Raw genomic sequence first — 72,089 nt, 5'->3', positions numbered from 1 at the left:
GACAAACCCCAAAGGATTCTACCAAATGTATCAAACTAAAACACGAGAAAAGATTGGACCAATACGGTCAGACTTCGGCGAGCTCACTGATAACGACAGAGAAATGAGCAATAATTTGAATAAATATTTTTCAACAGTTTTCACCACCGAAAATTTAAACATGATACCCGAGGCACCGACTCTATTCAGAGATAGTGAAGAAAACAAATTAAGTGAGATAGTAGTGACTAGTAACGATGTTAGTAAGCAAATAGACAAACTAAAGCCTAATAAGTCACCTGGTCCCGATGAGATATTTGCCAGAGTATTAAAGGAATGTAAGGAAGAGCTTAGTATGCCCTTAGCAAAGTTGTTTAACATGTCCTTAAAAACAGGTGTAGTACCAGAATCCTGGAGGATAGCGAATGTAATACCGATTTTCAAGAAGGGGGATAGATCACTATCCTCTAACTACCGCCCAATCAGTCTAACATCAATAGTAGGCAAATTACTGGAAGCAATCATTTCAAACTCTATTCGAAATCACCTGGAGAAGCACCGATTGATCAATGATTCCCAGCATGGCTTCACAAGCGGACGTTCTTGCCTAACTAATCTATTAACATTCTTTTCATCAGTTTTCGAATCGGTGGACGAGGGGCACAATTATGATGTGGTATATCTCGACTTTAGCAAAGCCTTCGACAGAGTCCCCCACGAAAGACTAATTAGAAAGGTAGAAGCTCATGGCATCAAAGGTGACATCCTTAAATGGATTAGGGCGTGGTTACAGGACAGGAAACAGCGAGTGAGCATTAACTGCACTAAGTCCCATTGGAGCAACGTCACAAGTGGAGTTCCCCAAGGCTCAGTACTTGGACCATTATTATTTATTATATACATAAACGACATAGATATCGGCATTGACAGCAACATAAGTAAATTTGCTGATGACACTAAAATAGGACGTGTTATCAAATCTGACGAGGACTCAGCAAAACTACAGGAAGATCTAAACAAATTTTTCGAATGGTCTGAAAAATGGCAGATGAAATTCAACGTCGACAAATGTAAAGTACTCAGTATAGGAGATGTAAACAGGGAAACCAGATACCAGATGAACAACGATGCCATAGAGAAATCCGACTGCGAGAGAGATTTAGGAGTAATGATAAGTAGGAACCTTAAGCCAAGTAAACAATGTGTTTTTGCTCGTAACAAGGCTAATAAAGTACTTGGGTTCATACAAAGGAGTGTTAGTTACAAGACTAGCGAGGTCATCCTAAAACTGTATCTTGCTCTTGTGAGACCACACCTGGATTACGCAGTTCAGTTCTGGTCACCGTATTACAGAATGGATATAGAATCCTTGGAAAGAATTCAGAGGAGAATGACAAGACTAATCCCGGGCATTAGGAACCTTGAGTATAGAGACAGGTTAAAGCATCTTAATTTGCACTCCCTCGAGAGACGTAGAGCGAGGGGCGACCTGATAGAGGTGTATAAGTGGAAGGCAGGGCTAAACAAAGGGGACATTACAAAGGTACTCAAACTATCCAACCAGGAGCGAACTCGTAACAATGGTTTTAAATTAGACAAATTTAGATTTAGGCGTGAAATAGGTAAACACTGGTTTGGAAACAGAGTAGTGGATGAATGGAACAAGTTACCAAATATCATCATTAACTCGAATACGCTGAATTGCTTCAAACATAGGTTGGATGCTCATATGAGCAATAGGGGTTGGGTGTAAACGGGACTGCCCAGTATGGGCCAATAGGCCTGCTGCAGTTTCCTCCATTCTTATGTTCTCATGTTCTTATGTTTTTCTGTACAGTGAAATTATTAGTTATTCCATAATTCTTGATACAATTGATTGCTTTAAGCCGGTGACGTCACCAACTACGCTCTGAAAACTACCACGTTAGGTTAGGTTAGGTTAAGTCAGGTTAAGTTAGGTTAGGAGCGCATGAGACCTCCTTGTCACTCGACCAATATCTTGTTGCAGTTGGTCACATAGCCAGAGTATATCCCGAGGTGAAAATATGTAGGACCGTAGCAGTTGGTGGTCGTCAAAGGATCCCTAAAACTTTTTCATTCCGGAGTACACGATCATTAACTAAAACAACCACTAGTTACATCTTCACAGCTTCACTCTCACTAGTGACGCGTGAAGTATACGCTGGCAGCTGTGTGTGTGTTTTGGTATGGGTTGTATAGTAGAGAAAACGGTAGTTACGTGACCTTATTTCCTCCTTGTGGAAGCTTATGAGTGCTGGGGGGACATCGTACCGTTTGCTGTACGATAAGTTCAGTTACGGGCGTCGTAAACTTAGTGAATCACCCGAAGGGACAAAAAGTGATCGTAAGGTGTCGTGAATCTGGCTCCCGGGTCGTAATTTCTCAATGATGAAAGTTAAGTTTGTTTTCCTAATCAGAGTTATCAAAGTATTTTTATTACAAACTGTTACTGTTATTGTTATTTGTTACTGGCAGGTTGAGGTTCTTGCTAAGTGCAACGTAATTTTCATAATTTACTCAAAGTTGGCAAATTATTTTCGTATTTGTTGGCTTCGTTACTGCCAAACCTTCTTGGTGTTGTGGTTCAAGAATGTGGTACAGGATGAATAAGTGAGCATTTGACTTACAGTAGGTTAAGAGGCAGTTTAGAGTTCAGTCTTAACCATTGATTATTTTATTTTTGTAATGAATTCGGATTTGGGGTATTTTTCTATATTAAATTCGGATTCACCTCCTCCGTTTGTGTATTGAATCCGTTTCATTTATTCCCGTTTCTTTAGGTATATCGGGTTTTATTTACACTTACAAATTTTCCACAAACTAAACAAAAATATTACTGTATATTTCACACAAAGATTACAACTGAATATACAATAGAAAAATATGTACAATTTACAATAACAACTTCATAAGTGTTACTTAACGATTCAAGAAACTATAGTATTTTTTTTTTTACCTGACGGTACAAGCCTCGCCCCCCTTGCAGCTCATTGGCTCGTACAATACATTCTATTCGATTATTATTGATATACCACAAATAGATCCATACATAACCTTAGGATATCCAGTTCTGCCTCAGTTTAATGCTGAATGTATTGTCTGTAAAGATATAACTACTTGAAAACATTAACCTTCCAGATATGAATGGAAAAAAAAGTTTAAAATGAAGCGCACTGCCTCCCCTTAACGCTAGTCTTACACGACACCTTTACTTAAACATGTGGAGTTTACACTTGATTCTACTCTATAAGATGTTTATTATTATCCGTTACTGTATATGTTTGGCATCATTTATCTAATATTCATAATAATTAGTGAAGAGAGAAGTAGTGGTGGAAGTGTTCTCCAAAAGCGTAATTTTTTTTTTTTTACTTGGACGGTAAATATTATTTATTTCAAATGTTTTTTCCACTCATATCTTGAAAGTTATTGTTTTCAAGCAGTCATATCCTTACCATCACTGGCCTTAACAGTTATATATGGAGCTATTTGTGATATATCAATATTAATAGAACATGATATATGAGCCAATGAGCGACAAGAGACTGCAAGGGGGCGGGGCTTCTTTGCCTATTACCGTCAGCTAAAAAACCCATAGTAGTACAGTTAAAATAAAATAAAAAATCTTCAGAATAGTATAAATAATAATAACAATTGGGTGTGAGTCGGTACAGCCTTAAAATGTTCATAATTTATGTTAAGAGACTGTAATGGGTCTCGGTAATTCATTTCACGCCGCTAAACGTAAGCAAACAAATTTTTTTATAAGATCATTATAACTGATTAAATTTTGTTTTAATATTATTTTACATTGAAATAATATATGAAACATATTTTACACAGTATTCTCTGATAAAACAACTGTAATGAGGTTTATCATAATTTGGAAGGCATACACTGTTATACAATCTGGAAATATACACGGTATGCCCGGGGTTTATTCCGTTACAGGAGCTCTAAACGTCCTGTAAGCTACGGCCTCTAGATACTATATATATGACGTCACAAGATGCCGGATATTTTGTTGCGAGTCCCACAAAAGAGAGAACTGGCAGGGTCAGCTGGGACACACAATATTTTAAATACTATTGGGTATCAGGCCAGGATTTATATACTAACTTCAGGTCATATATATGATTCTTATTTACCATGTTTCATAACAACTGGATCAAATTGTAAATAAATAAACGATGAAAGGAATCAGATTGATTTACACATTACTGCCAGATAATATACAGTATACCACCCCGAGACATTGTACAGGTGTTTGTATCAATAACGTAAAGCGCATATATATATATTACCTTTGAAAGACTACCAGACAACCACCCAATAGGTCCTAACAATAGACACAAATCATTTACAAACACCAACTACGGATACTATTTACCCACGATTTACAATACTATATCACGTTAACGATTGACAAACATGGGTCATATGTCCACCTCGTTATAGACCCCAACCAAGATATGAAACCGGGAATAATAACAATAGGATTTGTTGACCTAAGTGAAATGACCGAATTCCTATGGTCGGTTTAACACCAATAGGAACATATAGGCTGAGAAATGAGAACTAGATCTTTTGTTATGGCTTATGGAGGTATTGTGTAAGGTTAGGTTAGGTTTGGTTTGGTTTGGTTGGGTTAGGTTAAGTTAATGTTTGGTAAGGATTGATTCGTGCTTGGTCAGGAAAGTGTTAAGTTAATATTAGGTTAGTTTAGCGATAAGTTAGCTTATCTTTGGTTAGGTTAGATTAGAATTAGGTTAGGTTAGCATTAAGATTAGGATAGCGTTAGATTATGTTAGCATTAGGTTAGATAAAGTCATAGTTAGTGTGAGTTATCGATGTGCTATAAGTTAAATGAACAAGTTAGGTGCATTCTTGTACCTTCAGTTAAGTTTGTATTTATTTATTTATTTATTTATATATTTATTTATCTATTTATTTATTTATTTTTATCTTACGGACCTTCGGGAATCTGGACCAAAGAAATAGTCGCATCCACCATCGCCGGCTATCTCTGCCAGAGGAAATTACAAGGAAATAAGATGGATTGCACTACACACACACACGAGCAACCTTAACGAAACACGTACTACATACAGTACTCTCTCTCTCTCTCTCTCTCTCTCTCTCTCTCTCTCTCTCTCTCATCTCATCTCAGTATTTTCTTCAACCAGTAGACACTATTTCCACCATTGTCTAAGTGTAGGAAAATATAACTAACCACATCAATAGAGTCTCTACATAATTTCGCCGCCATCTTAGAAGGTAACTTTATGCCATAGATTATGTGTCATTTTTATATATATTTTTTTCTGAACTTATAAACTTTATCTTTAAATATGTCTCATAGTGACTTAAGTTATGAGGCTGTTGTACTGTATACGTTTTGACTACACAAGCTAAGATAATTAAGGTAAATAATTAACTTACATTATGTCTTAAGTGAGCCAGTTACATACTCTCACATTTACCTTACGATTTTTTTTAATACCATTTTGTGTCGTAACTTAACACAGAACCAATAAGATACAAATACATTATTGGTTAAAACGAAAAAAAAATGCCTTACGATTTTTTTTTATGTCGCAAGTTAACACCTAATCAGACACATCGTCAAATATTCAGTTATGGGGAAAATTTAACTTAGGATCTTTTGAGAATTTACTGTAAGTCGTAACTCAACAAAGCGCCAAAAGGATGTAACTGTTCTCAAATATTCACTTAAGGAAAAAAAATTCGCATATGAACCTTTGAAAATACTGGTGAGGAAATTTACGTGGTAATAAACGCTAATTAAGAGAGATCATATGTGGTAGTTGTGGTGATTGTTGTAGTTTTGGTGGTTGTGGTAGTTGTGGTAATTGTAGTTGTTGTGGTAGTTGTGGTACCTGTAATAGTTGTGGTAGTTGTGGTACCTGTAGTAGTTGTGGTGGTTGTGATGGTTGTGGTAGTCGTGATGTGGTACTTGTAGTAGTTATGGTAGTTGTGATGGTCGTGATAGTTGTGATGATTGTGTGGTAGCTGTAGTAAGCTACTGTAGTTGTGGTTGTGATGATTGTGGTAGTTATGGTCTTGGTAGTTGTGATAATTGTGATGGTTGTGGTAATTGTGATAGCTGTGGTGGTTGTGGTAGTTATGGTAATTGTGGTAGTAATAGTTATGGTAGTCGTGACTTGTGATAGCTGTGGTGGTTGTGGTAGTTGTGGTAATTGTGATAGCTGTGGTAGGTGTAGTAATTGCGATAGCTGTGGTGGTTGTGGTAGTTGTGATGGTTGTGATAGCTGTGGTGGTTGTGGTAGGTGTGATGGTTGTGATAGCTGTGGTGGTTGTGGTAGTTGTGCCTCTTGTGATAGCTGTAGTAGTTGTGGTTGTGATGATTGTGCTAGTTTTGGTTGTGGTAGCTGTGGTGTCTGCGGTAGTTGTGGAGATTGTGGTAGTAATAGTTATGGTAGTCATGACTTGTGATTGCTGTGGTGGTTGTGGTAGTTGTGGTAATTGTGATAGCTGTGGTGGTTGTGGTAATTGTGGTAGTTGTGATAGCTGTGGTGGTTGTGGTAGTTGTGATAGCTGTGGTAGTTGTGGTGTCAATATTCATCTGACGAGAATTTTTCAGTAAGAGGAACCTAAGTGTTTTTGGAAGGAGCGTAACATTTCTCTTGTCACTAGCTAATGGTGTGTGTGTGTGTGTGTGTGTGTGTGTGTGTGTGTGTTTTTGTATGTAAACGGACATACCATTGCAGATATACACAAGCACGCAAATGTATACATGAACGCGCACTCTATACCCCAGGTAAACACACACACACACACACACACACACACACACACACTTTCCTTCTCCCTCCGGCCTGGCTAGCTATGCACAATCTCACACTCTCTTCTCTCCCTCTCCCTTACAATCTATCCTTTTATCTCCCTGCTTCTACCTTCTCCCCACTCTCCCCACCTCCTCTCCCCTCTCCCCCCACTCCCTCCCCACCCCCCACTGACACAAACTCATGGGCAACATTACACGACGGAACCTGTTCTTCCTCAACATTAACTCGGCTCTATCTTGCGGACGTGGCAGTAGCGAGGATGAGGGAGGCGGTAAGGCGGAGGAGGAAGGGGAGTTGAGGAGTGGAGAAGTGAGAGAGAGTGTGTGGAGGTGGGAGAAGGGAGGCTGTGAGATGAGAGAGAGAGAGAGAGAGAGAGAGAGAGAGAGAGAGAGAGAGAGAGAGATTAAATACAGGGAAACGGAAGAGAAATAAGGAGAGTAAAATAAATATTGAAAAATATATAAGAATATATGACACACACACACACACACTCTCAAAAACAAAAACACATTATTTTTTCTCTCAAAGCGAACGTGCCGACAATGACCATTAACAACACATTTCCAATAAACGAGTCAATGATATGTTTTCTGACGTACATTCTTAAACGAAATAGTATAAAATGTATGGTGCCACTATAGCAGGGGTTCTCAACCAGGGGGGAATTCCCCCCAGGGGGGGGGAATTCAGGTTTTCAGGGGGGGAAAACTGATTCGGGAGCAAGAGATATGTTCGATGAGAAATCAATCACAGAATTTTGGCCCTTGATGTGCGATTCCTACCCAAAAGTGGCAGAAAGAGCTATCCGTGCATTGCTTCCGTTTGTGTCGACATATCTTTGTGAGTCAGGCTTTTCAACTCTGTTGCAAATTAAAACGAAGCAACGTAGTAGATTAGAGGTAGAAAATGACCTGCGTTGTGCCCTTTCAAGCACTCCTCCGCGTATCCCAGAATTGGCGAAGAAAAAACAATCACAGGTTTCTCATTGACTGTAATCTTCATCTGAATAAAATTAATTACAAATTTACAATATCCTGGTATTCTATTGAACTTTTTGTTTATTGCATTATGCTTCAGTTTGGTCTGTTAAGTAATTCATTATAAATAAAATAAAAACTATTTTACTTTTATTCAAGTTTTATAAATCCATCAACATTTTCAATTGGCATTTAATTTGTAAAACTCCACTTTAAAAATAATCCATGTAAAATTGTAAATGTATATGTACTAATATGGAAAAAAGAAAGGATTTTCAGTATTATATACATATTATTTGGAATGCACTTTTTGAGGCAGACAATCTTGGAAAGGAGGGGGGGAATGACATTCTGACATGTGGTGAAAGGGGTGCATGGGGCAAACAAGGTTGAGAACCACTGGTCTATAGCGTACGGTCTACCGGGACATTTACACTGTAGCGTGCGGTCTACCGGGACATTTACACTATAGTGTACGGTCTACCGGGACATTTACACTGTAGCGTGCGGTCTACCGGGACATTTACTTTCTAGCGTACGGTCTACCGGGACATTTACACTATAGCGTACGGTCTACCGGGACATTTACACTGTAGCGTGCGGTCTACCGGGTTGTTACTTTCGTACGGTCTACCGGGACATTTATAATTATAGCGCACGGTCCACCGACATTTACACTATAGCAAAAGCGGTCTGCGGAACATTTACTTTCTAGCGCTGGCCGGGACATTACACTATAGTGTACGGTCTTTATTTAACTATAGTAGAACATTTACACCTATAGCGTACGGTCTACCGGAACATTTACACTATAGCTGCATTTGCCCATCTGAACATTTACACTATAGCGTACGGTCTACCGGAACATTTACACTATAGCGTGTCTATCGAACATTTATAATTATAGCTGCATAGCTCCTACCGGAACATTTACACTATAGCGCGGTCTACCGGAACATTTACACTATAGCGTGCGGTTCATGAACATTTATTAACTATAGCGCGGCTCAATGTGAACGCATAATTATAGCGTGCGGTTCTACCGGGGACATTTACACTATAGCGCGGTCTACCGAACATTTACACTATACACTATAGCTGAACATTTGCCCCACACTATACCGGTCATTTACACTATAGGAACATTTACACTATAGCGGGGCAGTGCGGTCTACCGGAACATTTACACTATAGCGGGACATTTGCAGTATAGCGGGAACATTTACACTATAGCGCGGCGTCTGGTCGACATTTATACTATAGCGCACGGTTCATCGGAACATTTACACTATAGCGTGCGATTCTGGAACATTTACACTATAGCGTGGTCTACCGGAACATTTATAATTATAGTGCACGGTCTACCGGGAACATTTTACACTATAGCGTACGGTCTACCGGAACATTTACACTATAGTACGGTACGTCTACTGGGACATTTACACTATAGCGTGCGGTCTACGACATTTACACTATAGCGTACGGTCTACCAGAACATTTTTACACTATAACGTACGGTCTACCGGAACATTTACACTATAGCGTACGGTCCCAATGTGACATTTACACTATAGCGTGCGGTCTACTGACATTTTTACACTATAGCGTACGGTCTACCGAACATTTACACTATAGCGTGCGGTCTACCGAGACATTTACACTATAGCGTACGGTCTAACGGGAACATTTACACTATAACGTGCGGTCTATGGGGAACATTTACACTATAGCGTGCGGTCTGGAACATTTACACTATAACGTACGGTCTACTGGGACATTTACACTATAGGTGCGGTCTACCGTGGGGACATTTACACTATAGCGTGCGGTCTACCGGAACATTTACACTATAACGTACGGTCTACCGGGACATTTACACTATAGCGTACGGTCTACCGGGACATTTACACTATAGCGTACGGTCTACCGGGACATTTACACTATAGCGTGCGGTCTACCGGGACATTTACACTATAACATGCGGTCTACCGGAACATTTACACTATAGCGTACGGTCTACCTGGGATATCTACACTGCAGGTTGCAATTTAGTATTGTTATATAGTATTATTTATTATATAGTAAAGTTTCATGATAAAAAAACAAAATAGTGATAAATATTTTTTTAATGATCATCATATAAGCAAAACACATAAAGATGTTGAATAGTAGCATAATATTAATGGCATAAACTTCGTATCATATTCTTTGTAAATGATGAACCTAACCTAACCTAACCTAACCTAACCTAACCTAACCTAACCTAACCTAACCTAACCCAACCCAACCCAACCCAACCCAACCCAACCTAACCCCCTTTTATAAGGTTGGTTAGGGTCCTGGTGTTCAGGTAGTCAGGTCAGGTCCGTGACTATGGATATTGTGGTACACCGCACGCTATAGTAGCACCAAATGAATCTTGTAAATGGTGAGAAAATATTATTGAATATATTCGTATTTACCTGAAAAAATTACCTAACCTAACCTAACCTACTGTAAATATCACTAAGAAAAAGAAGTAAGAATTGTGATATAACCTAAGAACTTCCAGACCTTGTGCATGAGAAAATCTTAAACCGGCTGGATGAGTAAACACGAGAATGATGAATGAGCGATCATTTACTCTCGTTGGCGGGATCATCAGCTGATTGAGTAAACAAAAAGGGCATCGAATAGCGGACAGCTGAGGTATCTGCTTACGTTCTTGACTCTGAATCCGGATTGAATTTCTGAAGGCAAAACAATCTTAAGGCCTTATTTCTCCTGACTTATGACGTTGTTGGTTTTGCTAGACGATACTGTATAATACTTACTGTTAGGAAAGTCAATTGAGAATATATCTTATAGGTGAAGATACGTAACTGACTCTTGAAAATATTAATCATAATCGTAGATCTTGATAACCAGGAACTTACCAGCATTCTAAGAGAGAGAGAGAGAGAGAGAGAGAGGGAGAGAGAGAGAACAAAATAACATGAGATACTTACACATACAGTAGAAATAATGTATGATTGAGGAACAGAACAAGAAGAGGACAAGATCAACAGGAAAGACAAAACAAGATCAACAACAAGAACAGAACAAGAACAGGACTAGACGAAATGACCAGAACCATAACAGAACACGAACGGGACTAGGAGAAGACAAGATCAGAACAAGAACAGAACAAGACCACAAAAACAGGACTAGAAGAAGGCAAGAATAGAACATGGTTAGAACAAGAACATAACAGAAGAACACAACAAGAACCCACAATCACTGTCAGAGTAGATCATAACCAGGGAACAGCCATCAGCGCCTCCCTAGCCGTACCAGTGAAGGATGATGACCTGTGTGAAGAGACTACTTAATGCGGAGAAATACAGGGGCTGGGGGGGGCTAGCAGGAGGGGGGAGGAAGAGGAGGAGGAGGGATTACAAGGAAGACAGGGCGGCAGTAACAGCTTGAAGGAGGAGAATCAAGATTACAAGGAACACAAGTTGGCAGGAATAGTGTGATTGAGAAAGACGAGGAGGAGGGGAGGGATTACAAGACTTGAAATGGAATAAGAGGAAGGAAAAAGAGAGATATTGAAAGTGTTAAGCAGAAGAACAGCTAAACTCAAGTAAATAATGAAGTTCAAGTAGGTGAAGGAGGGGGAGGAGGAGTAAGAGGAGAAGGAGAGGAGGAGGAGAAGAGGGGAAGAAGGAGAGAAGTAAGAGGAGGAGAAGAAGGAGAGGAGTAAGAGAAGGATAGCTGGAGGAGGAGGAGGTAAAAGAAGAAGAAGAGGAGGAGGAGAATTGGAGGAACAAGAGAAGGAAGAGAAGTAAAAGGAGAAGGAGTGGAGTAGGAGGAGGAGGAGGAGGAGGAGGAGTAGTAGTAAGAAGAGAAGAATAGGAAAAGGAAGAGGAGTAAGAGAAGGAGAGAAGAGGAGGAGGAGGAAGAGGAGGGGGAAGATTTAGATCAAGGTGACTTAAACATCAGACTATTACACAGATTACATTTGAGAAGTTAATCCTTACGTAATAATAACTGTACATCAATAGATCAGGTCACCCAAGCTTATTTCAGGTAGAGATTTAACACCCTAACGCTACCTGGAAGGGATTAGGTTAGGTTAGGTTACTGAGATTAGGTTAGGTGAGATTAGGTTTGGTTAAGTTCGATTAGTTTACATTAGATTAGGTTTGATTGGCTGAGGTTAGGTTAGGTTATGAGGAGGAAACACAAGATGAATACTGATTTCGGGTTTGCAGGTTCGGGATTCGAGGTTCAGTTTCGTGATTCGGTTTTGGGATTGGGGGCTCGGTTTTGGGATTTAGGATTCGAGGTTCGGTTTTTGGATTCGTGGTTTAGTTTTTGGATTCGGGGTTCGGTTTCGGGATTTGTGATGTGGTTTTGGGAGTTGTGGTTCAGTTTTTGGATTCGGTTTCGGGATCCGAGGTTCGGTTTCGGGATTCAGGATTCATTTTCGAAATTTAGGGTTTCAGTTTTGGGATTCGAGGTTCCATTTCGTGATTTATGTGTTCGGTTTCAGGATTCGGCTTGGGGATTCGGGACTCGGTTTCGGAATTCGGGAACTTTATGTCAGGTGATATGGGTAAGTTTGGTCATAATCCCCGTATTATGTCTTCATGATCTGCTTCAGCCAATGAGAGGGGAGAACGCTCACCCCATCCATTAACATTTTGTTTGTGCAGACGTGAGAGTTGGGCTGAGTGGGAGAGAGAGGGACTGAGTGGGGAGAGTGGGAGAGTGAGAGGCTGGGTAGGGAGAGTAGGTGCTGGATGTGAGAGATAGATAGATAGATAGATAGATAGATAGATAGATAGATAGATAGACACAGCCAAGCGCACAGATACACAGACGGAAAGATAGAAAACATTTAATAGACAGACAGACAGAAGGACAGGGAAGAGTGTACTGTACACCCCGTCTACCTGTCAGGTATGATAGCCCCTTCTGGTGGGTCACAAAATATCATGTTGTAAAGCTTTTATTAATGAGACAGACAGAATTACTTTTTATTGACAGGAGAAAAAATTGCTTGTCTATTTCTATTTGAAACAGATTTAATATATGTTTTTGGGGAGAGCTTTAGAGGGAGAGGTGTGAGGGAGAATTAAGGGAGGGGTGTTGGGGAGGAGTGAGAGAGACAGAGGAAGAGAGTATGAGAGATAGTGGAGGAGTGAAAGGGGAAAGAGATGAGAGGGAAGTGAGAGTTAGTGGAGGGTGACAAGTGGGGGGAATGCAAAATTGAGAGGTGTGGGTTGAGAGGTGAGGGACTGAGGGGATCTGAGGGATTGAGAATGTAAAGAGAGGTAGTGGGAGAGTAAAAGATGGGAGGAGTATGGAAGAGAGAGAGAGAGAGAGAGAGAGAGAGAGAGAGAGAGAGAGCACACCTTAACTCCTGACGACATCTCTCACAGGAATTTCGATAACATCTTCCCTACCAACTATATATATAGTTTTATTAAGCTAGAAAGTAAGATGTGTTCCCATGTCAAGTGTACCCAAAGAAACCTGTGAGTCCTGACACTACCGAGGCCGGGTCGCCACTCGCCACGGTCCCAGGGGAGGTTATGAACACCAGATTATCACCTATTTGGCCACCCTTCGAGGAAAAGTTGCCAGCTCGTATTTTTTTCCCATAAGCTCGTAAATGTCGTTTTAAATTAGTTCTTCATCACTTTTATTATTTTCGGTAATTTTTTTTATTACGAATTTTGTTTTTCGAGCCTATTACCAGTTACTGATATTATTAGTAACGAAATAAACCGATATTGTTGTCTGTTAATTTGGAATCTATTAGCTGTAAGGGCAGCTTCTAGTATTAGTTGTCTAGTCAAGTTTTTCACGAGCTTGTGTCTCTATTTGTTATATTGTGTTCAGTTTATATCATTGCTGTCCAGCTCTTGATTAACATTTTTTTTTGCTATACAATTTATCATTCACCCAATTTATGTTTCGTTTTTATGATTTTTTTATAAATTAATTAGTAAAGCAATTTGCCATCTCCCCCTCAAGCCTAGTAGCAAACTTGTATTTTTTGCTGATATAATTTTCTTAACTGTATATTATGAAGAAAATTTAGTTATATATATTACATGTCTTTTGCTACTCTTAAATAATTATTATAGTTTCTTCAAAATAAAATTTAGTGTATTTTGCAGTTTTTTGTGTAATACTAAATTAATAAGCTACTTAGTTACTTTGTCGGTAATAGTTGCCAACTCATGTTTTTTCCTCCAATATCATCTCTGTCGTTTATTTTGTCTTCATAGCAGTTTTTATCGTGCAGTATATTTCTCTTCGCGTCTCTATTACACCTTATCTTTCACTAGACTTCCATGTGTCTCTTTTCATCAGTAAACTTTGGTATTTGTTACAGTTTTGATATAATATTTTCTATTAATCGAGAATTTATTAGATATTTGGCCATCGTCACCCTCCCAGGATCAGTTGCCAACTCATATTTTTCCCGCCAATGAAGTAGCTGTCGTTAGGAGTCCTTCTTATAGTAGTAATTTTGTACTCTCTCTCTCTCTCTCTCTCTCTCTCTCTCTCTCTCTCTCTCTCTCTCTGATGTTTTCACGTCTACTTTTTATTCTTTTTATTCTCATCCATTATTTCAATTTATTTTCTTTTAGTTTTCATAAAGTTTTATATAGTTTATACCATCGTGTACCAGCACCATTATACCAGTGTTCCAGCACCATTATACCATCGTGTTAAAGCACCATTATACCATCGTGTTAAAGCACCATTATACGATCGTGTTCCAGCACCATTATGCCATCTTGCTCCAGCATCATTATACCATCGTGTTCCAGCACCATTATACCATCGTGTTCCAGCACCATTATACCATCGTACCAGCACCATTATACCAGTGTTCCAGCACCATTATACGATCGTGTTCCAGCACCATTATGCCATCTTGCTCCAGCATCATTATACCATCGTGTTTCCAGTTCCACCATTATACCATCGTGTACCAGCACCATTATACCAGTGTTCCAGCACCATTATACCATCGTGTTCCAGCACCATTATACCCATCGTGTTCCAGCACCATTATACCATCGTGTTCCAGCACCATTATACCATCGTGTACCAGCACCATTATACCAGTGTTCCAGCACCATTATACCATCGTGTTCCAGCACCATTATACCATCGTGTCCAGCACCATTATACCAGTGTTCCAGCACCATTATACCATCGTGTTCCAACACCATTATACCATCGTGTTCCAGCACCATTATACCATCGTGTTCCAGCACCATTATACCATCGTGTTCCAGCACCATTATACCATCGTGTTCCAGCACCATTATACCAGTGTTCCAGCACCATTATACCATCGTGTACCAGCACCATTATACCATCGTGTACCAGCACCATTATACCAGTGTTCCAGCACCATTATACCATCGTGTTCCAACACCATTATACCATCGTGTTCCAGCACCATTATACCATCGTGATCCAGCACCATTATACCATCGTGTTCCAGCACCATTATACCATCGTGTTCCAGCACCATTATACCATCGTGTTCCAGCACCATTATACCATCTGTCATGGGTTGCGTTGGGCCTCCCGCACAACCCATCCCAAATGTTTGTTTACGGTAGAGATAAGGTAACCGGCCAGCCATGACTGGGACATGTAGGGGGCGGGGGAGGTCAGTGAGACAGTGGTGTACTGTTCATCACTTCACGCCTCAAAAAAAACCAATTTAGCCAGTGGGCTTTAGACCTTGGGCTAGAGAAGACCTCCTGCTCCGCGGACTTAAGATCCTACCAGTGCTACGGGTCTGTGTGTGCAAATCCCCGAGATTTTTTTTGTTAAGTCCAGCGACAAGTTAACACATCCTGTAAAGGAAGTGATCAATGGTGAGGGCCTGTTTGCTACAAGAGCACTCCAGGCCGGCCTAATAGATCTAAACGATTAATTCACCAGGTTGACAAACTCTCCCTTATAACTTACGGTACTGTGGCGTGAATGTGAGTGACTGACCTATCCATGCAAATTATAAGTCCAGTGTATGGAATTGTGCCAAATAAACGTAAGTGCAATCATCTGCCCGTATCTGTGATCCCTCTATTATCATTATTACCAAGGGTAATGACTCATTGGTTATGACAAAGTATAACCAATAACTTAGATGGATGTTGGAAGTTAGTGGAATTCACTAAATCATCATTTATCAAGTACATAACGCATTGAGTGCCGGAAGCAGAGCAAAATTCTACGTAGTGATACACCATAATCTCTTGGGTGAGTAACCAGTGTGAAGGTATCCGAGTTCTACGGTAAGAAAGCCACTTTCCTGCACTTAAAACGTAACACCATCGTGTTCCAGCACCATTATGCCATCGTGATCCAGCACCATTATACCATCGTGTTCCAGCACCATTATACCATCGTGTTCCAGCATCATTATACCATCGTGTTCCAGCATCATTATACCTTCGTGTTCCAGCACCATTATACCAGTGTTCCAGCACCATTGTACCATCGTGTTCCAGCACCATTATACCATTGTGTTCCAGAATGGCTGGGGCTCCTGGAAGAAGCCAGCAGTAATCAGACTGAACTGGGCTGGAAAGTTTTATGTGAGAGTTAACACCAGGGGGGCGGGGAAGGGTGAGTGTGGGTGTGGGTGAGAGGGATGAAGGGAGAGGAGGGAGAGAGAGAGGGAGGGGGAGAGTCTGTGAGAGAAACATGAGTGAGAGGGGGGAGAATGTAGGGGCGTGAGAGATTAAGGGAGAGGAGGGAGGGTGGGAGGAAGGGAGAAAGTGTGAGGGAGAGATGAAGGAATAGGAGGGAGGGTGGGAGGGAGAGGAAGGGGTCAGAGAGAGAGAAAAAAAAGGAGGAAAGGGAGGGGGGGCGAGTGTGTGTATGGGAGGAAGGGAGAGAGATATGAAGAGACAGGAGAAAGAGAGAGATGAAGGAAGAGCAGGGAAAGAGAAAAGGAGTGCGTGAGAGAGAGATAGAAGAAAAGAAAGAAAGAGAACGTGAGAGAAGAGAGAGAAGGAAGGCGAAAGGTGAGATAGGAAGAGGGAGAGAATGATGAGGAAAGGGTAGAGGGAAAGAGTGCGGGAATATGAGAGAAGAGAAGAAGAGTGAATGAGGAAGAGTGTGTAGGTAAGGAAAGGGAGGTAGTGAGATAGAGGAAAGGATTAAGATGGAGAGAGACGTGGGGTGAGTGAGAGAGAGAGGAGAAGAAGAAGGGGGTTGGGAGAGGCTGAGGGAGAGGGGCGTGAGAAGTCTTGTAAAACTCTTTTGTGAAGGAAAGTTGAGGAGGTAAGGAAGGGAGAGGGAAGGGGTGGTGTTGGGTGAGAGGGAGAGACAACGATAAATAGACAGGTTGATCGAGAGAGAGAGAGAGAGAGAGTCTCTTTATTTATCCATCCATCCATCCATCCTCTCTCTCTCTCTCTCATAAAAAACTCATAAAGAGAATTAAAGTAGCAGACGCAATAATCACAGGTTAAACTACCGGTGACCTTGGGTTTAACGAGGTCAGGTACACCTACGTCAAGGGTTAATGAGTTGGCGTTCAATAGGTCAGGCCGCTCGTTAAGGCTGACGTAGCGACGTCGTTCTTGTGTTTTATCGGTCGGTCCGACTGTCTCCGACGACTGATGACTCGCCGGTAATTGACTCCCGAATCTCGATTGATTTTTTGTATCAAGAGTCTGTGAGATAGATGGATGAATAGGTGGATAAATAGGTAGACAGACAGAGAGACAGACAGACAGACAGACAGACAGACAGACAGACAGATACTACTTTTAGGAGTGTAGAAAGTCTGTGGGTTTAGAGGGAAAAACTAACTTTAACTAAATGTTTATCATCCAGACACACGCGAGCTAAATTAAATGCGTTACCCCATCAAAGTTTTCTTTGGTAATATTTCTTGTAATGTTTTCTTTAGTTGTGTCACCTGCACTATCTCTGTATATTGTATATTTGTCTATATATACTGAATCAATGTAAATTTGTATGGCAGTTTTACTCAACAAATATTAACTATCTAAATACTGTACACACTACTGAAAGCTGCCACAATTGGTCCAGATAAAATATATTACCTATTTAATTTAATCTGTCCGGGAGCTAAGTGTGTAGTGGATTTCTCCCCTACAAACGTTGTTTGTCGCTGAGGAGCCGACCCCACCAATTCCCCAGTGTATGCCTCGTGGTCTAGGTCAACCAGCGCCGCCATACATCACGGAGCGGGGGTCAACTACTAAGCCACGCCTACCCCCCGCTATTTAAGACCTGACCTCGTGGTGACCTGCCTCTTTTCTACCTACACCAACCAGCCAGCTACACCTCCTCCGCCTGCCTGGCGGTCCTCGCTCCCGCCGGCGAGCATGGCGACCCACAGGCTGGTCCTCCTCTGAGCATCCTCACCAACCAGCTCTCTCTACATCACGCTTGTAACCATGCTGCCTTCCCAGCACCAAGCTGCATTGTACATCCAATACAACATGTATATAGAGAGCACATTGTGAGTTTCCTTTCTCCATTCCATCCTGAGTGTGAAACAAACATCCTGAACCCCACAAATGGTGACTCCCGGAGATTCGCACTCACACAGGACGGAGGAGTAACTGATCACGCTCCCAGTCTTCAAGCAACATGGAAGACTGGCTTATCCACCCAGAAGCAGCTCTCATCGGCTCTACAGCTACTGTCTCTACACCGCAGGTTAGACACCCTAGAGCAGCTCTGCTACTCTAAGCAGACAGTCGCTCCTCTTCCGACCCCAGCACACCCGTCCTGCCTCAGACGCCGACCCCGGCCCAGCAGTAACCCCTGCCGCCACTGATGCGGCCTCTGTTCTCTGACAGACCCACACACCCCTCTTTTCTCCCTCAGGTACTCCCTGCTAATGTCCTGCACCCTGCTGCTGTCGTTGACCCAGCTGCTGTCACGAGCCCTCATCCGCTTCTGCTGATGCAGCCCCTGCTCCTGACCCAGGCCCACACACCCCAGCAGGCGCATCTGACGACTCTGTACCTGCCATGAGGGAAGCACAACATTCATCGCCTCCACACACCCTTTTTCTCCCTCTCTTCTCCCACAGATAGTGTGTATCTAGACAGTTGTATCCAGCGACAGGCTCATCCACGCCATCGCCGTTGTCTCACATGAGGCATGCACCGCCTGTTCTGCCTCACATGTGCTAAGCTACCCTGCAGACAACAAGTCTCCTACACCGCCTGGAGGGAAGGGGGAGTATTGTAGTGGATTTCTCCCCTACAAACGCTGTTTGTCGCTGAGGAGCCGACCCCACCGATTCCCCAGTGTATGCCTCGTGGTCTAGGTCAACCAGCGCCGCCATACATCACGGAGCGGGGCAATATATAGACTATAACTTATTACCTAATAATCAAATAATAACCATGGGAGAAATGATGCACTGTCTGAGGAAATTTAAGGAAAGAGCCCTGGGCTCACAGGTATTCACGAAATATGATCATGAATCTACCTGAAAACATTTTAAATACACTATTAAACATTTATAACGCATGCTTAATAACTGGTTTACTTTCCAGACAAACTAAAATATGCTAAAATGATATTTATTCCTAAGGAGGGTAAGGACAATAAGGAAATATTAAACTACAGGCCAATATCTTTATTAGAAATTACCGGGAAACTATTGGAAAAAATTTTAAATTCAAGACTTATAGCCTTTTTAACACAACATGGGAAAACTAACAACAGACAACATGGATTTATGCCCAATAGAAATACCCTAACTGCAATAGCTACAATAACGGAAATAATTGCAATAGGAAAAAGCAAGGGTAACCAGATCAATATAATTTTAAGGGATGTTTCTAAGGCTTTTGATAAAGTTTGGCATTTAGGCTTAAAATATAAAATATTAAATTTGGGACTTAACGAATACTTGCTAAGAATATTGTGTAACTATTTAGATGATAGGAGAGCACAAATTCAAATTGGAAACTTTATGGGAACTATGTTTAATCTTGAGAGTGGAGTACCTCAAGGAGGATGCCTTTCTCCAACACTATATACAATTTATACCTCAGACACACCTCAACCTACCCCCTTTAGCGAATATGTAATGTTTGCTGATGATATTACTCAAATAGTATCATACCCAGGAAAATCAACCCAATTTATGCGCTCTACACGGTAAGAGCGATAAAAATATAAATGATTTTGAAAAAATGGAAAATCAGGACAAATAAGAACAAATTCAAGATAATACCAATAGCCAAGATCAAAACAAGTCCAGTAATAGTCGACCAGGAACTATACCCATACGACACTGAAGGTAGGATGCTTGGATTAAAACTAACAAAAGAGGATATATAACATACTTAAAAGATAAAGAACGACAAGGCAGAAATAAGATTATCAAAAATAAAACGCTTTAAGAACCTTAGCATTAATAACAAAAAAAAGATTTATATTAGCCCTTGTCAAATCAATTATGGACTACCCACCCATCCCATTGTACCCTTAGTAAAACGTGCATTAAAAGGTTACAAACAGTACAAAATATAGCCCTCAGATTTATATATAACATAAAATATACAGACCACATCAATAATGAACAGCTACACAAGAGAGCAAACCTCTTAGCAATCAATGTAGATATACACAACAAAGCTGTAAATATTTGGAAAAAAGTGACTGAACTTAACACAGAAACATATCAAAACTGGATAAATAATATAGACAACGAAGAATTCCAAGAACACAGTTGGTTTAAATCAGCCAGGAAGAAAGTAATTGAACCATCTCCTGCCCCAATATACATATAAAACATTAATAGAGAGAATAAAAGATGAGAGTGACCTACCAGCTCCACAAGAACCTGGCAGGCCTCTCCATACAGTGTACCTTTAGACTAACATAACTAATAACATTTAACATTTAACATTTAACATTGAACTAACATCTTAGTAAAAAAAAAAAAATGTGACTACCCTCCCAGCTACACAAGGACCTGGGCGGGCTCACTAACTCCATAAATAAATAAAAAATAATATAATAATAATAATAATGTGATTACCCTCCCAGCTACATCAGCCAGGAAGAAGTAATTGAACCACCTCCTGCCCCAATATACACATTTACACATAAAACATTAATAGAGGAATAAAGATGAGAGTGACCAACCAGCTCCACTAAGAACCTGGCAGGCCTCTCCATACAGTGTACCTTTAGACTAACACAACTAACACTTAACTAACACAAAAAAAAAAATGTGTACCCTCCCAGTTACACAAGGACCTGGGCGGGCTCACTAACTCCAACAATAACAAAAATAATAATAATAAGCAGCATTATATAAATAAACCAATATTAATACAAAGGTCTGACGACCCAAGGGAGCAGAACAAAGACAAAACACCAATAAAAAGATGAAGCGATCTGGTTGAGCCCAGATTCTTTCTACTCCTACTGTATTTCAGTTTCACCACTTTTCTTCAATTCCTAATAATCTTCTTTCACCTCTTAACTAATGACTTCGTATCGTATCGACCTGTCTCTTTTCTACCTACACCAACCAGCCAGCAACACCTCCTCCGCCTGCCTGGTGGTCCTCGCTCCCGCCGGCGAGCATGGCGACCCACAAGCTGGTCCTCCTCTGAGCATCCTCACCAACCAGCTCTCTCTACATCACGCTTGTAACCATGCTGCCTTCCCAGCACCAAGCTGCATTGTACATCCAATACAACATGTATATAGAGAGCACATTGTGAGTTTCCTTTCTCCAACCCATCCTGAGTGTGAACCAAATATCCTGAACCCCACAAGTGCAAGGCGTGTGTATTTTCACCCTCTTGCTGGACAATATAATCGGTGTTATCTGGCGGACAAGAACCACTACTACAATGTATATTTCAGGGCTGTGATTGTGTTCTTCCAGAATATGCTGTTACGTCTGAATTTGGTTGTGCTGTACAGTGAGAATAATAATACTCATGACAAGACGTCCGCTTTCGCTTGGTGTTTCCCCCACCCCAAGTATCAAAGTAAGAAATAAATTACATGTTGAGCACAGAAATACATATAAACAGCACAAAAAGGGACTATTGGTATTTTACTTATTTTCTGATAGTTAGTGTCTAGTGTATTGAGTTATATAGAATACCTAACTAAAGACCTCGGTAAATGAAGCACCACCACAGACACACTACACACCTCCAAAATATCAAGACCTTTGTGACACGCTAAATTTTTGTCTCCATCGTTTTCAGTTTTATTAATCAATTACTACGCGTCTGCCAGCATCTGTATGTGATGGTCTGTAGTGTTTACCTGGGGACGACTCATGCTTGTTCCTGGTGTCTGGTTGTGAACTGTTACGCCTGTGATACAAGTTTCTATGTTAAAGTAGTTCTGCATCACCTAAAGATTAGACACCCCTAGCTTATTTCATCTGAAGATTGACAAACCTAACCTAACAAAATTTATCCTTATCTAACACTAACCTAACTTGACTTACCCTACTCTAACCAAACCTAACCTAATCCCCCCCAAGTACCGTTTGGGTGGTAATCATCAGGTGAAATAAGCAAAGGAGATAATCGTCATGTGTTCTGAGACAGCGTTGTGGAGAGGAAGATTGTAGTCAGTGACCTACAGTATTTGTGTTTATATATTTCCATCGTCAGCCTCACAGCACTATCAACTGGAGCTCTCAGAACCTACTACCTAACCTAACCTACCTAATCTAATCCAACACCAACCAGATCCTCAGTATAACCTAACCTAGCTAAATTAACCAAATCATCATAACAATAAGTCTTAGTACAAGTTATTTCAATATACCAACACGGCAATAACACAGAAGTAAACACAGAGCTTTGTTTAACACTAATTACCGTATGTGAGAGAGAGAGAGAGAGAGAGAGAGTGATATACCCTCAGCTAACCTCCCTCCCCCCTGCTGTACCTGCCCAAGCTCAATAGCAATAACAGTAACCAATTGAGAAATAGTCACACAACACACCATTCTATTTCACAACAGCCTCTACTATTACTGATATGATACGAGTTTATTATCTGGGTCAACACTAGGTTTGATGAACAGGAGGGGGGTGGGAGGGGGGATTTTTTTATGGGCTGTTTACTGTCACTTGTTTTACTTGAAGTAGGGTTAGTACAGTAGGATCACGTGAAGAATAGACACCTTAGTTTATTTAACCTGGCGATTAAAATATATCCGTGTCGTGTTGTAGTTTTATCTGTATCAACTCTGTCTAGTGGACGCTGTTAGACAGATAGGGGGGTGGAGGGGGGTGGGGGGTGTGTATTTCAAAATGAATACAGCGACTCCTGTTGTCTCGTCCGTTGTGTCTTATTGTATAACATAAAATTCTAAAGATACTTTTTTATTGTGTGTACTTATATAAGCAGCCCTCGTTAGCCTCGCCACACACAGTTGCATAAATAGAATAAAAAACAAACAAAACTCATCTTCCTTTTTTTCATTGCAACAAAATAAAAACTAAAGGAAATTTATCTTCCTTGTTTGTAATTTAATTTATTTATTCATGAATTTGGTGATGTTGGGGATTACTTTTGTGGCTCTAAGAGAATACAAACCCGTGTAGTGGCGGAAGAAGGAATAACAACGCTGAATTTACGTAAGAATCGTCTAGTTGGTCATGGCCTATCAGCCTCCAGTGATTGAAATAATTTTTGTTTAGATTTTTAGTAGGGAGGAACCACTAAGCAACTTACAGTCGCGGACAAAATTATAACCGATATGATCTACTCTGTTGAATATCCGTCCACACACATACGGATACACACGCACACATGTAAACCTATATACACGCACACACGCACGTACACCAAAAACTACTGAGAGTTGCTCGCCATCTGTTGGCAAAAAAACCTTCTTTATGAAAGCTTCAGATATACCTCCAGGTCGGTGGCTGCCAACTTTTGTCAGCAACTGTACAGTCGCTCAGTGGTTCCTTCCTAATAAATTTTGGGTCACGTGAAGATTAAGCACCCAGCTCATTACTGCACGTCACTTTATGATTTAACACTCTAACTCTAACAAAGAAAACCATTACATAAAATAATCTAGCTCAACCTAACCGACTTAATCTATCCTAACCTCCCAGTAATAGTGAAGTGTTTAACCCTCAGCCGGCATAAGCTGGGGTGCTAATCCTCAGGTGATCCGGGATAACTTTTCCATCCTTGATTTATGCATAAATTTTACCTAGTGAAGTCATGATATACAGTATATTAAGTTCAGTAAATCTTATTGTATTGATGATAATTATGTTAAGTGAAATGTTAAATAAAAATGATAATTAACCAGCGGCTGTAGGTTGTTAGTGGATATACAAACGAACACATCCAAGCCATTCTTCCACAAATGTTTCAAAGTTATTATGTCAAATAAATAATCTATAATAATATTACCAGCGATAATAGAAAACATCTAATTTGTTGAGAAATATTTAGTTAATACTTGTGTGGAAATTAACTTGTGAAGTGTTTGAATACTGAGTTTCTAAACCATAGCCAAGTCATCTGTCCGGAAGCGGGTGTTATGGCGTGTGACTGACCAACCCTCCTTCCGTGTGTCACCGCCGCACCGGCCTACAGCAGAGGTCACCGTCACCTCCCCGCGAGTGTGTGTAGTTATATGTAGTGTTATTACCCAGTGGTTTTGTTAACACGCTGGACATAACCATTCCAGCCATCGGCCCTCAGATTGATACATAACATTGGTGACAGGTGGAACTACTGTACAACACAGTGCCCGTCGTCACTCACGGCAGCCAGGAGGGAACCACTCAACAGGTCAGTTTACATGTAATACTATACTGTACACCTCCCCCATTCTGTCTGCAGGCGCATTGCTAAGTAAGGCGGGAGGGGGGGGTTACTCAGTTATTGTTCCGTTTGTTTTTTTGATGATCTCGGCGACATCTCAGGAACTATGAGTCAGGAAGCTGAAATTGGACACAATCGTTTTGACTTGTATGTTGTCCATGGCCGGGGGAGCACTGACCGTACCACTACTTGTATGTCCAGACGTCATGTAGTACAAGATTTTAGGCGCTAGATAAATTTAGGTCTACTTAGTAAGTGACGGGGAGGGGGGCGGTGGCCTCTTGACTATAATGTTCATTTCGTGTCTTAAAAGTCGCTGGTTCGAGCCCAGGACACCACCCATTTCAACTACAGTAGCTGTGAATGGGTACCTAACTTATCTGAGTGCAGTGCCTCGTTTTGTACTGAAGGTCTGGTATACTGTACCCGTGTTGGCCTGGCTGGCTGTGGGAACCAATTTTACTTTCCTATTGTAACTGCTTATTGCTAGAATTTATTTACAGTATAAATACTTACTGTCCATAATGCCATTGTATATTTTAGCGGCCGATTAGGTTTAAATATTTCGTATTTTGTGGACAACTGCTGAACAACTCCTTCTGTTAACAACTTGTTACTTAACACACATCATGGTATTGAATTATTTCCGGAACCCTCTTATCTGTCAAGTCCAGACGTGGAGAGACTCGGGTGATAACTGTTATCACAACTTATCAGTAAGTCGCATGACTCGCCTGTGTTTGTTTCGTCAGGAAGTGTAGACACGGATTATTAGACATTAATAAGTTGGAAATACCTGCAGGTTAGACACCCCGGCAGCATATTTTAAGTCCCAATTAAACACCCTAACATAACACCCTAAGGTAGCATTAGGGTGGTTAATCTTAAGGTGAAATAGTCAGAGGTTTCTAATCTTCAAGTAAATCAAAGGTTTCGTGGTTAAGCTCAGGTATCGTGTAGGTATGTACACTCGGAAACCATATTCTCTAGCCCACCTGGGTCGGTGCTGGAGTTAGTACAGTGTCATTTCTGGACGGGGGCCCACTCTAACTATCACAAGGCAACACACGCACGAATACACAGTCATAGTACGGCTGTATAGATATTATGTATAAATATTGTGTATGGCATTTTATACTCTGCATTATCTTCATTATATATGAACACGAAGAAAAATTACCATAGGTTGTAATCACGAAAGTATGAATGGAAATAAACACTTCCAAACCACCCAGTGAATCCACACAACGTTAGCGCTTGTGGCCAGACCATGATGATTCCACCACACCCCATCTATATCTTTTATTTCCCATCATTTGCGTAACTATATGAGAAATCGTGTTTAATTTAACTACATATTTCAAAAACCTTAAATTACATGTGGATCAGTCACTCCTCATTTGACACACTTATAATGTAGTACTTTGACCGTCCCACCTGGGCACATGGAGGCCCACGGTAACTCTCATGGGGCAACATACGTACGAACACACAAGTAATGATATGAACCCTTCCAGGCTTCACTATCATTACCATGTTATGTTCATTGTGCTCTGTATCTTGGTAACTAGTCATAGTATCAATACATGACAGTGTTATTAGTATAATATTGTAACTTTTGCCCTTCAGTTATTGTTGTAAATCATGGACAGGAAGGATACATAAATTGTAATATCAAGTGTATGGTTTGCTCAAAGCCACCCCAAGTCAGACAACGCGTCACATAAAGTTACACTGTGTGTGTGTAGGTAAGATGTTTCATAAAGAGATTTCTCTCATTCGTCATTGTGAGCATCGTCCCAGAGCACATTGTTCCATCAAAACCATGGTTCATCCTTATTTCCCTTCTTCCGTGTAACTATATCCATATGGCTGAGTGCTTGCTTTTCATTTCTTTATTTACCAAAATAATGTGGATCAGTTACTCGTTATTTAACACTTACATGCACTTAGAGCAACAAGATTGTTTTGTAGGCATGACTATTGGTGAATTGATACCCCAAAAATATTTTTCACATTTATTATGCATAAACATTGTAAACATATCTATGTGATTATTGTAGTATATAACATATATTTAATGTCTGGACTGATTCCCAAGAGTTATGCATATTAATGCATAGATTTTGTAAGCATATTTATGCGAAGTGACGTAAAACCACATAGTGAAATACCTGGACAAATTCCCGAGAGTTAGGAAACGAAGTCTATGTGCCCCCAACGAGGTTTCACCAGAGAGCTAACTCCCCCACCACCCCCTACAAGGCACCGTCGTGGGAGGAGATTTAATTCTTGACCACAGGTTAATACCGTGTCCAACCTCCATCTGCTGCTATAACTTCATGCAATCTGGTGGGCATGGAATCTACCAGATTGCTGCAGATGTTCTGCCTCCTCCTTATTCCCTCCCACACATTATGTGCGTGTCTCCTCACTGCCTCCCTCGTTTTCTCCTCAACATCCCATTCAACAACCATATGTGCCCATAGATTTTCTATTAGATTACAATCGGTTCCTTTAGGGGGCCAGTCCAATAAAATAATCTGCGGGTGCGCCTCAAACCAACGCTTGACTGCCTGACTTGTATGTATTGGACTGCGGTCTTGCACCATACATATAGGCTGTGGGTCTGGGATGGCATATGAATTGCTGGGAGGATGGTTAACAGTCCTGTTGAACTGGCAGGTAGACAAAATAGAAAACTCACAGCCAAACTGTAAGAAAACCCATGGACAATGGGACATTAGTAAAATATACTAGGTAATTTTAGAGCATGCACACACATTATATACATACCTATTGGTCCTTGCGAGGCTGTTTGGTTATGCTATGCTAACTAGTTTGCTAGGGTGAGGGAAAGTATATATATATATATATATATATATATATATATATATATATATATATATATATATATATATATATATATATATATATATATATATATATATATAAAACTCTTCTCAACAAATGCGAGGATGTTGCCCCGTGAGAGTTACCGTGGGCCTCCATGTGCCCAGGTGGGATGGTCAAAATATTACACTATAAGTGTGTCAAATGAGGAGTGACTGATCCACATGTAATTTAAGGTTTTTGAAATATGTAGTTAAATTAAGCACTATTTTTCATATAGTTACGCAAATGATGGGAAATAAAAGATATACTGTAGATGGGGTGTGGTGGAATCCTCGTGGTCTGGCCACAAGCGCTGTAAACGATGTGTGGATTCACTGGGTGGTTTGGAAGTGTTTATTTCCATTCATACTTTCGTAACTACAACCTATGGTAATTTTTCTTCGTGTTCATATATAATGAAGATAATGCGGAGTATAAAATGCCATATACAATATTTATACAAAATATCACCTATACAGACGTACTATGACTGTGTGTGTTCATGCGTGTGTTGCCTCGTGATAGTTAAAGTGGGCCGCCGTTCAAAAAGGATACTGTATTAACCTCCAGCACCTACCCAGGTGGGCTAGAGAATATGGTTTCCGACTGTACATATGTTGTGCCAGAGCAACGTATTAACATATGAGGAATGTGACACAACAACAATATCTGGGGAATAATTTTCTTCGGATCACCTTACGATAAGCAAATCCCGGCCTAGTTCACCTTAAGATAAACCATCCTTCTAATCTAATCCAACTTAACCCAACATAAGGCTAACGCTGACCTAACACTAATCAAACCTACATTAACTTAACGCTAATCAAACCCTACCTAACCATACCCAATCAAAAGTAACAATCTAAGGCTAACTTAACCTAACCTAACCAAACCAAACCAAAACAAACCTAAACCAACCCAACACCACATTTTTTGTCACATAGCAGACACGTCATGAAGGATACTGTGTGCGGTAATGCATCCTACTGGTGAAGGAGGAGGAGACATAGTGAGTCTCTCCTACTGGTGAAGGAGGGGGAGACTTAGTGAGTCTCTCCTACTGGTGAAGGAGGGGGAGACTTAGTGAGTCTCTCCTACCGGTGAAGGAGGAGGAGACTTAGTGAGTCTCTCCAACTGGTGAGGGAGGAGGAGACTTAGTGAGTCTCTCCTACTGGTGAGGGAGGAGGAAGGTTAGTGAGTCGCTCTTACTGGTGAAGGAGGAGACCTAGTCTCTCCAGCTGGTGAGGGAGGAGGAGGAGACTTAGAGAATCTCTCCAACTGGTGAAGAAGGAGGAGACTTAGTGAGTCTCTCCAACTGGTGAGGGAGGAGGAGACTTAGTGAGTCTCTCCTACTGGTGAGGGAGGAGGAGGAGACTTAGTGAATCTCCAACCGGTGAAGAAGGAGGAGACTTAGTGAGTCTCTCAACTTGTGAGGGGAGGAGGAGACTTAGTGAGTCTCTACCAGTGAGGGAGGAGAACGACATAGTGAGTCTCTCACTGGTGAAGGAGGAGGAGGAGACTTAGTGAGTCTCTCCTCTGGTGAGGGAGGAGGAGGAGGTGAGTCTCCACTGGTGAGGAGGAGGAGGAGTGAGTCTCTCCCTACTGGTGAAGGAGGAGGAGGATACTAAGTGAGTCTCTCCAACTGGTGAGGGAGGGAGGAGGAGACTTAGTGAGTCTCTCCAACTGGTGAGGAGGAGGAGACTCTCCAACTGGTGAGGGAGGAGGAGACTTAGTGAGTCTCTCCAACTGGTGAGGGAGGAGGAGGAGACTTAGTGAGTCTCGCCTACTGGTGAGGGAGGAGGAGACTTAGTGAGTCTCTCCAACTGGTGAATGAAGGAGGAGACATAGTGAGTCTCTCTTACTGGTGAAGGAGGAGACTTAGTGAGTCTCTCCAACTGGTGAGGGAGGAGGAGACATTGTGAGTTTCTGCTACTGGTGAGGGAGGAGGAGACTTAGCGAGTCTCTCCAACTGGCGAGGAGGAGGAGGAGACTTAGTGAGTCTGTCCTACTGGTGAGGGAGGAGGAGACTTAGTCAGTCTCTCCTACTGGTGAGGTGTTGATTATATGTAGAAGTCAGCGTGCTTTATTGGGCTAATATATATATATATATATATATATATATATATATATATATATATATGATAACCACAAGGAAAGAAAGAAAACACGAAGTTCCCAAGCGCTTTCGTGTAATTCACATCTTCAGGGGTGAGTACAGACCTACAGTGATTTACTTGTATGTATATATATATATATGTATATATATATATATATATATATATATATATATATATATATATATATATATATATATATATGTATATATATATGCAAGTAAATCAAACTGTGATCTAGGTATATGCTGATAACCACAAGGAAGAAGAAAACACAGTTCCCAAGCGCTTTCGTGTAATTCACACCTTCTTTCCTTGTGGTTTATCAGCATATATATATATATATATATATATATATATATATATATATATATATATATATATATATATATATATATATATATATATATATATATATATATATATATATATATATATATATATATATATATATATATATATATATATTACAGTGGAATTGAAAAACATGAATAGAATGGGGGAGCAGTACAACATGGATTGTACAGTAATATGGTTGAACAAGAGGACAGAGCTTTCAAGATTATGACTAGTTGGCAAATATGTTTATTGCAATGGTAATTTCTTATCGATTTACATGATAATTTCCTGTAAAATGGTTTTGATGGTTCAATAAAAACAGGTACTGTAAATATAGTAGGTGTTACAAGAAAAATTAATACTTAGACAATCGATATTTTTTACGAGATGATTTAAAGGAAGGGAGCGTATCTTTGCTCGGATGGGTGGGGGTAAGTTGTTCCACACCTTCACCCCATGATATTTTATGGAGGTCTGAGACTGAGAGGAGTGCATGGGGGTGGTCTTAGTAGCTCTGGGTGCCTTAAGTTGTATCTCTGATTATTCTGGAACTGGAAATAATTATTGTCAAGCAAGTGATTGATAGATTTGTAAACAAAGAGGGCACAGCAGTAAGTGTTAATGTCTTCGAATTTTAAAATTTTCAATATAGCAAATTTCTCGTTTGTGTGATCAGTTTTTTTCAAGTAGGTCTCTTTTGTGCAGTAACGAGAGATTGTGTTTTTGAAGAGCCAGAGGCCCCCCATAGTGTGTGACAGTGTATCAGGTGTTGGTAGACAAGATCATGATTGATTTCTTTCATTGCTGTGAGAGTGAGTGACTGTCGAGTGTGATACATGATATCTCTCTGTTTATTGACTTTACTGTGAATGACTTGTATGTGGTTGCTCCAGTTAAGTTTGTCATCAACAATAACTCCGAAGAATTTAGTATTTTTTTCGCGTTTGAGGACTGTATTACCATGGTACAGGGGGTCCAAGTCTGGGGGTAAGTTTTTCCTTCTGTGAAAGATCGTGTTGTGGGTTTTCTCAAGGTTTAAGATAAGTTTATTACGTATTACCCAGGTCCCGACTTTAATTAATTCAGTGTTTATAGTTCTCATCAAGGAATGGAGGTCTGAGTTGCTGGCATAGAGATTACTATCGTCTGCAAATAAGTTGTATTTTATGAGTGAGCTGGCATGGACTATGTCGTTTATGTACAACAAAAACAGTACTGGACCGAGAATGGAACCTTGGGGGACTCCATACAAGATTGGCGAGGAGTCAGATTGGTGGTTATTATAGCAGACATACTGCATCCTGTTGGACAGATATGAGGTAAACCAATTGTGGGACTGGCCCCTAACGCCGTAATGTTCAAGCTTTGAAAGGAGGATGGTATGATCGACAGTATCGAAGGCTTTAGAGAGGTCCAAGAATATACAGACTGTGAACTGAATGTCATCAAAGGAATTTAATATGTCATTAGTAAAGGATAGCAGAGCACTTTCAGTCGACCTTCTAGCTCTAAATTCAAACTGGGAGTCTGTAAAGATGTTATTGGCATTGCATTGCGGTAATTCTTGAAGAGACCCTTGTCCCCAGATTTTTTATAGGCTGGGTGAACTTTAGCAATTTTCAGTTTATCAGGAAAGACACCACTAGTGAAGGAGGAGTTACAAGTGTCTTCGCCTGCTGCTGAATTTTTGGACATTTTTATGATGGCCCGTAATTCATCTGCTGTGACAGGGGATAAGAACAGCTCATTATGCTGTCTCTTTTGCAGGTAGGCTCTAATTTCCTCATGGAGATCTGGAATGCTCTCTGCAAGATTTTTGCCAACATTAATAAAATATTCATTGAAGTGATTGGCAATGGGGGAGGGTTGCGTTACAACTTAATCATTTTTCATAAATGCTGAGTGGGGGGGCCGAAGGCTGAGTGTTCCTGTTCTGAATAGGATTGATGACATTCCTGGTATTCTTACTGTCGCCTGATGCTGACTGGAGCTTTTTTGTATAATATTTACGTCTGGCTTTTCTAATTGCTTGAGTTACTCTATTTCTGATACTTCGGTAAGATCACCGAAAGTTATGGGTCTTTGGAGTTTGTGTTTTTATTTTATCATTATCTTAATTTCGCTTGTGATATAGGGTTTGGAAATGGATACAGTTTTCACTGACTTAGTCTTGAGCACGAAGCATTTATAAAAAAGCATTGAAGATACAAGAGAAGTTGCAGTTGTTCACGTTAGGGTTGTTGGAGGCATAGACAAGATCCCAGTTAGCATTCATTAGGTTGTTTTATAAAAGGAGCATGTTGTCGGTGCAGTAGTCTCTGTATTGTATTGAGACTCTACTAGACCTTGCAGGTCTTGTGGCTGTTTTATACATGGCAAAAACTTGGAAATGATCTGAGATATTGTTATAAATAATTCCACTTGCAAGATTGTTAGGAGTGTTTTTAGTCCAGATATGATCTATCACAGTGGCAGAGGTGGCAGTTACTCTTGTGGGTTTGGTTATAGTGTTGAAGAAGAGCTTAGAATGACAGGTAGCAAGAAGGTCTAATACTGAGGTGTCGGCTTTTGATTTTGATCAAGGTTGAAATCTCCTGTAATGTAGCAATGTTTCCTCTCTGAACTTATGATAGTGATAAGCTCCGAAAATTTATCAAGAAAATTCCTTCCAGTAGTGTGGGGTCTTCTGTAGATTACTCCTACTAGGATATTTCGTGTGTCATTACGTAATTCAATGAAAACACTCCATGTACTCCTCCTGAACCTTTAAATCATCTCTTACAGAAGTGTTATACTTGATATCAACATATAGGGCGACACCACCACTGTTTCGTGACGTGTGTTGATGCAGTGTCTATTATAATTAGGAATGTTATACAAATGGTCAATATCGTTAGTGAGTTTGGTCTCACAGAACCCAAGTATCTGTACATCAAATTTGTGGGCAATAGAAGATAAACACTGATCTAAAAAGGTATCTAGATGAAGGGGAATATTGCTGATATTATGGCTAATTAAGGAGAAGGAATGAGGTAGTAGAAGACTAGAACTAAACTCGGGGGAGTCAGGAAAGTAATAGTTACAGTTGGGGTTGGTGTAACCCAGTGAGTGTTGTAGAAAGGCATCAGGATCGATATGAGGGAGTATTGTGTCGACACCATGGGTGAAGGGGGTGTAACACATACGATCTAGCACATCTGAGGGTGAGAACATTGATACTGATTAAGGAACAGTAAAAACTCAGGGTCACTGAGGTGTCAAAAAGGAAGATCTAAGAATTATAACAGTGGGGGGGAGGGGGGTAACGTGCTACTGTAGCGTACTGTATGTGGCCAGTTGTCAATTCTCTTTAGTTGTCTATTTTCTCTTTGTATGGGCACACAAACGTACGTACATGTAGATATCTCACACTCAGGAATGAGGTAGAATAGAAACTCACAATGCGCTTTCTGTATATATATTGTTGTACAGTGCAGTGCTAAGGAGTTACTAGGTGAGGAGTAACGTGCTCAGAGGTCCTGTAGGGCGAGGAGCTTTCTGAGGAAGCTGGGTGGTGAGGAGCTGTTGAGAGATGTTGCTGGTCCGGTAGCCGAGTGTAGAATGACCTCCCTTGACTTGACGTCTGTAGATAAGGTAGAAGGCTATTGCTTGTATTGCTGGGTGGGAGGGCCGGGATTAGGATTGGAAGTTCTTTGGTAGCAATTTGGGGGAGAGGGGATTGGTTTAGGATCAAGGAAAAGAGGGAGGAAATTTGAAGGAGAGTAAGAGATTGACAGTATCCGGGCTCAACCAGATAAGCTGAGGTTATAATAATTATATTTGAGCTTACATCTTGCGTGATTAGGTTCTAGCTCTGAAGCCTTTTTCATTTAGTTAAAAGTATGTTTATTTTGAGGTAGCCATTGTTTCAAGGAAGGGGTGACGACCTCTGGCCAGGTTCTTGTGGAGCTGGCTGAGCAACGTATCTTTTGTTTTAATAAGAGTGGAAGGAAGGGGCAAGAAAACAAGGGTTGGAGAGGCCAAGGATAGTGTCCTTTGGTCACTCTCATCTTTTAATGAAGCGTTTTGTTTATAGTAGGGAAGTTTAATCTCTAAGAAGAGGTGTAGGATCCAACTTGCTACTTTTGTTCACAAGGAGGTGGTCCTATCTTTTTGGTTTAATTGAAAGATTGAAGCTTGACTTGAAGGTACAGTATTTAATGGCTATACAGTTCTTTTGTTTTTGTATTGAATTTGATAATTTTTAGATGTTTTTGGGTATTGGTGGTGGGTTGTCGACTCTTATTCTGCTTAATCTGAACCAAGTGTGTTCTTCTCTTGCTCTTCTTACTGGTTCGTTGTCGAGCCAGTTTGCTACAGTTTCTGAGTCTAAATCTCGTACTTTTTCCCATGTTCTTTTGGCTTGGATGTAGATGTCTACGTTTACTGCGTTGATGTTGGCTCTTCTATGGAGTTCTTCGTTTGTTACTCTTTCTTCGTAACTGATGTTATATATGAATCTTAGGCTTTTATTTTGTACCGTTTGAAGTTTCTTGATTCTCGTTGCGCTAAATGAGTTGGTTGGTACAGGCGGGTAGCACATTACTGTTTTTATTAGTGCCGTGTATAATTTCCTTTTTGTTTGGTATGTTCAGTTTTTTAAATCTTCTTATTTCTGAGAGTTTGCTACGTAGTTTGTGGACTTTTTCGTTGATGCAGCTCTGGTAACCATTTGTTGAGAGTTTCAGTCCCAGGATGCTGCCTTCGTTGCTGTATGGGTAAATTTTTCCATCTACTGTTACTGGTTCGACCTTTTTCCTGGCAATTGGTATGATTTTAAATTTGTTGATGTTTGTCCGTATTTTCCATTTCTTTTCGTAGTCATTTATGTTTTTTATTGCTAAGGCCGTATGGCGTGCCATCATTGCTTCTGATTTTCCGGGATATATGATATGATTTGTGTGATGTCATCGGCAAAGATAATGTGTTCGCTATGTTGCGTTAGTTCAGGTAAGTTGCTCATATATATGGAGAATAGTGTTGGGGATAGGACGCCTCCTTGAGGCACTCCGCTTTCTAGGTCGAAGGGTGGACCTAAATGGTTGCCAATTTGTAGCTTTGCTGTCCTGTTTTGAAGGTAGTCACATAGGATTCTTTCTATTTCTGCAGGTAGGTCTAGTTTTAATATTTTATATGCTAGTCCGTTGTGCCACACTTTATCAAATGCCTTTGCCACATCTCTTAAGACTATGTTTACTTGGTTTCCTTGCTGTTTTTCTTTGGCTATGATTTCTGTTATTATTGCTATTGCCGTTTGGGTTCCTCTACCTCCTCTAAAGCCGTGTTGTCTTGGGTTGAGTTTGTTATGGTTAACCAGGAACTTATCCAGTCTGTTATTTAGTATGCGTTCCAAGAGTTTCCCGGTTATTTCCAGTAAGGATATAGGTCTGTAGTTTATTATCTGTATTTGATCCTTGCCTTCTTTGGGAATGAAGATCATTTTTGCCCGCTTGAGGGCATCGGGAAAGTAACCAGCGGATAAGGTTGAGTTGTAAATATTTAGGAGAGCTTCCATTGGTCTGCTGGGCAGGTTTAATAACATGTTTCGGGTTATGCCGCTCATTCCAGGGGATTTTTCTTTAAATTTGCGTGGGCAGTGTAATAGTTCGTCGTGATTTATGAATTTATTGGGTCTTGGTTTTTCTGGGTTTCCTGTGTGGTAGGGAGTCAATCTATTGGTTTGTTCTCTTAGCCAGTCATTAATTAACTCCTCGTGTTCTTCGTCAAAACTTTCGTTTTCTTCTTCTGATATTCTGAAGATCTTCTTCCATTCTCTTCTGAAGGCTTCTTCTTTTTCATGGTCTGTGTAGAGTTTTTGTCCGTTTTGGTCTTTAATGTAGTTTATTGTCTGTTTTTTTGTGCCAAGGAGTTTGTTGATGTTTTGCCAGAAGTTTTGTGAGTCCTTTGTGGTGTCTGTGTTTTTTATTAGATTGTTCCATTTTTCGTTATTAATTTGCCTGTACTCCTCTTGTAGGCCTTGTTGGATTTCTCATATATTACGGAGTAGATCTTTAGTGGGCCCAGTTTGTTGTATGAATGTCCTAATGTTGTTATATTGTACTTGTAGTCTCTTTAATTCTTCGTTGGGTTTGTTACTCGGGAGGGTTCTGTATGACGTTATTGGGGTTGTCTAGTTGATTGCTTGTTTTATTGTGTTATGTAGCTTGTCTACTTCTTCGTCAATTTCCTCGAGAGTTGCATCTTTTAGATTTATTTGTGGGTAGTTTTCCAATAGCTCCTTATACAGTATTTCATCCAGTCTGTTTTGCTCATCTGGAACCTTGGTGGTATTTTTGTTTGAATAGGGCTGGTGGAAATTGTGAATATTATCGGAATGTGGTCGCTTGGGGTGATGGGGCCTTGCTCTATGTGGTAGTTAAGAAATGCCTTGTTGTTGCAGAAGATTTTGTCGGGTGTTGAAACGCCGTTTGGTCCCATCCAGGTGGTGAAGTGCGGGCCCAGGTGAAGTAGTCTGCCAGTGTTGATTATACGTTCCAATGCTATGCCTTTCTGGTTACTGTTGCCATTGCTAAAAATGCGGTGTCTTGCATTGAAATCTCCTCGGATGTACATTGGAATATTATAATTTGTTAGTTTCAATAGGTCTTCAATAGGGAGGGATAGTCTTCTTGGGGGTAGGTATGTTGTTGCGATTATTATTTCGCCCTGTGTTGTCTGTACTTTAATGGCAAGGAATTCGCTGTTAAGGTTGTCTATTAGGATGTGTTTGATACCTTTTTTCACCGCAACGGCAACTCCGTCATGTTTTCCTCCACTTTTGTTCGATTGGTGAGTGTCGTAGTTAAATATTTTGATTTTGGTGTTCTCGGGTTCGCCGTGCACACTTATCAGTATTATATCTGGGTTGTTTTCATTATATATGTTACAAAGCGATGTTTTGCATGTATGCCAATCACGGACATTGTGTTGTAGGATTTTAAGTGTTTTCAGGTTGAAGTTGAGGGGGTGATCTCATTTCTTTGAGTCCAGATGATTTCCTTTTGAGTTCAGCTGCCGTGATTACAATAAAGTCTTTTGTGCCGAATTTTATTTGGTCATTTTTAATCATGTTCCATACCGTTTCTTTGTCATACCGTTCGTCTGTGTATTGCCAAACTATTTCGTTAGCCGTTACTAAGTTTTCAATTAATTTTCCAGTTGGTTTTCTGTGTGGTGGGTATGGTATTCTTGAGGTTTGATAAAACCTTAGTCCTATATCACCTGCTTCTTCAGGCACTAGGGGGTGGGGGGGGGGCAGTTGTTGTTGGGAAGTAGATTTCCATTTCATTGTTCTTGGCCGCTGATTTCCTTTTCGCTCCTGTTCCTTGTGTCAGTCTTGGGTCTCTCGCCCTCTCATTCAAATCTCCAAGTTGTTCCGCTTTTTCCAGTATGTTATCCTAGTCTGTTGATGATGTTGTGTCCTTGGGCGTGGATAATCGTTGTCTGTAGTGTTTTGTAAGCTCGGGGGTGCTGGTGGAGTGTAGCAAGTTTGCTGAGTTTGGGTTTTCAGGAAAGTTCATTTGTGGCATGTTGTTTATTTCAAGCATCCTATTAAGTTCGTCGGCATATGATCCTGGGGCTATGATATTATGAAGGTGAGCATGTAGCATGCTCACCATTACCTTGAAATGATCAGTGTCACTTAGTTTGATTATGGTGTCAGTGGTTGGCTTTGTTGCCTCTTTCACGGCCTCTTTGGTCTTCCTGCTCTTGCTTGTATTTGATGAGGGTCTTTTTGATGGGGCAGGACATGGCTATGGTTGGGTGGGTGTGGTACACGTCCCCGTTCCTTTTGCAGTTTATGCAGCCTTTGGTGGTGTTGTTGCAGTGTGTGTAAACGTGTCCTTCCTCTGCACAGTTGGAGCAGAATTTCTTTTCCTTTTCAGGGCAGTCTCTTGTGGTATGCTCTTCATATTTATAACATGTGAAACATGTCAGAAGACGGTTATATTTTTCCTTTTTGATTTGATGAGGGGATATTGACATGTTGCACGCCAAAAACCCGCTCTGGAGGACCTTGTCTGCCATAGCCGATTCTTCGAAACAAATCTTCATTACGTGCGTGTAGTCTTTTATCTTAATTATTTCTTCCACTTTAAGTCCTTCGTTGTTATTTTCAATGTCTGCCTTCAGAGAGTCTGCCGTTCGCCCTCCTACTTGAGAATCTAGTTTCGTTACGAAAACAGATCTCCTGGCTCTTAGCTCGGGAGGCATGACCACGATTAATCCATTCTTATCAAGGATTTGTTTCGCCTTAGAGGTTAGTAATTTGTCTGCATCATTTTCATTTCGGCAAATGACTTTAAACCCTTCGTTCAGGTTGAGTACCCAATTGAAGGGCACACCTAGTTCCACATATGCGAGGGTAATTAGCCTAGATTTATCAATAGGTTTGTTCTTATCTTTTACCTTTATTCTTATATTTACTGCCACTGTGCATGTAGAAGGTTATTGGAGGCCCTTCTTTGATTTTACAAAAGACAACCCCCGCACAGTGGAGTGAGTGCACGATCACAGTCGTCACTATGGGATCGGCCTGTTTTTCCCCGACCCCCAATGAACACACACAATCCCACTCAGCTGTGAGGTGTGCGCCACTGTAGGGGCTCTAGCACGAATACTTAAATAAAGTAGGTGCCTCGGCCAGGGTTAGCAAGGAAGGATTTTAGTAAGAGAGAAAGACCCCAAACCACGTCAGTACTGCCAATCAATAGCTGCCTTCCAGCGGGAGTGTGGGTCACTCACTCTACCCGTGGGGAGGGCTAATTAGGGTTAACAATCCTGAACGCTCGTGAGGTAGTCCGGTGACAGTCGTGGTCGTTTTCCAAAGGTGGAGGCCCACAAGGGGTGTTGCCCCAAACAGGGTTTCTGGGAAGTCCAGTGGTAGACAGAGAGGTCGAGTTGTGGTCCGGTCGTCAACAGTAGAAAGAAGTCTGGCTGCTTTGGCGGTGAGGGGTCTGAAGAGAGGTCCGTTCACGGCGAAGGCTGGCTGGCCGATCGATCGATGGGTGAAGTAAAGTATGAAGAAATCTTGATGCAGGTGCTTAGATTGGTGGTGCAGGAACTGGACTTGAAGAATAATGGTGGAATTTGGAGGGACTTGGGGTTGGTGGATTGTGCAAGAAGAAAAGCGAGGAAATTGGAGATCCCAGACATCAACGGCATTCCATTCAAAATGATTGCCTACAAGTGGGACAACCTGAAGCTGGGAGTAATTTCCCATACCGAAATTGCCCACGTGGACCAAGCAGAGCTGAGTGAGCTCCTCAAGGGGCAACTCCAAGTTGTGAAGAAGCTGTCCCACACCACTGCCCTCATCGGACACCATACAACCTTACCCAAGGTGGGTAACTGTGCCAGTCAAGCCCTACTGCAGACCGAAACGCTGTTACAAATGCCAGCACTTCGGACACACTGTCAACAAGTGTGAGGCGCAGGAGGACACCTGCTTCCTGTGTGGCAACCCCGGACACCGCTACACCGTCTGCCCCAACACAGTAAAAAAGTGCGCTGCCTGTGGCGGCCCACACTCCTCCGCCAATCGGACCTGCCCCAAATGGAAGGAGGAATGCAGGATAGCCAAGGCTCGACTCGACAAGAAACTGAGCTACAAAGAGGCCCTCCTTGCTGTACGCTCCCAAGACAAGAAAAAACCAGTAGAAAAGAAAAACCAAGAAAAGAAAACCCAGGCACTGAGAAACCATGGTCCAACCCAACACGCACCTGACGCTAACCTGACTCTGTCCTGCCGCCTCCTCGCCGCGTGCAGGCGAGTTGCTGCTGCCTCCAACTTAAACTCCCTCACGCAAGCGGTGTTTAGCCACTGCACCTATTCTTTCCTCCTAAAATTCACTTCAATCCTCCCTTTATCCTTCCCCTGAACCTCCTTCCCCCCCTGTCACTAGCATTTTATGTATGTATGGCTGTACGCGACATCAAGATCACCTTCGCTGAGAAGGGTATGCCCGTACAATTCGCGGAGATCCCCGACATCAACGGCATCCCAATAAAGATGATTGCCTACAAATGGGACAACCTGAAGCTGGGAGTAATCTCCCACGCCGAAATTGCCCACGTGGACCAAGCAGAACTGAGCGAACTCCTCGAGGGACAACTCCAAGTTGTCAAGAAGCTGTCCGACACCACTGCCCTCATCGGACACCATGCAGCCCTACCCAAGGAGGCTCAACTGGCGTGGGTAACTGTGCCAGTCAAGCCCTACTGCAGACCGAAACGCTGCTACAAATGCCAGGACTACGGACACACTGTCAACAAGTGTGAGGCGCAGGAGGACACCTGCTCCCTGTGCGGCAGCCCCGGACACCGCTACACCGTCTGCCCTAACACGGTGAAAAAATGCGCTGCCTGTGGCGGCCCACACTCCTCCGCCGATCGGACCTGCCCCAAATGGAAGGAGGAATGCAGGATAGCCAAGGCTCGACTTGACAAGAAACTGAGCTACAAAGAGGCCCTCCTTGCTGTATGCGCCCAAGACAAGAAAAAGCCAGAAGAAAAGAAAAATCAAGAAAAGACACACGTCACAAAGAATCAAGAACACCACGAGGCCCCAGGAGCAGAAGCCCACGTGGTCAACCTCACCCTCTCCGACTTCATCCACACTTACGAAAACCTAAGACACGATGAAGACGAAGAACAAGACCCAAACACGAATGAATGGACACTTTATGAGAGCAAGAGGAGGAGGAGAGTAAGAAGAAAATCAACTTCAAGCTAACAAGAATACCAAGACAGAAGACCAGGACCAAGACAATTTCCTCCAAACAAGAAAACAACACACACAATCAAGCCGACCAAGTACTGAGAAACCATTGCCCAACCCAACATGCACCTCACGCTTGACCTGACGCTCACCTGACTCCGTCCTCCCACCTCCTCGCTGCGTCCAGGCGAGTTGCTGCTGCCTCCAACTTAAACCCCCTCACGCAAGCTTTGTTTACATAAGAACATAAGAATGGAGGAAACTGCAGTGGGCCTATTGGCCCATACTGGGCAGTCCCGTTTACACCCAACCCCTATTGCTCATATGAGCATCCAACCTATGTTTGAAGCTATTCGGCGTATTCGAGTTAATGATGATATTTGGTAACTTGTTCCATTCATCCACTACTCTGTTTCCAAACCAGTGTTTACCTATTTCACGCCTAAATCTAAATTTGTCTAATTTAAAACCATTGTTACGAGTTCGCTCCTGGTTGGATAGTTTGAGTACCTTTGTAATGTCCCCTTTGTTTAGCCCTGCCTTCCACTTATACACCTCTATCAGGTCGCCCCTCGCTCTACGTCTCTCAAGGGAGTGCAAATTAAGATGCTTTAACCTGTCTCTATACTCAAGGTTCCTAATGCCCGGGATTAGTCTTGTCATTCTCCTCTGAATTCTTTCCAAGGATTCTATGTCCATTCTGTAATACGGTGACCAGAACTGAACTGCGTAATCCAGGTGTGGTCTCACAAGAGCAAGATACAGTTTTAGGATGACCTCGCTAGTCTTGTAACTAACACTCCTTTGTATGAACCCAAGTACTTTATTAGCCTTGTTACGAGCAAAAACACATTGTTTACTTGGCTTAAGGTTCCTGCTTATCATTACTCCTAAATCGCTCTCGCAGTCGCATTTCTCTATGGCATCATTGTTCATCTGGTATCTGGTTTCCCTGTTTACATCTCCTATACTGAGTACTTTACATTTGTCGACGTTGAATTTCATCTGCCATTTTTCAGACCATTCGAAAAATTTGTTTAGATCTTCCTGTAGTTTTGCCGAGTCCTCGTCAGATTTGATAACACGTCCTATTTTAGTGTCATCAGCAAATTTACTTATGTTGCTGTCAATGCCGTTCAACTTTGCTTGTAAGTCACTTATTTCCCGTTGCGAGAATTTCAAGCTGGTGAATTCCTCGTGCTTGAGAAACTATGTCCCCCGTAGTTGCACAGCGTCAGGGCAGGCTTAGCGTACAGTACACTTCTCACAGGCTGGAGCCGGGCCACAACGTCGTCATCTATGGGACCGGTACTTTACGGTATTGCCAGCGTCTCTTAATCATAAGTGTTGTACCGTATAAATGGTACTGCATTTTTATGTACAGTGAGAGAATGAAGTATGTTCCCAGGTTTGGCCAAAGTATAATGAAACGTGACTACCCAAACACAGTGAATGGTGTCACTGGCGACCCCTTTCCAAAGTTCCACTTCACTCTCTCACTGTACGTGGGTGTACTGTACGTAAAATATAAATAAATCTCACACTTCCACATATAAGTTATATAAACACGGTATACAGTAGTACCTTATGTTACATTTCATACCCGATAATTGTCTTACAGTTTTGTTATTAAATTATTATGTCGTTAAGAACAATGATTTCTTAAACTAATTTTCACCACTTCGTTATCAGTTTACCAGCCGTTCAGGCGGTGCTCTATCCAGTGTTAGTACATGGGGAAACCAGAGTCTGGGAAACCTGTTATGTTTGGTAGTGAGGGTCTCTAATTCGAACGGTGTTACTTGTTTCGAAGCTTTGAACTCTACCATAATTCACTGAAAGGCTTTGTGTATAATGAACAAAGAGATATTTTTTTTTAATTATACAATATATCACTCAACTGTTAGGTGTTTTTCTTTGACGAGACCCAAAGTAATAATAATAATAATACGTTTAACAAAGGCAGAGGCTACAAAGGATCGTATTAAAAGGCTTAAAACCGTTTTTATTTAACTTTATAAAAACTTGTGATTATAAATGAACACATTTTCCATGTTTACCGGGAGGACGATTAAAAGTTGAACACGTTATGGTTATGAAAGTTATGGTAATGATGTTAACTTGTCTTTAAGATGGGGGGTGCAGGGAGAAGGGCGAAGTGATTGGGTGCCATTGGAAAGAGGGGTGGGGAGTTGGAGCAGATTCTGCATCGTCAGCAGGGGCCGCAACAGACTCTACATCGTCAGCAGGGGCCGCAACAGACTCTACATCGTCAGCAGGGGCCGCAACAGACTCTACATCGTCAGCAGGGGCCGCAACAGACTCTACATCGTCAGCAGGGGCCGCAACAGACTCTCGTAGCAGGGGCCGCAACAGACTCTACATCGTTAGCAGGGGCCGCAACAGACTCTACATCGTTAGCAGGGGCCGCAACAGACTCTACATCGTTAGCAGGGGCCGCAACAGACACAGCAGCAGTAAAGAGGAGGGGGTTACATGCACCGCCCAACTACTGCTCTTGTAGACGGCGTAGGAGTGAAGTCCCCCAAAGTAGAGGTGCTGGCCCTCTCCTCCTACTTGTCTACACTGTTCCTGGGCCCCCTCTTTCTTCAACGTCCTCAAGGCCTCCTCACTCCTGAAAGAAGGATTTAAGGAATGATGTCAGCTTTTAAGTCATTTAAGGATAAACTTTCTTAAAAATGGACATTTTGTGAATTTATATTCTCACTTTTGAGAAGAGCATTGTGTGTAGTCTGTTTCTTGACCAGTGTTTGGCCCACCCACCCACCTCATTCTTGTATTGTAACGGTGCTGAAATTCTCTGTTAAATGTCTCTCTTCCCTTGTTATTATATATGTACCACTAATTTCACTTGTATATTATTTGCCAATCAAGTGACCCACTCCACATATATGTAACTTTCATCGTCTCTGTTTATTGTACATTGTCATCCTTTTTGCTGCCGTATTCTTTCAACCAACCGTTAATTATTATATAGATAGAATGCTAAGGCTTCATTATCGTATCGACTGACACCTACGATTGTCGAAAAGAAATTTGACGTGAGACTACATTTTTTTTCTGTGGATTAGTGAAGTAATTCTTATTTACATAGTGAATTGAATTGTAACAGTTTATTTAGCCAGAAAAATACAGATACAGAGTGGATAATAATAACAATATTAACATGGCTGAGCCAGTTGAGAACCTGAGCTCTCTTTGAGGCACCTGATATATACTATACATTTATCTCAAGGAAGTATTATGTAACATTTAGTATCATCTGTAATAGTACAATAGCTTGGTAGTAATAAGTACATCTCATAATGTTACATAAGAACATAGGAAAGTGGGATACTGCAGGAGGCCGACTGGCCCATACAGGGCAGATCCCTTTCACACCCATCCCAGCACTTCCATGTGCCTATCCAACTTCGTCTTGAAGCTCCCTAGCGTCCCCGATCCTACTATAGCACTCGGTAGCCTATTCCACATATCCACAACTCTATTACCAAACCAGTGCTTGCCTATATCCTTTCTGAATCGGAATTTATCTAATTTAAAGCCATTTGTTCTAGTTATTTCGTTATTACTGAGCTTCAGAACATCTTCCATTTTACCCTTGTTAATCCCCGTTGTTTCCCTTTTCCCGTGTGATTTTATCAAGATATATATACATATACATAAATTAGAGTGGAATTTAAAAACAACCTGGGTTGTACAGTAATAAGGTTGAACAAGAGGACAGAGCTTTCAGGATTATGTCTAGTTGGCAATTATGTGTATTGCAATGGTAATTACTTATTTATTTACATGATAATTTCCGATAAAACGGAGTTGGTGGTACAATAAAAGCAAGTACTGTAAATATAGTAGGTGTTACAAGAAATATTAATACTTCGACAATAGATATTTTTTTAGAGATGGTTTAAAGGAAGGGAGCGTAGTCTTTGCTCGGATGGGTGGGGGTAAGTTGTTCCACACCTTCACACCATGATATTTTATGGAGGTCTGGGACTGAGAGGAGCGCATGGGGGGTGGTCTTAGTAGCTCTGGGTGCCTTAAGTTGTATCTCTGATTATTCCGGAACTGGAAGTAATTATTGTCAAGCAAGTGATTGATAGATTTGTAAACAAAGAGGGCACAGCAGTAGGTGTTAATATCTTCGAATTTTAAAAATTTCAATATAGTAAATTTTTCGTTTGTGTGATCTGTTTTTTTCAAGTAGGTCTTTTGACACTGAATATAAGTGTCATTAAATGGTGCTAAGTGTTCAGTGTAAGTAAATCTCTGCTGTTTATTATTAAAGTGTAAGTAAGTGTGTTGTTCTGTATTTATACCAGTGTGAAGTGAGGTGGCAATAAGAGTTACGTATATAAGTTACCACCAAAGGCACTAACATGAGGCCAGTGTGTAGCGGCAGCTGAGGACCGCTGGTGAAATATATAAAGGAACGAGTAAAGACTAGACACCTCAGCTTATTTCACCATAATATTAACCACCTTAACGATAACCAAACCTTACTTGACTAAACCTAACCTAACGCCACTCTGACCTTACCTAATCTAACCTTACCTTATCTACCCAAACCTAACTTAACCCAATCACACATTAGTATAACCTAATCTAATCTACACGAATCTAGCCTAACCTAACTTCACCCAACTTAACCTGACCTACCATAACCAGTCATCCCGCCAAGTAGCAACAGGGTATTTCTTCATCAGGCTAGATAAGTTGTGTTGGGGGGGGGGGCTAATCTTCACTTGACGCTATAATATCCACTACGGAAATGTTACTTACCCACACGCGCAGTACTCGTTCTCGTTCACTAGTGTTAAGAAGTAGTAGTCCAGGTGAGGGTACTCATTAGTGCAGTTCCTGAAACACTGTAGGGCGTCACCATCCCATCGCCGCAGGTACAGAGGCGTGATGAATGTGGTGTTGATTCCCTCCTCCCTGTAACACCCTACATACACAACAACGGGGTCTTCTGAGGGTGTTGTGGTTGATATCGTGGTTGAGTCTGTGGTTGTTGTTGGTGCTTCCGTTGTGGTGGGTGTTGTGTGGTTGTTGTAGTCCAGCTGGTAGATACTGGTGGTGCCGGTGCCTCCACACTTCTGGTGACCTTCGGGACAAATTTGACAGCGGAAGAAGTCGTCTACTGAGCCTGTTTTGTTGCCCAAAGCAGCCTCGTCGCCACAACCACACACCAGCCGCTCGTTCTGTTGGATCATCTTGGCCATCACCAGCTGTGTTGAGGGACGCTGCTGCAGGCAGTGTCTGGCACACTCGGTGGCGGATCTCTCCTCTAGATCAAGGAAAAAAATCTCCAGGTGGGCGTAGTCGAGGTAGTCTTCATTGTAACAAGCGAGGTAGTTGAGGCGCCAGGCGGCTACTCCTCGAAGGTGGTGGACGGCAAGTAGAAACGTGAACCACAACACTGCTCCTGGTCTCATTTTATATGTGGTGGTGAAAGTGTCAGCCCAGACGCTATAGTTAGTAGATGGTTGTCAGTGTCAGCCCAAACACTGGTCTGTTGGACTGAGTCACACCTGATAAAATAAATTTCGGAGATTACATGTGACGCCATCTGATAAGGGAAGCTTGTGTGTTATCTAATCTGAGTGAGTGTGGCGTTGTTACCTTCATCGTATACATCACATCTAAGGAGTAGAGCTGAGGATGAAATGGAAAAAACACTGACGAATTCTGAGGTTATTTAAGTGTTTTGTCTGACAAGAAAATAAGAGAGAAACCTGAGAGTGAAGACGTAATAGGTTAAGAAAACGTGAAATTACGCAACAGGAATTTCCGGATTATTATCAAAGGATTTATGACGTCTATAAACCACTCCAGGTGATAATGGTAGTAAGCGTTTAGTGCCTCAGTTTTTGTGTTGTTTTAAGGCGGTTCAGTCCCAGCTGCCTCGACTCCCTGACCGTAAAGGATTGAAGATGGACCTGAAAGCGAGTTGTTTATTCTTTTTGGTTTTTGTCTTGCTGGATGTTGACAGTGTCTGTGGTGAAGAGGACTATTCTCCAACATCCTCAGGACCTCAGGCTCTCGATGCTATTCCTGTACCCGAGTTTGTGAAGGAGAGGCTACAGGGAATACGGTTTAACCTCCCTGAAGAACTGCATAGCTTGGTAAATTACTCTGTTAACACACAAGTCTCTCCAATTATCATGGAAGAAAACGTTCATTTTGGTAAAGAAAATGTTGCATCAATATTGGGTAAACTATTTCCTCTACCATTTGTGTATTCGAGTAACAAGAACCTGACAAGTAACATCAAGACTTCGGGTAAACACAAAGCAACAGTTCCTCTTCAACTCCAACAAACTGGACACAACACTCGTGTATCAGGCGAGTCTGCACACTGCAGCAGCGCCTCAGGGTTAAACTCATGTTGTCTCAAGCCTCTGTATTGCTACAGCGACAAACCTGGGCCCATTAATTTCAACCACCTTGAGATCCACCATTGGGACCTTCCTGAGAGGTCGGCCGCCGCATGCGGAACCCTCTGTTTACAGCTGCGGCCATCCACCCAACTCGTCTTCACCAAAATGATCGAAATGAACGAACGGCTCGTATGTGGTTGTGGCGACCGCTCTGCCATCACTAGCGAGGACTACGTCATGAACGGTTTCTTCGCGTGTCGGCTGTGCCCCGACGGCAAGCAGCAGTGTGGAGGTCCTAATGCCGTTAGTGTGTACGAGCTTGACCGTGCGGTAACTGTCTCTCACAACCTCGAGTCTGTTGGATGTTTCCAGGTGGTTGATATAAAGAGGACGTATAACGTGACCTACTTGAAGGAGCCCAACAGGTCTGTCAACGCCTGCGCACAGCACTGCAGAACCGTCTCCCCTGACAACCACCTCACCATAGTGCAATACCAGAATACACAAAGTGAAAGCAGCTTGTTTTGTTCGTGTGGGTTAGTAGTGTTGATTTGTAATGCTTTAAGTATATTTCCAATCATATTTGGAGGACTTATGAGTGTAGGGGAGAGTTGGTCTTGGGGATCACGAGGGTCGGTGTGTGTGGGGGGTGGCGGGTTGAGTTATGTTAAGTTTTATATACGAGTGCATTCCCTGTCATTTATTAATTTTAGGCGTATTTCCAGTCACTTCTAATAATTGTAGGTACATATCCAATCACCTTTTAATAATTTTAGGTGCATTCTCAATCATCTAATAATTTTAGGTGCATTTCCAATCACATCTAGTAATTTTAACTGCATTCCCAATCACATTTAGTAATGGTAGGTACACTCGCCAATAAAAAAAATAAATTTTTGCTGCATCACCTGCCTTTTCATGAACCCAGATCTTCAGAGACCTGTGAGGTCTCTGAAGATCTGGGTTCATGAAAATGCAGGTGAGGCGACAAGACTTTTGTTGGTAAATGTACACTTCAAATCATATCTGGCAAGCATTAGTTACGTCCCTTTACCATATCTAGCAGATTCTAGGCACACCTTTAAGCTTATTTAAGGTGCAAGGAGTGCGGCTGCTGAGTGGATACAGCACTCGTCTCCTGTCGGTGGTTCGACCCTGGCACACTTTGTCAACCCAGCTGAAAATGGGTACCTAACTTAACGACTGGGGAAATGAAGGTGGTCAACAATGGTGCCGGCCACACTGTTCCAAATGGACTGTCATGTCTATGGGACCCACTGATATAATTTTAACGTATCACCTGTCTGATAATTTTACCAGCTTACCTGTACTGTAATTTTTAATTAAGGCTTTCGTTTTAAAGTTAGTTGTTGGCTTTGTTACTGTGGTATATAACCGCTGTTGGTGACGTCTCGGGGTATGTGGTGCTTGTGTGTGATGAGAGGAAGTTTATTTGTTTGTGAACACACATGTACTACACTACTACTACTACTTTGCTGTCACTCGGAATCGAGTATGACGATCATCTGGCGATGATACAATGATATGACCTTTTAAGGATGTCACCTTCGTTGGTGAGCTCTAAGGTGACTCGAGATGCCGATATGAGACCGGCAGGGCCACCCGCAGATGTTGCATGTGCGGAGGGCTACATCTAGTGCGGGAGGGGCGGCGGTAACGTCCTCGGCGCTGGGGATGGTCTGCAGTCGGTCAAACTCGAAAGTATTAACACCTTCTCGTGTGGTGCTCCTCCAAGCGTTACAATGTGGAGTGATCGTCTCCCAGGTGAGGGGGTCGATTTGGCACTTTTTCAGGTATGTCTTAAGACTATCCTTATACCTTTTCAGTTGCCCGCCAGCATTACGTTAACCATTCGTTAGGTGACTGTAAAGTAGCTGCTTTGACAGTCTACTGTCGTCCATGCGGGTAACATGGCCAGTCCAATGCAGTTGTTCACGGATAATGGCAACCTCGATGCTCCTACAGTTGGTGTTATCGAGAATACTGGCATTTGTTCTTTTGTCTTCCCAGTGAACCCAGACGATGGAACGTAGTCTACGTAGTTGAAAGTTCTAAAGTGCCTTGAGGTGCCATACAGCAAGGTGGGGAGGACCACTGATTGATATACTTGCAGCTTTGTAGATAATATAAGCTCCCTACAGCTGAAGACATGGTTGTGAAATCTGCCAAAGGCTTGAGATGCACATCTGATTTGATGTTGGATGTCTTCATCGATGTTCGTGATGGTGGATAGGTGAGAGCAAAGGTACCGAAATTGGGCAACATTAGAGAGGGTAGTACCGTTAATTCAGTGTGAGCAACGAGAGCCAGATCGTCTGCGTACTGAAGTTCAGCGATGAAAGCGTCCGGCATCTTTGTTCCTTCCTGGAGTCGTCTTATGTTGAAAACTCCCTTCATCCGGAACTGGATGTCCACCCCGTCGCCTAAATTGGAACTGGCACGAGTAAGGAAGGCATCCAAGAAAATGGGAAAGAGTTTTTGCCAGTACAAATCCTTGTTTTACCCCTGTTTGGCTAGGGAAGAACTCAGACTGGGTGCCATTGCACAGGACACTGCCGTTCATGCCATCGTGGAGTTGCCTCACAATAGCGATGAATTTTGGTGGGCAGCCAAAACGGCTTCTCTGTTGACCGAGTCGAAGGCCTTGGATAGGTTGATGAAGGCACTTTTCCTGCATCTGACGGGCAGCAAAGATCATGTCAGTGGTGCTACGTGATGGTCTAAAGCCACATTGAGATTATGGGAGGAAGTTTTCCGCCTCAGGAAGAAGTCTGTTTAGGAGGACTCAGGCGATAATCTTGCCAGTACGGAGAGCAGCGAGATCCGCGGTAGCTACCATAGTCTGACCAGTCTCCTTTGTTCTAATAAATATTGACGATGGAGGCGTCTTTTAAGATCTTAGGGGAATTCCTCCTACTCCCACATATTCTTCAGAAGAGAATGGAGACGGCTGGTAAGCAGAGGTCCTGCTTTATACACCCCGGCTGAGATTACATCAGGCCCTGAGTCTTTGTTACTTTTTCATCTGTTTGATGGCAGCAGCTACCTCATCCAGGGATGGGGGATAGCTGAGGTGGGTCGGCTGTGGGAGCTGCTGGGTAGTAAGGACATCCACATCGGTGTTTCGGTTGAGCAGGGAATGGTAGTACTCTTTCCAGCGCTTACTGATGGATGTCTTCTTCGTCTTTAATTAGGGAGTTACCGTCGGATCAGCAGAGGGGGGCTGCGCCATGAGTAGTTGGGTCATACATTGCTTTAGTTTAGTGTGTCGCGATCCCACTACCCTATATACCTGGGGAGTGAAACCTACCCCAAGTTATTATCAAATAAAGGAACAAATAGGGAACACGGCAATAATTATCCCCACAAAAACCTACTCAACTAAATGTACTTGAATAAGTAAGAACAGTTGAAATAAGTGAATCACAAAAGGGAAGATAATTAATTAATTCAATTTATGTTCTAAAGGGAGTAATGACTAGCAAACAAGAATTTAAGGGAATAAGTGATTGTATATTAAAATAAGAGTGATGCCGGAAGGGTGAAAATATACCGTAAGGAGTTAGACCAAACGATTATTACTTAACATAACTATATTACATAGACATACAAAATATATATATATACAACAATCCCTACAAAATAGTTATTTCCTACCAAACAGGAGATTCCTTACCACCAGGATCCCTTCCTAGGCCTAACTAAACGTGTCACTAATACCTGATACCCCTAGGGCATTGCAGAAGACTGGACAAGGCACTAGACAAGGGTCAAGGCTAGAGAACGAATGGACACGTCTACCATATGTCATGGTTTTTCGCTACTGGGGAAGCGTGCCCACGCGGTGGAGGAGCGCGTCTCGAATCACATGATCCAGGACATTTGCTAGATATTTTACATAATTAATTAATACTACTCTTGATTTGACTTAACAGAGTAACACAATGATGCATATTAATAACATACATAAATATACAATTAACCTAAGTAACTAAGAACAATAATAATATAATAAGTACAATTAACAAGTTAGTAGCTTGTGTGAAATGTAGGCGTGAACATCTGCCTCACGCTATGCGAGTTCCCGAGCGCTCAGGCACGTGACACCTCCCCCAAAAAAGTGAGCTTACAACTAACTGGAAGCGAAAATGGATATACAGCTACACAGTGAAAGTAATAACTAACACAATCAGTTTAAATCAATATGAAGCAAAATAATTCATAATATAAACACAAGGTACTCAATGACAATAAAACAAAAAATAATTTGCATATAGACATAGTTTCTAAATAATCAGACTCGAGAAAGTGCATCAGCCAACACGTTCTCTTTTCCGCGGATATGGGAAATGTTCAAGTTATAGGGCTGAAGTGATAGAGCCCACCTCAAAAGTCTTTGGTTGGTATGTTTCATCTTGTCAACAAAAGTAAGTGGGTTATGATCAGTGAACACTTGAACGGGATAAGCAGTGCTGCCAATATATACTTTGAAGTTTTCTAGTGCCATGATCAGTGATAAAGCCTCCTTTTCAATGGTGGCATAGTTTCTTTGATATTTGTTAAATTTTCTAGAAAAATAGCACAGCGGATGAAGCACTTGATCACTCTCACCCTCTTGTTGAAGCACAGCACCACTGGCGTCGACATGGAGAGTGAACTGTTTCTGGAGGTCAGGTGCAAGTAGTACAGGAGCATTTGCCAGCAGGGATTTCAGATTCTCAAAAGATTCCTGGCAAGCCGAAGTCCACTTGAAGGTTTTCTTGCCACTCAGCAGGTCAGTCATGGGAGAGGCAACGGAGGAGAAGTTTGGACAAAAACGGCGGTAGTACCCCGCCATACCCAGCAACCTCATCACACACTTCTTATCGCCTGGCACTGGATAATGTTGAATTGCCTCAATTTTGGCTGCTATAGGCTGGACTTCCCCTTGTCCGACCACATGCCCCAAGAAAGTGACGTGGGCATGGCCGAACTCAGTTTTGATGAGGTTCACCGTCAGCTTGCTTGCAGCCAGTACGGAGAAGAGGGCTTGTAGACGACTCGTGTGATCTTCCCAGGAACTGCTGAAGACGATAAGGTCGTCTAGGTAACAGCGGACACCTTCCAGACCAGACGTGATGAAATTCATGAGGCGTTGAAAGGTTGCAGGGGCGTTCCGCATACCAAACGGAAGGACTGTGAATTGGTACAACCCCTCAGGAGTGACAAAAGCAGAGATGGCCCTGGAGCGTTCAGTCAGTCTTATCTGGTAGTAGCCCTGGAGGAGATCCAACTTGGTCACGTACCTTGCCTGTCCAAGATCGTCGATCACGTCGTCGATGCGTGGCAAGGGATAACCATCGGGTTCAGTGACAGCAATCACCTTGCGATAATCCACACAGCCGCATTGACCCATTCGGCTTTGGAACTAGAACAACAGCGGATGCCCATGGACTGATGCTGGGTTCGACGAGGCCTAGCTCTTGAAGACGCTGTACCTCGGCTCGCACACACTCCCGCTTGAAGGCATTAAGACGGTAGGGACGCTGTCGGATTGGCTTGGCTCCCCTGGTCTCAACGTCATGCTCCAGCACTGAACAAGAGAGTGGGTAATCACCAACTATAATAAGATACTCCTGTAATAGAGACTTTATATTATTGGCTTGGTCACTAGAGAGATGGCACAACTTAGCACTGGGGTCCTCCAAGATAGTCGAGTTTTCCACTTTTACACTTGACCCATTCATTATTTCAGAAAAACACTGATCTTTATAATCCTTACACTCTGGCACAATGATACAATTTGGCAAGGATTGATCAACACAAGCAACTGCTTTTCCCAGGGTTTCGTTACGAACATGATATGACTTTAAAAGATTGACATGGATAAGGCGTTTTTTCTTACGCCGTTCAGGGGTGCTAATCACATAATTCACGGACCCCTGTTTTTCTAGTACTTCATATGGACCACTGTATTTGGATTTAAAAGGGTGATCATGTAAGGGCAGGAAGGCCAACACCTGCTCCCCCACTTGGAATTGTCTAGGTTTTGCCTGATGGGCCTTATCAAAATGCAGTTTCATTTTCACCTGAGCACACCTTAAGTTGGACTGGGCAAGTTCTACAGCCAGACGCAACTTCTCCTTGAATTGGACCACATATGAAGCTAAGGGCGTCGCGCTCTGATCACTCAACCAACACTCTTTTAACACCTTAAGAGGCCCTCGCGCCTCGTGTCCATAGACGAGCTGGAAGGGCGAAAATCCTAGCGACTCTTGTTTACTGTCTCGAACAGCAAACAAAAGCAGGTCAACTCCCTCGTCCCAATCCTTCCCAGTCTCCAGACAGATGGTGCGCAACATGAGTTTTAGTGTCTGGTGAAATCTCTCTACCACCCCCTGTGACTGAGGGTGATAGGCCGAAGACCTCAACTGCCGGACTCCCAGGGTTTGCATTACCTGATTAAACAACCGGGAAGTAAAATTGGAACCCTGATCTGACTGCACCACTGTAGGAAGGCCTACTTGAGTGAAGAAGTGGGTTAAGGCTTTGATAACATTCTTCGCTGTGATGCGGCGCAAGGGAATGGCTTCAGGATAACGGGTTGCACAATCAATAATGGTTAGCAAGAACTGATGACCACGAGGGGTCTTAGGTAAGGGACCGACACAATCTATGACCACCTTACTAAAGGGCTCTTCAATGACTGGGATAGGCTGCAGAGGGAATGGTTTAACACTGGAGTTCGGTTTCCCCGCTACCTGACAATCATGGCAAGTGCGACAGTAAGAGTTGACGTCTTTCTTCATCCTAGGCCAAAAGAACTGGGATAAAATTTTTGCATAGGTCTTCCTAACTCCTAAATGACCACCCACCCCATCATGAGCGATACTAAGTACGTCCTGCCGCAAAGGTTTGGGAATAACAACTTGATGATGAACTAACCAAGGCTGATTGGCAGGAGAATTGGAGGGACGGAACTTCCGCATTAAAACACCAGACCTAGTGTAGTAGCAATTTGATTCTTGCTCAGCTTCTGTCTCAGTAACTGACCTATTGAGAAAACCTACTAGCTCAGGATCCCCTGCTTGTAGCTCAATAAACTTACTCCTAGTGATGGGAGAGGAACCAAAACTAGTGACATCTGGGTTCCTATCTCCATCAGAACTACTCTGGAGGTTATCTGGTTGTGGGGAATCCTCAAAAAATTCACTGAGACCAAGATCAGTATGGTCCGGCTGGATAAGATTATCCTCGGACTTCTCACAGTCCTGGAGGGAAACTTCATCAACTTCACTAGTCTCTTCTACCTCTGTACTGCGGCTCATGCTACAGGTCACAGCACACGCAGGGAACAACCCTGGAAAGTCTACTTCTAACTGCACAGTATTATTCTCGGCAGTGGGACAAGATGAGATCACAACATTAGGGAACATCATGTCGCCAACGAGGTCGGCCCTACCTCAGCCAGAGCCCTTCCAACGGGTGGCTTCTCCTACTCCTAACGGCAGCCTGGCAACACGGATGACCTGCAGGTACACCGCCGTGTAAAGGTCACGACCCCACCAGTCCAAACCGTTCACCAACGCAGCTACCAGTATGGCATGAATCCAGGGAATGGGCAGCAACACAATAACAAGAATAAAATTTATGGGCCTGTGTCTCTCCAAGAGTTTAACAAGTGGGTTGACTAGATTGATCCAAAAGCTAAGGAACCAGAGGGAACTTAAAATGGTTCAAGGTTGATATCGTAATGAAGCATCCCGGGGGCAACAGTCTGACTGAGGGGCAGTGACACTGGGCTCCAATAATTTCCTCAAGACCCGGCTCAGCCACCATATTCAAAAGAGCAGGGGATCCTTGGTGAGGAATTTCTTTTCTTCAACGAGACAGTCATGATGACGTGTCCTGTTCTTACAGTGCATGCAGCAAGTTTCTCTCACCAGTGAGGTAGATCCACCTGTCCACATGGACCGCCGTCACCAGGGTAGATGATGCAGAACCTGAGGTCCGGGTCAGTGCCAACAAGAGGCAGGGACGGTGTAGATGTTGGTGTGGGCCATGGAAAGTGAAGGACTGGGACATGAGAACATAAGACCTGGGTTACATTTCTATTAGTTAAGGAAAAATGGTGTGCCTGGACCAGCATCAGCCCAGGTGCAGAATCCTCTCTGATCCAAGTGTGTCGAATGTCGCCTGGGATACACTTTTTAACCTCCTCTAGCAGAGATTAGTTCAACAAGCTTGCTCATGTTCTGCAGCAGGCAGACTCACTTTCAATCACCTCCGACAAGACCTGTTTCTACCTGAAGAACTCCACAAATGTTTGTTTGTCAGTCTTCCAGCAGTTGGAACTGTTGCTTGGTGAGCTTCAAGAACAAGTTATAAGCGCTCAAGAGCCACCAGACTTAACAAAGGCATAGTCTCCGACATTGATCCTCAGAGGGCAACACATCTAATGTACACAGTGAAGATCCTATAAATAAGTTGGGAGCTAGGTTGAAACAGGCCACTTGTTAAGTCAGGCAATTTTCTCAAAAAGAAAGATTTGTCTGGTTCTTCCTCATTAAATTTGGGAACACTGTTTAGAGATTGTTTGTCTACACTGAATGTTGAAATGTAATACTACCTTGAGCCAAACCTCGTTGTTGAGTTTCCAGCTCCTCAGTCTCTTGAATTCAACATGAATGAATTGCTTGGTATAACAATTTCCTCTGAATTGCCATTGGGTGGGCTGTGATTTCATTGTCAATAAGTTAATTGAGACAGCCTCTTCTAACCTAAGCCCTTATTCATGGAAGGCCTTCTACTTATAATAAATGGCAAGGATTGCCCTCTGCAGCAAGTAAGCCCCTTCAGTACTTCAGCTGAATGCCAGAACCAAAAAAAAAAAGCTTTCAGGTCGGTATGTTGAACTCAAGTCGAGTGGCGAAAAAAAAGTAGCCGTGGCGGCTAATGCTAGCTGGCTAATTAATAATATCAAAAATGCAATCGCTGCAAACACATGAGGATTAACCAAATACCTGGTACAAGATAATTTAACTCACCGGTAACCAATAATAACGAAGAACAATATAAATAGGCCTGACAACGCATCCAAAATAACGGCGATGAAACAACACCTGGCGAGTAACAACACTTGATATGACACAACAATGGTGGTTAGCTCCCGGACACAGGCCCCCCACTTGTCGCGATCCCACTACCCTTTATACCTGGGGAGTGAAACCTACCCCAAGTTATTATCAAATAAAGGAACAAATAGGGAAAACGGCAATAATTATCCCCACAAAAACCTACTCAACTAAATGTACTTGAATAAGTATGAACAAGTTGAAATAAGTGAATCACAAAAGGGAAGATAATTAATTAATTCAATTTATGTTCTAAAGGGAGTAATGACTAGCAAACAAGAATTTAAGGGAATAAGTGATTGTGTATTAAAATAAGAGTGATGCCGGAAGGGTGAAAATATACCTTAAGGAGTTAGACCAAACGAATATTACTTAACATAACTATATTACATAGACATACAAAATATATATATACAACAATCCCTACAAAATAGTTATTTCCTACCAAACAGGAGATTCCTTACCACCAGGATCCCTTCCTAGGCCTAACTAAACGTGTCACTAATACCCCTAGGGCATTGCAGAAGACTGGACAAGGCACTAGACAAGGGTCAAGGCTAGAGAACAAATGGGCACGTCTACCATATGCCACGGTTTTTCGCTACTGGGGAAGTGTGCCCACGCCGTGGAGGAGCGCGTCTCATATCACGTGATCCAGGACATTTGCTAGATATTTTATATAATTAATTAATACTACTCTTGATTTGACTTAACAGAGTAACACAATGATGCATATTAATAACATACATAAATATACAATTAACCTAAGTAACTAAGAACAATAATAATATAATAAGTACAATTAACAAGTTAATAGCTTGTGTGAAATGTAGGCGTGAACATATGCCTCACGCCATGCGAGTTCCCGAGCGCTCAGGCACGTGACAAGTGGAACTGAAAAATTCGCGAATCTTGTGCTGATCGGCAATTTTTTTGCATTTCACACGCTTAATTTTTCCACCTTTCGTTCTTTAAATGGCTAAATTTGCGTTGGGCCATCGCTTTCTTCTAGCGGAAGGTATCAGCTTTGGTCCGAGACTGAAATTTTTTTCTCCAATCTCTCCCCCCCACGACTACATGTCGTGACTTTTCTATCCTTCATGTCTGGTTTTGCCTTTAGCCCCCAGGAAGCCTTCCATCCTTTCCCCACCTTAACCTGAAAAAAAAATAAAATAAAAAAATAAAACAAAAATACCCATGAGGGTTGTTTTGCCAATATTTGAAGACAGCACGTTCATCATTGATGAGTACGTCGATTTCCTGGTTATTTTCATTAACCTAATCCTGGTGTTTTCTCTCGATCTGGCCGAGGGTCTCTAATGTTTTTGTAATGGCAGCGTTCAGAATACCCCTTTTGGCATTCGGATTTAGGTTATTTCTTGTTGGGTTGCTTATCAGCCCATTTTCGAACTACTCTTTGAAAGCATGTGCTACCGCTGGATCATCCAATCGCCTGGTCTTAAAACCTCTTCTGGAGGCTTGTTGCCTTCGCCGGCTTAGGGCGACGTGAAGGGGAGTTTGGCTTTGAAAAGCCAATGATCTGTGTCACATTGGTCTGAGCTACGCATGGCTCGGGTGTTGCCAAGAACTCTTGAACTTTTCGGCCTGCCTAAACAAGGCGTTGGTGAAAGTGAGTGTTCAACAATTTGCTGAGGAGAAGTAGGCTTTTTGGGATTACATTTGCCCACTCCTTTTCTCCCCATTGCTCCCTGTCATGAGTCTGCATCTCTTTCAACTCTGGCATTGAAGTCTCCTAGGAGCTGACACTCTGTCAAGGTCGGCATAAAAGGCCGCCTTGATGTCATCCTCTGCATCCAGTGTTGGGAAGTATGCACTAATGAATAAGGAATGACTACTGTAGACTAATTCAGTGGGACTCAAGAGCGTCATGAGGCGCTCGGTGACCCCAACAGGCATTTCAGTTAGCTTAAGTAGGATGGATTGGCGAATGGCATATCCAACTCCATAAATGCGGTTTCTCTCCACAGCAGGCTTACATTTCCAGAACAAGGTATAGCCGGACCCCTGTTCTGTGAGTCGACCTTCGTCTGGGAGTTGGGACTCACTGATGGCTGCTTTGTCGATGTTATACCGAGCCAGCTCTTTTGCTACAAAGGCGGCTCTTCTTTCAGGACGTGCATATTTGTGCCAGTATCCAGAAGGGTCCTGACATTCCATGCAGTAACCATAAAAGGTTGTATAATCTGATTTTGCTTTAATCTGTGATTATGTTTTCGACTGAATTAGGAGGACCTTACTGGTTACCCAGTCAATTTGTTTTTTTAGGCAGGCTATGTTTAGTACTCCTTTTCTAGCCCTCTCCCCATATGGGGAGAGCAGAGTGGCTCCTAGAAAGGGCTGCTCTGTCCCGTAGACAGGACTGGATTGCAATGTTGCCGAGATCCCAGTGTATAAAAAACCATCTTATCTGTGCCGCCCATGTGCAGAGTTGTGACTAGAGACTCCCGGCAGTTATCTCTGCCTGTCCCCGTCGCCACACACGCACATCATTGTGATTCACATATTAATGTTATTTAGAGTAAACGATGTTGGCTAACTTCGTGTTTTTTTTTAAATTACATTATATTAATAATTGATATTTATTGGGTCATAAAAGTCCTCCTGTCATAAGAGGAGACCATATTGAGACTCCAGCCCGTCCTCCTATCACCCCTAGATTACGTGAGTCCTAAAAAGAAAATAAATAAATAAATAAATAAATATGCATATATTGTTCAGACCTGTAGCACAAGCTGGGAATACCACCCTAATGTGCGGTAACACATTCTAAGTATAATTTGTGTTTTGCTCTACGTATTTATATCCTTGGTTATGTTGTAACTGCATAAGTAACACCTTAACCTTTTCCCATCCCTCTAGCCCCAAACACCTTCCTCATCCCCCCCCCCCCACACACCGACCCCCAGGTGAATGCTTCGGATTCACGAGTAGATACTCTCGGGGCTCACACCTCACAGAGAGGGTAGTTGACAACGCTGAGTACTAATAGGAAATGTCCCCAGCTAAAAACACACACGTACACACGTACGTACACACATACGTAGACACGTGTGTTCGCGTGTGCGCGTTCGCGTTTTGTGTACTTTTATTTATTCAGTCTTTGTAATTCACCATACACAGTCATCACCCTATACAACTGAAGTCTTCTCTGTATATATTCTTGTATCCATGTTCACAATACATGCAGGTGAGAACATATACAGGTATGGTTTTGGTGATGTTGACACCACATGTATATAACCCCTTATTAAGTACCTTCCTGTACTGTATATAACCCCTTATTAAGTACCTTCCTGTACTGTATATAACCCCTTATTAAGTACCTTCCTGTACTTATATTAATGACTCGCTGGCGGGCTCTTATGGCCAGTCGTATGAGAAGGAGACGGTCATTTCTCCTTGTATTTCCCACAGGAGCAATGACGCCGTACTGAAGGACGTATCACCTGTCAATGAGAGTGAGTGTTGGTGGATCTGTCCTGACGGAGGCAGTGCTTGCGGCGGACCTAACACTTACAGCATTTACAGCAGTGCTACTTGGATACCTCGCACATCCAAGTCTCTCCTGCTGGTGATGCTGTATCTGTTGTGTGCCCTGCTGAAGTAGGTCTTCCCTGTTGCTGTGACGGGATGGTGCCGTGATGGGATGGGATGGTGCCTTGACATGGGATGGTGCTGTGCCGGGGTGGTGGTGTGTCGGGGAGTCTCTCGGAGTATTTACCATCCTCAGTGTCTTATGATATGATGGTGATTGATCCCCTTAAGACTACATCCCTAACACATCTGCTGCGCCTGCTTCAGGGCATCACCACCTCGAAACTGGTATATGATAGATAGATAGATACAATTAATAGAAAGATATCACTGATAGCAGATGTGATTACCTGCAGGAGTTTGACGAAGAAAGTGAAGTGATTTTATTATTTGATCAGTCATCTCCAGGCAGGAAGAAAACTTATTGTATTAACATAGATTATAATCTTTGTTAATACAAATCTTATACACCTTATAAATAATTATTTATAAGGTGTATAAGAGTTTTTCTTGATTTATTGAACATACTCACGTATCTTGGCATATTTTACGGTACACTATTATTTACAACTATTAAATCTAGGTTCACATTATTCTACAAGAGTGAGTGAGTGAGTGATTGATTGAGTACTTTTTGTGGTAAATTGTAATGTAGTAGGCGAGGTGTGTGTGCGCGAGAGCGCGCGTTAGGCTCAAACTCTTTTATTCAGACAATCTATGGATTATTCTATACCACATTATTTTGGAAATTATATAAAAAGTAAAAATTTTCTAATCGCTCAAAGATTCGTGGGTAACTGTGACAAGAAAATGTCGGTTACTGTAACATAGATGAGTGACGTGTAGGTATGAGTGTTATAATGATCAGAATTTGAGTGTAATATTGATAGTTAATTTATTTGTATTGCCATTGGTAAAAAATGAAACTTGTGATTATAGTATGTTATTGATTATAGTTAATTAGTTTATATATATATATATATATATATATATATATATATATATATATATATATATATATATATATATATATATATATATATATATATATATACACACACACACATACAATAAAATCAGCCAATATTTTCCTTATTTATGTTATCCTCTTCATCACTTGTCAACTGTTCCTTGTTCCATTGTTGACAAGTTCTGGGCAGGTCTTTGGCAGGTAATTCGTCTGATAGTTTTCTGTGTTGATGACAGCTTTAACTTGAAGCTGTGACCATCCGTAAACTCCAGGTATGTACCTGACTCGTGATTCAAGATTCCAGGATTTTGCAAATTGAAATTTTCAATTTATTTATATCATAATTATTCAAACTATGAGTTCCTGACACACACACACACACACACACACACACACACACCCACAAAAACAAACACACACACACACACAACACACACACACACACACACACACACACACACACACACACACACACACACACACACGCACACACACACACACACACACACTTTTCTTGAACATAGGTTTCGTTGAACATGAAGCTTACACTCGTTGTGTTGCTTCCCCCAACACCCGGTGTGCAGCGATTCTCTCCACAGGCCATTTCAATGTTTATATACAAAGATAAATTTATATCTAATTATTTTTTGCCCCTGTTGCACAAGTGTACTACTAACCTTTCTAAGCGCTTGAAGACCTTCGTTGCTGAAGTGCAAAAATAACATTTTAACAACAACATTATAAACTCCGGCCGGCTCATGCGGATGTGCGCACAGCTTGAGTGCAAAACAAAACTTCAGGTTAAGCGCACAAAAGTGGCACCCTTACTCTGTCACCAAGTGAGTGGGTATGACATTAGGAAATGGCCCAGCTTGCAATGGCCGACATTTATTTATACCTTATTAATTCACCCAGTGTTTATATAGTACAATGAAAAATTTAAAGGCGTATAATTATGTACACTGTGACCGTGTCCAACCAGTTGATGTCACTCAGTTTCAGACAAGTCCGACTTTTGTGCATGAAAAGCAAAGGTAGTTAGTACACAGTCGGCGCTAAGGCCACAAGACACATGTACGACGTTTGGGTCTATGTACTCTCTCACGCCATAGTTTCGATGTATACCCTCTACCCCTACTCCTGACTCGATGGAAGTCGTAACCTTGGCTTCATACCAAACGGTCCCCCTTACTCTCCTGCCCCCCACTCATTCCCCCCACTCTCACTCCCCCCCTCTCACTCCCCTCTCCTCCCCTCCCCCACTCCTCCTCCCCTCTCACCCCCCACTCACTTTTACCCACCTCTCACTTCTCCCCTCTCACTTCCCCCCACTCTCACTTCCCCCCACTCTCACTTCCCCCCCCTCTCACTTCCCACCCACTCACTTCCCCCACTCTCCTTCCCCCCACTCTCCTTCCCCCCACTTTCACTCCCCCCTCTCCTCTCCCCACTCTCACTCCCCCACTCCTCCTCCCCCTCTCACTCCCCCTCTCTCCTTCCCCCATGCCTCTCCTTCCTCTCCTTCCACTCTCATTACCCCCACTCCTCCCCCCACTTCCCTCCCCCCTCTCCTCCCCTTCCTCTCCTCCCCCTTCCTCCTCCCCTTCCACTCTCCTCCCCCCTCCCCTCCCCCCCTCCCTCCCCCCCTCCCTCCTCCCCTCCCCTCCCCCTCCCCTCCCCCCTCCCCTCCCCCTCCCCTCCCCCTCCCCTGCCCCCCTCCCCTGCCCCCCCCCTCCCCCACCCCCTCCCTCCCCCTCCCCTCCCCCCTCCCCTCCCCAGTCCCCCCCAGTCCCCCTCCCCTCCTCCCCCAGTCCCCCTCCCCCAGTCCCCCTCCCCCCTCCCCTTTCCCCCCTCCCCTCCCCCCTCTCCTCCCCCCCTCTCCCTCCCCCCCACTCTCCCTCCCCCTCTCCTCCCCTCCTCTCTCCCCTCCTCCACTCCCCCCCCTCTCCCTCCCCCACTCTCCTCCCCCCTCTCACTCCCCCCACTCCTCCCCACTCCTCCCCCCTCTCCTCCCCCCCCTCTCACTCCCCCTCTCCTCCCCTCCTACCCCCTCCCCCCCTCCTCCCCCCCCTCCTCCCCCTCCTCCCCCACTCTCCTCCCCCCACTCCCTCCCCCCTCCTCCCTCCCCCCCTCTCCTCCCCCCCCTCTCCTCCCCACTCTCCTCCCCCACTCTCCTCCCCCCCTCTCCTCCCCCCTCTCCCTCCCCCCCCTCTCCTCCCCCCCCTCCTCCCCCCTCCCTCTGCTCCCCCCCCCACTCCTCCCCCCTCTCCTCTTCCCCTCTCCTCTTCCCCCTCCCTCTTTACCCTCTCCTCTCTCCCTCCTCACTTCCCCCTCTCTCACGCCCCCTCTCTCCTCCCCCTCCTCCCCTCCCCCACTCTCTCCTCCCCTCTCCTCCCCCCATCTCCTCCCCCCCTCTCCTCCCCCCACTCCTCCCCCCCACTCCTCCCCCCCACTCCTCCTCCCCACTCTCCTCCCCCCTCCTCCCCCCCCCTCTCCTCCCCTCTCCTCCCCACATTTCTCCTCCCCCACTCTCCTCCCCCCTCCCTCCCCCTCCCCCCCTCTCCTCCCCCCCCACTCTCCTCCCCCCCACTCCTCCCCTCCTCTCCTCCCCCCACTCTCCTCCCCCTCTCCTCCCCCCCTCTCCCTCCCCCTCTCTCCCCCCCTCCTCACTCCCCCCACTCTCCTGCCCCCACTCTCCTCCCCCACTCTCCTTCCCCCACTCCTTCCTCTCTGCCTTCCCCTCTCACTCCCCCCACTCTCACTCCCCACTCTCCTCCCCCACTCTCCTCCCCACTCCTCCCCCCACTCTCCCTCCCCCTCTCCTCCCCCACTCTCCTCCCCCCTCCTCCCCCCCCACTCTCCTCCCCCCCACTCTCCTCCCCCCCTCTCCTCCCCCCACTCTCCTCCCCCCTCTCACTCCCCCCCCACTCTCACTCCCCCCACTCTCACTCTCCCCACTCTCACTCTCCCCCACTCTCCTCTCCCTCTCACTCCCCCTCTCCCTCCCCTCTCTCCCTCCCCTCTCCTCCCCCCCTCTCCTCCCCCCCTCTCCTCCCCCCTCTCCTCCCCCCACTCCTCCTCCCCCCCCTCTCCTCCCCCCTCTCTCCTCCCCCCCCCCTCCTCATCATTCAGTGGTGCAATGTGGTAGCTCGAAGCTTCGTTGTATTGTACGAATTGCAGTTCATGATGTAATATTTGAGAGAATATATGCACGATACAGGTTTTTTTAGTGACTTCACAAAACTTTATTTACCATCACTATACTTAACATTACTATACAAGAGGGAGCGTTCGGTTTGCAGCCCTGACTACGACTTACCTCGAGCCAGGAGTAGCGGCAAAGGGTGCATCGAAACTATGGTGCGTGAGTGTACACAAGATTTTGTCGACAGCTAACTGTACATGCATGGCAGGGAGAGCGTCATTTGTTGTTTTTATTTTAAATATCTTATATAGTCTATTACAGGAGAAGTATTTTCATTATTTACTGTGTAGACCAAATATTATGAGCAGCAGTTTTATGGCTTCCTCTTTATTTTCGTGCATTTTAATATTAAAGTACAAATCCTGTCCCCTCCCCCCACCCCCCCCCACTCAATAGCATAGACTTGCACAAAAATTGAGTTAGTCTTCAAAATTGAAATACACATATAGGCCCCGACTAACAATAACAGGCCTAATATAGACACATATTTAGGTGTATAGCTTACATACAATATACAGATAGCTGCACAAGGACTTGTACAGACTGCACACTTTTGCACATTTATCCTTATAATTTATGATTCGATATCATAACAATACAGACCAGATAATCTGCAACTGTAAACAATGCATCATAGGCTTATACAGTATACAGATATCACTCTTACACGCACTTTCTATATTGGGCTTTACACAGTAGACCTATAACGTCACATGCATTCCTGGTGGATTAGATCTGTTCCTAGTTTTAATTGTTAATTTTTAATTCGACTTACCTGATACGAAATGAGCACTGCACTGATATTGATATTGAAACAGTTTATTTAGCCAGAAAAGTACAGATACAGAGTGGACAATAATAACAAAATTGACATGGCTGAGCCAAGTAACATTAGCATCATCTGGATTACTACTGTTAACATGTAACATGGAGTAGTAAATACAAGTACATATGGAAATGTTGCCACGATTACCACCACTTTTTTTTTGTTTACCTATACTGTACACGTATATTAAAAGTATATACCTATTTTACAATAGAGTTGATAAACATTAATCTGATAAGTGAGAGAAGCAGTACAACATGGGCTGTCTTAAGGTGAAACGAGGGGACAGAAACACTGTATCATGTCTTGGCGGCAAATATATAATTATTGCAATGGGTAATTTCTATCTACGTGACTTGATGGTAAGGTAAGGTATATTAAACAAATAGTAATACTTGGACAATAGATATTTTTTAAGAGATGATTTAAAGGAAGGGAGCGTAGTCCTTGCTGGGATGGGTGGGGGTAAGTTGTTCCACACCTTCACACCATGATATTTTATGGAGGTCTGGGACTGAGAGGAGCGCATGGGGGTGGTCTTAGTAGCTCTTGGTGCCTTAAGTTGTATCTCTGATTATTCCGGAACTGGAAATAATTATTGTCAATAAATAGAGGACAGCAATAAGTGTTTGTATCTTCAAATTTTAACATTTTCAATTTCGCAAATTTTTCGTTAGCGTGAATATATATTTTTTTCTTTTCAATTAGGTTATTGTCCTCAACTCTTTCCTGGGCAGTGATCAGGGGTTGTCTTGGTGGTACCTGAGGCCCCCCATAGTGTGTGACAGTGAATCAAGTGTTGGTAAACAAGGATATAGTATATTTTTCATTGTTGCAAGAGTGAGTGACTGTCGAGTGTGATACAGGATACCGCACTGTTTATTAATTTTAGTGTGAATGGCGTGCATGCAGTTTCTCATCAACAATAACTCCATGGAATTTAGTATTTTGTTCACGTTTGAGGACTGTATTACCTAGGTACAGGGGGTCCAAATCTGGGGATAAGTTTTTTCTTCGTGAAAGATTGTGTCGTGGGTTTTTTCGAGGTTTAAGGTCAGTTTATTATATATCGTGCAGTTTCCTGACTTTAGTCAATTCATTGTTCATAGTTCTCATCAAGGAATAGAGATATGAGTTAGTGGCATAGAGATTACTACAGTCGGCAAATAAGTTGTATTTTACGAGTGTGCTGGAGTGCACTACAGTACATCATTTATGTACAACAAGAAAAGTACAGGACCGAGAATGGAGCCTTGAGGGATGCCATACAAAATTGGTGAGGAGTCCGATTGATGATTATTATAGCAGACATACTGCTTCTTATGAGACAGATATGAGGTAAACCAATTGTGGGATTATCCCCTAACGCCGTAATGTTCAAGCTTTGACGGGAGGATGGTATGGTCGACAGTATCAAAAGTTTTAGAGAGGTCCGGGAATATTCCGACTGTAAACTGGCTGTCATCAAAGGAGTTTAAGATGCCATTAGTAAAGGATAGCAGAGCACTCTCAGTTGGCCTTATTGCTCTAAATCCAAACTGAGAATCTGTAAGGATGTTATCACTGCAGAAGGAATTTAGTCTATTACATACTAGCTTCTCCAGTATCTTCTTTAAGGCTGGTAGGACTGATATCAGGTGGTAATTCTTGAAGAGACCTTTTCTCCAGATTTTTTATATGCCGGGTGAACTTTAGGAATTTTTAGTTTATCAGTAGAGACACCACTAGTGGAGGAGGAGTTACAAATGTGTAGGAGAACAGGTAGTAATAGGTGGGCTACTTTCTTAATGATGCTCATTCGCATATTGTCGCCTGCTGCTGCAGGGGACGACGACCAACTCATTTTGTTGTCTGTATGGCAGGTAGGCTCAACATTGATAAAATAGTCATTGAAGTGGTTGGTAATGAGGGAGGGTTCCGTTACAACTGAATCATTTATCATAAAAGCTGAATGGGGGGGCCGAAGACTGAGTGTTCCTGTTCTGAATAGAATTTATGACATTTCAGGTTTTCTTACTGTTGCCTGATGTTGACTGGAGCTTATTTATATAATAGATACGTCTGGCATTTCTAACTGCTTGAGTTACTCTATTTCGGAAACTTCGGTAAGCATCACCGAAAGTTATGGGTCTTCTTGCAATTTTTCCCTTGAGTTTTTGTTTTTCTTTTATCATTGACTTGATTTCACTCGTGATGTAGGGCTTGGAGATATACATACTTTTTACTAACTTAGTCTTGGGCGGGAACCATTTATCAAAGCAAGCATTGTAGTTGCAAGAGAAGTTGCAGCAGTTCACGTTAGGGTTGTCGGAGGCATAGACAAGTTCATTAAGTTGTTTTCGAACAGGACTATATTGTCGGCGCAGTAGTCTCTCTATTTCTTTGTGACTTGAGTAGACTTTTCAGACCTTGTGGGTGTTTTATACATGGCAAAACTAGAAGTAATCTGAGATATTGTTATAAGTAATTCCACTTGCAAGATTGTTAGGAGTGTTGTTAGTTCAGGTATGATCTATCACAGTGGCAGGGGTGGCAGTTACTCTAGTGGGTTTGGTTATTGTGTTGAAGAGATTAGAATGACAGGTAACAAGAAGGTTTATCACTGAGGTTGGAATCATCTGTAACGTATCAAAGTTTCCATCGCCGTACTTGAAATGCATCTATTAAAACAAACCTATGGAAGTGTCTCCATCAAATAGCCTGGTGTTATAAGGTGATGTGTCTTCTGTACTCCTTGACCTCCAGTATTACCTTATCATCTTCCAATATGTGTGTTTTCAAATTTTGTAATTAAAATGTAGAGAATTTGATAACTCGCATAACGGCAACTATAATAGTTACCCAGACAACTATCTAATTTTCTTTAAATCATATATATTTTCTGTTTCCTAAAGCACTAACTATTATATTTTTGCCTTTTACCTATACTGTATAGTATTTTAATATAATGGTAATAAAGTTTACACAGGTTCGCCATGTACACAAACAGTGTAGGTATATAAGCAATGGTAAACATTAAGTCGATTTAACTAAGAAATTTAGTTTAAGAAATGTGTTAGAAGGTTGTGTGTCGCCCAGTTGTCCTGCACTGACTAACCCAGTAATAAATCTACAAAATAGACGCATTGTGATTATAAATATGGCAAACGCTACAATAAAATCGGTCTACTGCTGTTGCTGCACCAGGTATAATAATGTTCAGTTCTTGTTTATGCCATTATAGTGTAAGAGCGCAAACCTTTAATGTTTGGTATTGTCACTATTTTACTTCTGCCACCTTCTTGGTTATACTTTCACTTTTATCCTCTTCACCACTGATCGGCTCGTTAGCCGCTTGGGCGATCGGTCACGTCTCTGTTACTTTTCCTTTTCTTTAATCCTCTTCACCAAATGATCGACTCGTTAGCCACTTGGGCGATCGGTCACGTCTCTGTTGCGCACTGTTGGCAAGTACTGGGTATGCACCGGCTTCTGAATGTACCTGAACCTGCTCCAGTGTTGGTCAAGTCTTGTCTTGAAAGAGCTCACACTCGGTGCCGTCACAACACTTTCTGGTAGATTGTTCCAGGAGTTCACAACTCTCACTCCGAAAATGTTTGCCCTCACAGTTTTCTGGACTTACTGCTTCTTCAATCTTGAGCTGTGACCCCTTGTGGGGCGAGCGTCCGCCAGCTCCAAGTAAGGGCACTCGACTGAGTAGTGCCCCTTAAGATGCTTATACACCTCAATTTGGTCACCCCTTGCCCGTCTGTAGTATAAGCTAGGCAAGTTCAGGCGCTCCAATCTCTCAGGGTAGTTGAGGTGCCGAAGTGCAGGCACCAGTCTGGTGGCCCTCCTTTGAACATTTTCAACCAACTGACCGTCCCTAGCATATCTCGGGGACCAGACGGGGTGACAGTACTCCAGATGGGGAAGCTCTTCACTCATGAAGATCGTAACGAGGGACGGAACGTCTAGATATCTGAACGACCTTCTTATAAGACCCAATAATATATTTGTCTGATTTACCTTCTTCTCGCAATGGCCCGAGAACTTCAGCTCATTGTCAACATACACACCTAGGTCCTTCTCACATTCAGTCTCAAATAGTACAGTTTCTTCATCCCGTTGGGACATTTGATACGCCTCCTTACCGTTGGTACGCCCTAGGTGCGTCCTCCTACACTTCGTGACATTTGAATCTCAGCAGCCATTTCTTCGACAATTCTTGGAGCCCACAGAGGTCCTTCTGCAGCTCTTCACAGTCCGCTTGGTTCTTGATTTCCCGAAATAACTTGGCGTCATCGGCAAACATTTGTATGGAGGAGTGTACAATGTCAGGCATGTCATTTATGAAGCAAACAAACAACAGCGGGCTCAATACACTGCCCTGTGGTACCCCGCTTGTGACAGGTACGGATGATGATTTTGTGCCATTAATCATCACACACTGTTTGCGGTTATGTAGAAAGTCTTCTATCCACGTTAGGACATTTCCCCGAATTCCGTACCTTCTAGTTTAATTTTCATCCTTTCGTGGGGTACACTATTGAAAGCCTTGGCAAAATCTAGGTAAATAATGTCGATTATTCTCGGCTATTCATGTGATTAAGTTTTTCTTTTCTTTAACTTCTAAGTTACGTTCTCAAATTATTTACTGTATTTCTTTCAATGTCTCTTACTTAATTGTTTATTTCCTCTTATTTACTTATATTCTCAGGTTCACTTAGTTATATTCGGTTCTGTGGATTAACCTGGGAGAACCACATCCTTCTCTATGTTAACACAGTCGTGTAATTACTGTACTTACATCTCAGAGCTGCCACAACCCAGGCTTTATCTTTGGAATATAATATCCACAATGAACCTCTCAATTAAATTGGTAGCATGGTAAACACGAGAGGTTAGGCACGTGAGTTATCAAGTGTATTTTCAGGGATGGCCATTGTTAGAAGGAATGGACGGTGTTACTCACATTATACTGAATCATTATATATCAAATGGAAGTCTAAATATGTTGATACTTTGAACCTTCATTTACAACAAAACTTAGGTTCAATTTCTGATTACTTTACTGTAACACACCAAAGAAAATAAAACTGAGAAATACCTCGTACTTTATAATTAAGAAAAATAGATCTTCAGTTGTCATTTACAACACTCCACCATTATACCTCCTTAAGGATATTCTTACACAACAGTGACAATAGTGATGGTCACTCTAATCACTTGTCAGTATCTCAGAATGATGGTATTACTTACAGCACCATGTTATTCCTTGATAAACACACATGGAAGCATACATCAGCACCTACCAGCTGTGAGTACAAAACAAACATTAATACTTGTGACGGTAACATTTACAGTCTCAATAATCGACCTGGGACAGTTATCTTTCCGATAACCCATCCACAATAATGCATACAAGAAATATTAGCACATATCAGTCAAGAGGAGTTCACCAGGCTTATGCCACTGGTTGGTATTCAAAACAAATGTTGGTCGGTTACAATCTGAACGCGCTGCATGGCTCATGCTCCAGAGCGAATCCGTGAACCCGCACTCTCGCTCTCTGGAGTGTCCAGCACTCGGATATTAATCCGGGTGTATTAAAAACATTCTGCATCGGACATCTAGCCTGTAGGTGGCTACCGATCCTCGGCAGCGGCAACAACACTTACAGTGCCTAATAGATGAGGAAAGAGCATCAAGAAGTGACTAAAAGTCAAAATACAAAATGTCACAAAACACGTCTGGCAAGAGAACGACTGGATCATTCAACACTGAAAGCACCCATTTACATTATAGTATCATTTGATACAGAATATATTCAACTGCGTTAAAACAAGAACACTGACATATTCAACAAAGTTCGAATGAGTCAAATTGACTTAATATGTCGGTGTGCTACATGTAATGTACCTCACAGATAAGGAAGCATCGTCAAGAAGTGAGCGCTGAAGATGATGATGATAATTGAAGTAAAGTGGCAAATAACCTTGCCATGAGAGAGGAGAGGAAAGAGAGAAGGAAAGAATAGAAACGGGACGTAAAGTAGTAGGGAGTAATAGCAGGTGGGCTATCCACCTAGCCGAGTCGAGGAGGCGTGCTGGGGCTCTAGGCACAGCCAGACATGAGGGATAGAGAAGTCACAACATACAGTATAGTCATGGGGGGGAAGGTTAGAAACGAAGTTTAATGAGTTAAACAGAGGGGGACGACACCCCCTTGTTTTACATATTACAGAGTTTGTTGGCTAACTAAGCTAACCTAGGATTTAGGATGAGGTTGCACAATGGTTACTTTAGAAGACAATAACTAGTTTGATTTTACAATTACAAGTTTATTAAAATCTTATACTGTATTACGTTATGGACGCACTAGATTGTGACTTGTTAAATGTGAATTTATTTCATCTAAGTTTTAATCTAAGGTGGATCACTGTGACGAACATAGATGGGTCGCGGGTTGGGTTGTTGTAGTGCGGGCAGACTCCAGGGCCACCAGGCGTGGGGTCGCCCTCCGTTGATGTCTTCCCCGCGTAGGTGGTCTGGGCTGTGAGGGTCGTCCAGGAGCTTGTCCCAAACCTTCTTCCCTTGGCGATGGAACCTGACGTTGAGGGCCTCTGTTTTATTTCTCAGGTGGATGGTTTCCATTGTCTCCTGGTAGGGTGGCGCTTGGCCACTGTCTGACCTCAAACACTTATTTTGGAGGCTCTGTAGTTGTTGTAGTCTTGTCTTCCCGAGTGTGACGAGTGGCATATGTGGGTACTCCAACACAGGCTTCACCAGCGCCTTGTACATGTGAACTTGTATCTTCTCAGGCATCAGTTTAAAACGTTTTAATTTGGCTGCGGCGACTTTGCCTTTATTTAGTCTGTCCTTAACGTGGGAAATGATGCCCGTCCGAGAGATGGTGAGGCCGAGCAGCCTGCCTTGTTTAGAGTACTCAATCTCTTTTCGTCGTCGATCATCAATGGCGCCGGCTTGAATTTGGCTATGGGTATGACCTCGAATTTCGTTTTGTTTGTTTTTATTTTCCATTTATTTTCATACTCCGAGATATCCTCTATTGCCCGAGCAGTGAGTCGCGCCATCCTTGCTGTGGACCTTCCTGGGCAGGTGACGATCTGTGATACATCGTCGGCATACATGACGTACTCGCTGTCGACGATTGGGTGTGGCAGGTCAGCCGTGTAGAGCGTGTAAAGGGTTGGTGAGAGACAAGAGCCCTGAGGCACGCCGCTCTAGA

At 42.6% G+C, this 72,089-nt stretch overlaps 2 protein-coding genes across 2 annotated transcripts; one reads left to right on the top strand and one right to left on the bottom strand.

Annotated features, from left to right (window-relative positions):
* Window positions 1-43,123: 43,123 nt before the first annotated feature.
* On the bottom strand, window positions 43,124-46,325 carry LOC121863447. The gene is made up of 3 exons (XM_042362107.1): window positions 45,569-46,325; window positions 43,209-43,400; window positions 43,124-43,178 (listed from the first exon to the last, which is right to left on the bottom strand). Exons 1-3 carry the CDS (start codon window positions 46,222-46,224, stop codon window positions 43,175-43,177), a joined length of 852 nt encoding a protein of 283 aa, XP_042218041.1. The 5' UTR covers window positions 46,225-46,325; the 3' UTR covers window positions 43,124-43,174.
* A 212-nt stretch (window positions 46,326-46,537) lies between these two features.
* LOC121863446 lies at window positions 46,538-60,125 on the top strand. Its single transcript, XM_042362106.1, has 2 exons — window positions 46,538-47,705; window positions 59,739-60,125. Exons 1-2 carry the CDS (start codon window positions 46,723-46,725, stop codon window positions 59,929-59,931), a joined length of 1,176 nt encoding a protein of 391 aa, XP_042218040.1. The 5' UTR covers window positions 46,538-46,722; the 3' UTR covers window positions 59,932-60,125.
* The last annotated feature ends 11,964 nt before the right edge of the window (window positions 60,126-72,089 follow it).

The sequence above is a fragment of the Homarus americanus genome, unplaced genomic scaffold (assembly GCF_018991925.1).
Source record: "Homarus americanus isolate GMGI-L3 unplaced genomic scaffold, GMGI_Hamer_2.0 scaffold25156, whole genome shotgun sequence".
NCBI lineage: Eukaryota > Metazoa > Arthropoda > Malacostraca > Decapoda > Nephropidae > Homarus > Homarus americanus.
The sequence above is the reverse complement of the archived record's forward strand: the minus strand, read 5'-3'. Positions and strand labels throughout refer to the sequence as shown.

Coding starts and splice junctions, on each gene's coding strand:
- LOC121863446 (XM_042362106.1), top strand. CDS start 46,723: ATGGACCTGAAAGCGAGTTGTTTATTCTTTTTGGTTTTTGTCTTGCTG. Junction 47,706..59,738: donor AGCTTGTTTTGTTCGTGTGG/GTTAGTAGTGTT, acceptor TATTTCCCACAG/GAGCAATGACGCCGTACTGA.
- LOC121863447 (XM_042362107.1), bottom strand. CDS start 46,224: ATGAGACCAGGAGCAGTGTTGTGGTTCACGTTTCTACTTGCCGTCCAC. Junction 43,401..45,568: donor AACGAGTACTGCGCGTGTGG/GTAAGTAACATT, acceptor TCCTTCTTTCAG/GAGTGAGGAGGCCTTGAGGA.